At 57.1% G+C, this 70,081-nt stretch overlaps 1 protein-coding gene across 1 annotated transcript; it reads right to left on the reverse strand.

Moving 5' to 3' along the window:
- Positions 1-1,364: 1,364 nt before the first annotated feature.
- FOXP4 (forkhead box P4) lies at positions 1,365-52,484 on the reverse strand. Its single transcript, XM_070418623.1, is given in 19 exon segments — positions 1,365-1,526; positions 1,528-1,597; positions 1,943-2,112; positions 2,604-2,670; positions 4,137-4,258; positions 8,073-8,174; positions 8,929-9,005; positions 9,085-9,292; positions 9,404-9,487; positions 10,490-10,577; positions 11,323-11,427; positions 11,684-11,775; positions 11,778-11,899; positions 12,049-12,196; positions 13,700-13,786; positions 14,296-14,418; positions 20,402-20,497; positions 33,686-33,908; positions 52,157-52,484. Coding segments are annotated over 18 exon segments (2,046 nt in total). The 5' UTR covers positions 33,893-33,908; positions 52,157-52,484; the 3' UTR covers positions 1,365-1,448.
- Positions 52,485-70,081: the final 17,597 nt, after the last annotated feature.

The raw sequence follows: 70,081 nt of genomic DNA on the forward strand, positions 1-70,081 counted from the left end.
GTGGCCTCCGTCGGGGACCCCCATAGGGGGTCTGTGGGGAGTGTCCCGTTTTCCAGCTCCTCGGCTGGAATCCACACTCCCAGCATGACGGGGACTTGGTCCTAAAGAGGGGTCTGGAGAGCCCCCAGGAAGCAGTCCAGGGGCGGACCAGGGCTCTGCGCCCAGTGCCCGAGGGGATGCGGGGCCGAGGGCGGCCCTCCTCCCCCCCTGCCCTCTCCTTCTCCCAGGCCTGGCATGAGCAGAGGGGAGGGGAGCAGGGCCCCAGTCCCTGCCGAGCCCCAGGGTCCTCAGGGTGGGTGGGGAAGGGGTGGAGGGAGAGGGTCTTGGCCACCAACAGACACTGTAAACTTTGGTTTAAAACAATAACTTAAGTGGAGGGAGGCTCCCAGCCTGGGGCCGGGTGGGGAGCAGAGGAGCAGGGGGTGAAGGAGGCGACAAAGGAAAAAGCCAACAAAAAGTTTTGGTTTTTGCTTCTGGCATAAGAAAGGTCTTTGGTCATCCGTTTAACTGGGGGGAAGGGGAGGGGTGCAGAGGGAGGGCGAGGGAGGGCTGCAAGGGGGCCCTGGAGGCTGGGGCGGGGTGACCTGCTGGGTCCCAGCAGCCGCCAAACTAACCCCACCAGTCAGTCCCGTGACAGGCGGCCGGCACCACGTCAGCCCAGGCACCAGCCTCCGGGATGGCCGGGCTCCCTTCCCGGCCCCGCGTCCAGAAGTCCGCCTGGCAGGGACTCTCCGGGGGCGGCAAGGGGCACGGGGCCTCTTCCTGTGCTCCCTGGATGGCGGGCGGGCGGCCAGCAATGGGCAGAGGCCAGTCAGCCTGGGTCCCAGTTCAGGTCGGGAGGAGGGGCTACAGCCAGTGGCCCTGCTCCCAGGGGCCCCGCAGGGCCCAGCTGTGGCTCCGGGTGGGCGTGCGAGGGGCTGGTTTCTTCTGGGGGTGCTTGGCAACTTCAGTTCCTCCGCCCCGGCCAGGGCGGGGTGGGCATGAGGGTGGAGAAGTTTTTCTTCACAGTATGGAGAAGGTGGGGGGAGCACAGATGAGGGAAGTGCGGGCCTCTGGCTAGAAGAACGCCGCCAGAGCCAGGTGCGAGGGGCCCTGGGTCTGGGGGTGGCTCGCCCCGCCTGCGGGTCTCCGTGTGGCTGCAGGCCCTGTCAGGAGAGCTGGTGGGGGAGGAGGGCGCTGCTGCTGCTGCTGGTGGCGGGGAGGGTGTGAGGAGGGGCCTGGGCCCTCCGTGTCCTCTGCGGTCCCAGATCAGGGGTTCTGTTTCCCCTTGGGGGGGCGGGACGTCCCTGCCCTCTGTCTGTCAGTCAGGCCACATTGGGAGTTGCTGGCCCAGCCCCCATCTGAGTCCTGGAAGTGCCTTGAGGTTTGGGCGGGGCTGTGGAGTGGGGGTAAGAGGGGCCTGGGTTCCAGGAGGGGTCTCACCCCGGCCTGCCTGCCCCTCGAGGCCCTTAGGAGAGTTCCTCTCCAGGCAGCTCCTCCTCCAGGTCCCTGTCTTCGGCAGGCCCCGCGGTGCTGGGGTTGGGGGGGTCCCAGCGGGGGTCCGGGCCTCCTGTCCTCCTCGGCCTCGGCAGGCTCCTCTTTCACCTGCACCTGGTGGCTGTGGCAGAGGGACCGTGTGGGCACCTGGTGGCCTTCGCCTCCTCCCCCTGAAAACTCACCCAGAATTTTAGGGCACAGAGGGCTGGCCACAGCTCTTCCCCAGCCTTGAGCCACTGGGGATGGATGTCAAAGGAAAGGGAGAGAAGAGAATAAGGGAGAGAGGGAGAGGGGGAGAGAGGATGTAGGGGATGGGGGGGGGGGGCAGGAGGAGAGAGGAGGGGAAGGAGAGGGCCAGCAGGAAAGGAGAGGCCCGTGGGGGACAAGACCTGGTCCCACCTGCGGGGAGAAGGCTCCCTCCCTGACCTCTATGGGCACTGGGGTGGGGTCCATGCTGTGTGCTCACCTGTACTGGGGTGGGGAGAGGCGAGGTGGGGTGCTGCTGCCATTGCTGGGGAGCGGCTCCCCGGGGGCACCCCCGTCGTCATGGCTGAGGGGCAGGAGGCTGCTGGTGGAGCCGGGGTTCAGCATGCCAGGGCTGTTGAGGAGGGGGAAGCTGCTCTCGGCCAGGGCAGCCTGCAGGGCACAGGGTGGCCCTGTCAGTGGGCTGCACTCAGCAGGGTGCTGTCACTGTGTCAGAGCTGGCCCCACAGGCTGATCTAGCCTGGCAGCACCCCGGCTCCCACCCCCCAGGCTCTCGAATGCCAGATACCTCCCAGGGCTGAGCTCTGACCCTGCCCTCCTCCCTCCCAGCTTTCCTGTGGTCTGGGCCTGGCTTGGCCCCTTTCAGGGAGACTGAGAACCTCCTGATTGACAAGCTACGGAGGGAGACCCTGGTGATGCCCCCACGCTCTCCCAGGCCCCGCCCCCACGCAGCTGAGGGGGGTGGGCAGAGGGTCTGGGTTTGGGCCACTCAGGTAGTCTTCCCCCTTCTCTCCCTCCTCCCCTCCCCCTAGAGAGGCCCCAGGGAGGGTGGAGGGCGGTCTCCCTCCGGGCCAGTGTGTGGAAGGGAAACGGGGCGGGAGGGTACAGGCAGTAGCAGGCGGGCCCTGGGAGGGCCGGGTCACCTGGTAGCTGGCATTAAGTGCTCCATAACTGAGGCCGGAAATCATGTTCTTCACCAGGGTGGGGCTCCTGCAGGAGAGACGCAGCGTTTGGTTCATTCATTCGCCTGCTCCGCACTCACACCTCCACCCTGACCGAGGTCCCATGCACTGTCCTGCAGCACGGTCTGGCCTACGGCGCCCGTGTGTGCCCCATGTACTTAGTCCTCACGCTGACCTGGCCCGGCAGGCACCAGCAGCCCCCGCACAGGGGAGGGCTGGGCTTCAGAGGCTCTGGAGCAGGCCCCTGAGCTGGTGAGTGGGAACAAGGACCCCTCCCGGTGCCCGTCTCACACCGTGCCGTCCCAGCCCCTTTTCTCTCTGGTCTAGATTTTCCCGTGTCCAGGAAGGTCCAGGCTGTAGCCTCGACAGGCCTGTATTTGTAAAATCCACACCTTCCCGCCACCCTGAGCTTCGGCACATCTAGTAAGCCATGTGCTCAGCCAGGCGCCACACGCTCCAAACCACAGGCCCTCTGCCCAGGAAGGCGTTCGGGAGTTGGTCAGGGAAGCGATGACTCCACAACGGGCCTCTTCCACAACGATTCCCCCCATTTACAGAGCGTCTCAGAGAGGTTAAGGAGGTGGCCCAAGGTCACACAGCGGGGAGAAGTAATTTGAACCCAGGTCCCCTGACTCTAAGTGGGTACTGAGACATGAAGATACCGCGTGTGGCTGGCACGTGGGGCACTCAGAAGGGTTGGCTCCCCTTCCCTTTCCCCGGTCCCGACCCTGCCCCAGCCCCCACAACCGCCTGGGGGTGGAGAGGCTCTTGTCCCGGGAGAAGGATTCTTTGAGGGGAACAGGACCCACGCAGAGATCCATCTAATTTGCCTCGGACTCCTCTCCCTCCCCACCCTGGTCTTGGGGCCAAAAGGCACAGGCAACAGGTGGCCCGTGTGGGGGTGTCCTGGTGGGGAGAAGGCCTCTGGTGCTGGAAGGGAAGCCCAAAGAGGAGGTTTTGACCCCCACCTCCCAGTTCCTCAGTTTCCACTGAAAATGCTGTGCAGTGGAGAAGATCAAAGATGGGAGGTCAGAGCCTCGGCTCTGCCATGGATCTGCTGTGTGACCTCCCCCCAGGCCCTTGCCCTCTCTGGGCCTCCTTTCCTGTGAAATGAAGAGGTGGGGTTGGCTCCTGCTGCCATAAGATGGGGGAGAGTGACTCTGGGGATGGCAGCTGCCTCACCAACGGCCACACTGACTGGCATGTCCCTGTGTGCATGTCCCTGTGGCACTTGTGTGTGAGAGGGTCCTCGTTGCCCATGTCCCAGCTCTGGCCACGCCCCTCGGGCCCTTCTCTCAGGCACAAGTAAGGGTGGAATGAGACATAAACGTCCTCTTTCTAATCACCGGTCACTTCCAGATTCTGGTCTCCCCTGAGCTCCTGCACCCCTTTCCTCCCCCTCACCCCCGAGGTGGGAAGGATCTGGTGCACTGGGGAGGCAAGGGGGCGGCCATACCCTGGTGGGTGCGCCCCGAACAGGTCCGGCCCACATACCCCGTCATCTTTGGCGGTCTCCGCTTCTGATACTCCCGCTCGTCCACAGTCCACACGGCGCCCTTGACGTTCTCCACGCGCACGAAGCACTTGTGCAGGCTGAGGTTGTGCCGCACGGCGTTCTGGGGGTGCAGTGACAAGGGGCGGGTGCTCAGGTGAGCACACAGAGGAAAGTCCTTGTCCCACCTGCCCTCGCCCAGGGACCAGCAGGGGAGGGGCCAGGAGAGGAGACCTGGCCACAGGCGATGGAAAGCCCCTCCCCTTCGAGCCAGGGGCTCCCAGTGTCTCCCCTGCCCACAACCCATTCCATTATCTGCCTCCCTTCTTCCTGCCAAGTTCTGGAAAACTCTGTCCACCAACTACAGGCGATGCAGTTAGTAACACTTTGTCCTCCCATCATCACGAGTCAGACGTGGCTGTTACTAGGGGCTTCTGACTGTCAACAGGTCGCGCTCGGCCTTGGTTGCTCGGTGAGCCTGGACACCTCCCCTCAGGTGCCCACAGAATCCCATTTGGCTCCTAGAAGTTTTGGGAATAACTCGGGAACTGTCGCTGCGGCCGCTCCCCGCCTCTGGGCAGGTGGGAGCCAAGGCGTGGGAGCAGACAGCTTGTTGACAGCGCGAGGCACACAGCAGAGGCCTAATACACACCCGCTGACACAAACGGGGAGAACGGAGGGCGTGGGCTTAGCTGCTGTAAGGCAGGAGGAGGAGAGGAAAGAGGAAAAGTCACCTTGTCACTCCCCCCTCCTGCTGGCAGGAGTAACTTCTGGAATTGAGGTCATCTGGTTTGTAGGACATTGGGGTGAAGGTGGGGGTGCTCGGCCCAATTCCCAGCCCCGCCCCCCAACGCTGGGAGCCTGGGCTAGGGCCCTCATCCACCGCCTCCCCAACCCACATCCCTCAGCCCTGTCCCTGCACTTCACACACCCCGCCCCCCCCACCCAGCCGTCCCAGCCTGTTACCTGTCCTCCCCCCTCCCCATCTTGTCTCCTCTTTACATTTCTAAATGGGGAAGAGCGCGGGCAGGGCGGGCAGCCTGTGCCCCTGGAGAGCCCCGCTCCCTCTCTCCCTTCCAACTCTTGCCACTTGCAACTGGCCCGATTTCATTACCAATTTTAATTTGCCTCTAATTAAATCCTGTGTATTTTTCCGACTCGCTTGCTAATCCACGAGGGAGGCGGGCGGCTGGAGTGGAATCTCTTGGAGCGATAATTACAAAGGGCCTAATCACGCCGGGGCTCCTGCCTTGGAATAAATTTGCCCGCATTACGGGGCTCCGATCCTCCGCTTTGCAAATGAGAATGACCCCAATTTCCGAGGATGGCCTCACCGGGGCTTTTTTCCCTCATTTCGAAGCCTGATTCGTGACGAGAGACTAATTCGTTACGCTGAAACATTAACGGCAATTTAAGGGGTCTGGCGGGGGCTGCGTAAACAAAGGGACGAGTCCACAACACGGGCCCTGGCAGGGGACGGACACGGGGGAGGGCTGCAGAGCACCGCCAGCTTGGCAGATGGCAGCTCTGTCCCCGATGAACGGCAGCTGGCCTGGCCACGCCGGCTCCCGACCCTTCTGCCCTGGCCTGAAGTGGACAGCATCTCAGGAGGGGGCCAGAGGGGTGAAGGAGGAAGGAGAAAAGGAAGGTGACAGAGTTGAGAGGAGGAGGGACGGCCAGGGGAGAGAAACGGGTGGACAGTGGAGGTGGGAGGGAAAGAGTTGGGTGTAGACAGGGTGCAGTTCCTAAGTGACAGGAATGAAGCTGAAGGTCACAGTGGACCTCAAGCTGAGACGAAGTCCGCTGTGCCAGGAGGAGGGCACAGGCCGTGCCCCAAGCGGCAGGAGCAGCAGCAGAGCCCGGCTAACGGGAGGGTCACCCACCCAGTCAGCTTTCTACTGGGACTTGGGCTGGGTGAGGGGAGAAGGAGAGGAAGACTCTGGCGAGAGACACGCCACTGAGATGGGTAACAGGTGGAAGGTGGCATGAAAGGCCACGGGAGGCGGGGCATGGGGGACGGTGGCTGCATGACAGACATCAAGTGGTTTAAGGAAGTCGCCTCAACCAGTTCCCCCGAGCTCAAGAAAGGAGAGTGAAAATTGCAGTGAGGTGGTACAGTTAAGAGGGAACAGGAAAAAGAGGGGAGCGGGGAGGGTACTCTGTCCCCAAGGAAGGACTGTCTCATGGAAATGAGGCTCTATACTGTCACCCCTAAAGGCACAGGGTCAACACGCAACATTAAAGTAAGCACTAGTAGTAATGTAATGATCGTACAGGACTCTACCATGGAGAAAACCCCAAATCCAGCTGGCCTGGAGGTTGGAGACTGCCCTGGGAGGGCCCCAGGAAGGCCCTGCTGGCTGAGAGAGAGGGCAGGACTGTGGTTGGCAGGAAATGACATCACTCGCAGCCAATCACAGCCTCGTAGCTTCTCACCCAGGCTTTGGGAATTGGGCATGGGGACGGAAGATCAGTATCTCCGGTTGCACTTAGCACACTCCCAGAGCAGAGAAGGGTGGGCGCTGTGCAGACCCCACCCAGTCCTGGGCACTGGTCGGGAGGGGGCTTAGTGACACTTGTTGAAACCCGGTGGGATAGGGGGGGGTAGCCTGTTTAACTGCAGTTTCTGCACTGGCCAGCAGGGGGACCCAAGAGCCAGGGATCCAAGTAAGGTTATGTGGGACTCCTCAGGTGTCTCAACTTCCCCATAGGATCCAACACTGCTCTCTCCTTCCCCCAGCCCTCCCACCTCTCTGCTGCAAAGACCCGAATCTTCTCACCCATCAGACACACACACAGGCTCACACACACTCACACACACACACAGAGACACACACAGACATACACATACACACATACACACACAGAGAGACTCATACCCATACACACATACACAGAGACACACACACACACAGACTCACACACAGACATACTCATACACACATACACACAGAGACTCACACCCATACACACACACTGGCTCACACACACTCACACACACACACACACAGAGACACACACACACACAGACTCACACACAGACATACACATACACACATACACACACAGAGAGACTCACACCCATACACACAAAGACACACACATACACACACACACAGGCTCACACACATACATACACACACATACACGCTCACACACACAGAGACACATGCATACACACCCAGAGACACACACATACACACACACACAGACTCACACACACATACACGCTCATACACATACATACACACACATACACGCTCACACACACGCTCACAGACACACAGACTACCTTGGCTATAGAGAAACAAACAGCTTAGCAGCTCAGCCCACATCTCAGTGTCCTATTTTTCTAGGGTCCCTCCCTTGCCTGCCTCTGGTCCCTCAGGAAAACTCTTATGAGGTGAAGGTGTTGAAATGACTAATTGGATGGAGACAATTATCTCCCCGCAGCTGATGGCAGAGCTGGGGAGAGTGTGTGGCTGCCTGTGTTTGTGCCCCAGTGCATCTAGACCACGGGTCTCACTCCACCCACGTGTCTGGGCCGGGCTGGCACCCCTCTCACCCCCACTCCATCCTGAGCTTCATAGCACGTGCCTTTAGCCAAGGTATCCGGACCCTTAGGGTCTCCTGTGAATGTAACCCAGGCCTCCCTACCAGGCGCAGGCACCACCGACTCCTGGGGGCCCCACTTCATGGGGCCCGTGGGGAAGCACTCTGAAGAGAAGGGTTTCTCCCCAGAAAGAAGGCAGCACAAGGCTAGAAGGGAGGCGTCATTAGGAGGCAGTTAAAGAACATCATGGCTCTGAAGAGGCGGGTGGGGGCACGTGGCCCAGCCGGAGCCCCTCTCCAAGGGGACTGTTAGGCAGTCTTAGTCCCAAAGGGGTGTGATGTCAGGGGTGCCTGGGGCCCTGGGCCAGGTGAGGGGCAGGCCTCACCTTCCAGGTGGCAGTGTTTCTCCGGAAATAGGCGAACATCCTGGTGAACCAGTTGTAGATCTCATTCAGGGTCAGCTGCCTGTCGGGGGTTTCCAGAATGGCCTGTGGGCAAGGAAGGAGCAAAGGGACCCTCAGCCTGGGCCTTGAAGGGTCCCAGGCTTGAGTTCTCCCGCCTGGGATCTCTCTCCTGTGCCTGGCCGCTGACTCGCCGAGACAGAGGAGACTCGCTGCGAAGCCTGTGGCTGGGACGGGTGATGGTGCTCCTGGGGCCAAGCAGGGCTGGCTGGTTACAGCTCAGCCACAAAGGCGCACAAGCCTCAAGAGCTACGCCCTGGTGCGAGGGGCACATGGGTTTCTCTGCAGGGAAATGGCTGCTAGGCCCCTGCAGGAGGGGGGACAAAAGCAGTCTTCTCGGGAGAGACATCTAGGGTGGGGGCTGTTTGGAATTTATCCGGATTTGGGCAAAGGGCACTCTCTGAGATGGTGTGTGTGTGTGAGAGAGGGAGAGAGGGAGAGAGGGAGAGAGAGAGAGAGGGAGAGAAGAAAAGAGACAGGAAGCTGACTAAGAGTGACCATAGTCTATTAGGAAATAGTCTCATGGAGTGTGTGTGCATGGAAATGAGAGAATGATCACAGTGGGCATCAGTAGCAAAAAAAACGTGTGTGCTCCCAGAGAGGTGGTCACGTGACCAGCATATATGTGGGACCTGCAGCTGAGGAGAGAAACGTGGGTGAGCAGGAGGGGACAGCCCTGAGGGACAGTTACGTCCCTGGCCCAGGATCCTCCTGGGGGCTGGGACCTGAGGCCCGGTGCTGAGTGCCATTCCCACCCCCTCTGGTCACCTTCCCTGCTCACCTGGCGGATGAGGGAGGCGTAGGTGAAGGGGGGCCGGACGTCTGCGTTCTTGTAGAACTCATGATTCTGCGCCAGCTCTGGGGGAGACAGGCAGAGGACAAGGTAGCCATTTGGAGGGCCCAGCCTGGAGGAGAATGCTACTCCCACAGCCCTTACCTGAGGAGATGGGGGAGCAGAACTTGTCGCTGCTCCTCCGGCGGGCGGGGCCCCCGCTGTGCAGGGAGGCAGAACCCAGGCCTGGAGGCCTTAGGGGGGTGACAGGGGCAGCAGCTGAGGTGGGGGGGTGCACGAGGCCATCTGGGAACGAGTCTGCTGCAGAGACGGTCACCTTGGAGAATGAGGAGGAGCCGGACACTGGGTTCAGCTGTGAGCAATGGGGCAGGTGCTGAGACCGGCTTGGCGGGTGGGGGTCCAGAGGGCTGGGGCTGGAGGGCTGGAGGGTTCCGCGAGGGCGCGGGAAGGGGAGGCTACTCACTGGTTGACTGAAGGGCTTGGGCTCGGAGGGCCGCATGTGCAGGTGGGCCATCATGGCTTGCAGCCGCTCGCTCTCCTTGGCCAGCTGTGGAGGGTGGAGAGGCCGGGGGTGAGCGGGGGCTGCGCCTGGAGGCAGCCCGGCCCTTTTCCTCCTCCACATTCCACCGGGCTTCCCAGGAAGCCCCTATTCCCACCACCACTCGCCTCCCAGCCTCAGCAGCCCAGCTCCCTCTGGCCCTGCCTCTCTGGCCCCTCACACCCTCAAGGCCAGGACAGGGACCGCCTGCTCCAGGAAGCCCTCCTCGCTTCTCCTCCAGACCGCGTGTCCCAGGCTCCGGCGCACCAATAGGCAGGGGCCCTCTTCCTAACAGCACACGCCTTTTCTCCCAACGAGGGCAGAGGCTGTGGCTGAACAACACCCAAGTTCTGTGGCACTTGTGTGTGAGAGGGTCCTCGTGCACTGAATGGAGACACAGGGACGGATGAATGATTCATTCACCCCCATTCATAAGTTCAATAGATCTTTCACGGCAGGGCCCTCTGCTCTGTGCCCGAGGGAAACGGGTCAATATTGATTGGCTGCCTGGCGGCCTGGCCGGAGGAGCCTCTTGTGCTACGGAGCTCAGGCTCGAGAGCCAGGCTGGCGCAGTGCTAATCCCAGCTGTGCGGCCTGCTGCTGTGTGACGGGGGCGAGTTGCTTGGCCTCTCTGTGCCTGTAAAGTGGGGATAACAACAGTACCCACCACGCAAGCCTGTTTAGGGGACTGGGTTATCCAGGCAGCGCATTCAGGACGGCACAACGTCAGTGCTCCGTGTGCTAGCTAGGGATGTGATTTTCGTGTTTACAAGCCTGAGTCTCTTTTCTGGACCTCCCAGCAGAGGGGTCCCAGCCTGACTCTGGTTCACCCCTCAGAATCCAGCTGCCCACACCTCAGAACCATGGTAACTAGGGCCTAGAAAATAAAAGACGCTGACTCTGACCACGTGACCCTTCCGTAAGACTCCCCACACCCCGCCTGGAAAGCCGGTGCTGTGGGTAGGGAGGGCAGGAGCCCTAAGTCCGCGTCCCTCGCAGCCCCGGCCGCACCTGGATCTCCAGCTGCTGCACCACCTGCATCTGCACCCGGCACTGGGCCGTGCTCCGGTCGTCCAGGGCGTGCTCTGTGTTGAGGTGTCTTCAGGGGGGGAGGAGGGGGGAGAAGAGAGAGTTGGCCCTGGGCTTCCTGCTATCACCACCCTCCCAGCCCATCCTCCCAGCCCGCCCACAGCCTGGAAAGCAGACAGACCCAGAGATACAAAGAAGGGAAGGGGGTGGGGGGAAATGGGGCAGAGGAGGAAGCCGCCTTCTCATCACCCTCCTTTGATGTCTTTGCTAAAATCCCAGCTACAGAGAGATCTAATTGCAAATGAACTAATTAAGTAAACCTCTGACGAAGCGTGAAAACAATTTGTTTGACCCTGATGCTGCAAGGGTCTGGGAGACAGTGGAGTTAATCAGTCAGTGACAGAGCCTGGCACGGCTGTGGCAGCTGGCCGCCTGCTGCCAGCCGCCTGTCTGCCTCCTGCCCTGCCTGTCCACCGGCCAGGCCTGTCACTGGGCCATCACTCTTGGGGGCTGAAGCTGGGGGAGGTGGGGGGGGGAGTCCTCTCCTTCTCCCTCCCCCCGCCCCCCTGCTGGGCCATGCAGCCTGGGACAAGGTGGGGAGGCTGGGGATTCAGGCTGGGCAGGCGGGTAGGAGAGAAGAGGAGATATGTGATGAGGGCAGAGGAAGTAGGTCCCCCCCCGGGGGAGCACAGCAGGACAGCCGGTGGCTGAAGGCTGGGGGCACGCTGGGGGGAGGGACCCTGTGGAAAGGCTCCTTGGGAGGGGGAGGGCTGGGGGTGGGGGGGAGGCGGGAAGGAGAGCAGGGTGACACCTACTTGATAAACTGGCCCAGGTCTTCACACAGGGTCTCACAGCCAGGCCACTTGCACTCTCCATGTCCATAGAGAGGGTGGGAACCAGGGGTCTCCTCATGGGAGGAGCTGGGGAGGGGATGAAGGTGGTGGTCAGGGACCCTGAAGATGCCAGCAGCCCAGCCCCAGCTCCCCTGCTGGTGGCGTGTCTGTGCTTAACACAGGTTTCCCAGAAACCCAGCACAATTCTGTCCTGGGAGAGAGATACACTCCCAGGTCCCTGGGCGCCCCTCCCTCCCAGCCCCCACACTGTATGCCATCCCCGGGGGCCCGGGGGTGTCCCGGTCTGCAGCACCCCTCCCTAACGTCCCAATAGTCTCAATACCTGTCTCTCCGAGGTGTGAGCACAGTGGGCTGTCCGTTGGGCAAGGTGTGGTGGGAGAGCGGGGGTGAGACTTTGGGGGGGGGCGGCGAACGAGGGTAGCGGTGGTGGCCGTGCCAGTGAGGTCCAGCCCCTCCTGCTTGACACTGTCCTCAGCGGGCTGCCCGGGGGCACCCTCACCCTTCCACAGCTGGGGCAGGTCTGTTGGGCACACGGCTGCTGTGGGAGAGAGTGGGGAGAGGGCGCAGGGCCTCAGGGACACAGGAGCCTTTCCATCTCACCCCTGGGAGCCGGTGATGCCAGCCCTTGGGTGCACTGAGGGCTTCAGGCAGGGCTGAGGGGGGGGGTAGGGAGGGGGCGCCACTCACCTTGTGGAAGGGTCTGGAGGGGCCCCGAGGCTTGGCTGGGCTGCAGGCTGACCAGCCCCTGTCTCTGCAGGTTGAGCAGGTGCTGCTGCTGCAGCTGTTGCATTTGCAGGAGCTGCTGCTGGAAGGCCAGCTGCTTGTTCCCCAGTGCCTGGTGGGGGGCCCGAGGGGGTGCGCAGAGAGGGGTGCCATCAGCCTCTGGTGCACCGTCTGGCCCCCACCCCGAGGTCACCCCCTCCCAGGGCCTCTCAGCCCCCGGGGCTGTGGGTGCAGTGTCTGAGGCCGCGGCGTCTCTGCTCCCGGCCCAGCTTCCATAGGGCTGCATGCCTGCTCGCAGTAAACACACGCATGCACGCACGCACGCAGGCGCGCAAACACAGCCAGACCCAGCCGCGCAGCACGACGCCTCCCTGCTCCCGCCTCCCTCCTTCTGCTGCTGAGCGCCTGCTCCAGCTCCCGCACCGCAGCTGTGCACGCCTGCGGGGGGGGGGGGGGGGGGGGGGGGGGGGGGCGCTCTCATCACAATGATCGATGAGCCTGTCAGACTCCAGGGGCCACTCCTGCCTGGCAGGCACCCTTCCCACATGCCCGGGGTGCCCCCCTTCTGATCACGAGGAGGGGCCTTCTCCCCTCCACCTCCTCTCTGGCTTCTTAGATACTGAGAATCACGGAGTCTGACGGGACTTTGAAAGATCAGCATCAGCTGGTCAGTAGGACCCAGGCTCAGGGAACAGTCCTATCCCTGCTGCTGGGGGCACACGCAAGTGCTCTCTCGCTCTCTTCCCCCCTCAGAGTCAGTTTTTCACACAGGCACTGACAAGCCAGGCTGTCGGCAAGTGTTCCAAGCCCATCCGGGGTGCTTGGGAGGCAGGGACCGCTCCCCTGCCTGCCTGCCTGCCTGCCCTGGGGGTGGGGGCTGGCTGGGCAGTAAACCCAGCCTGGAGGTAATGCAGAGAATGCAGCAATTACAAGGCCCCTGAGGGGGGGCTGAAGCCTGGGGGACTGACTGGATGTCAGCAGGGCAGCCTTCCGGGAAGAGGCAGCTCAGAACCTGGTTGTGGTGTGGCCAGCAAGAGGGAGGCACATGTCTGGGACAAGGAGGACAGGGCAGCAGGGCCTGATATGGAAGCTCAGAAGGCCCTGGGGCCCAGACGGGGCAGGGGTGCAGGCTGGAGAGCTTGAAGGAGGGAGCAGAGCTGGCTCTTACAAGAAGGTACAGAAGTTGGGGTGGGGCTGGGTCTGGGGGGCAGGGGCAAGTGGTTTGCTGAGCAACTAAATGATTCTCAGGACCAGAGAGGAGGCCTCAGGTGCTGGGTCAAGAAAAGACAAGTGGGCAGGAAGAGGGCATGACAGCCAGGCAACTGGTCATGCATGTGGACCATGTGACACTTTTACATGTGTCTACATGCATGTGCAGAGACGACACAGGGCTGACTTCCTGTTCTCATTAACCAACAACGCAAGGCAGGGGGAGGACCGAGTGGGGATGAGGGGCGATGGAGAATTGTGAGCCCCTTCCCTGTTCCCCAGGCTTTTCCTGACTTTTCCACTGCGCCCACCAGGCACTTCTCTCGGAACACCTGGGGACTCCCCGCCTCTGGCCAGGACGGTCTGGGCTGCGGGTGATGGGCAGGGCCCTGCCCGAGCCCCTTACCTCTTTGGGTTGCTGCTTCCCAGCCTGCTGTTGGGTGAGGAGCTGCAAGTGGAGCTGTTCTTGCTGCTTCTTGTAATATTCCTGCAGCTGTGGGGTGGGAGGCGGGGGAGAGTGCATTAGCAGGGGCAGCGGGCTGCTGACCCCAGAGCAACCCCAGCCCAGTGGTGGCTCCTGCAGGCAGGAGTGGGGAGCCTTCCTGGGGCAGTGGGACCCGGGGCCCAGCAGGGAGACTTCTGCTGAGAGAGGCTCCGTGAGTGGGGAAGGGAGAGGGAAGTTTCATCCTGCACCGCCCAGCCCGCCCTGCCTCTGGGTGGGTCCCCTGAATAAGTCAGGGTGCTAGGAGCCAGAATGTTCCAGCACTTTGCCTTCCCAGGGGTTCTGGAGGCAGGTGGGCCAAGGCACTGCTCTCTGAGAGGCCTGACCTCTGACCTCCCCCACTGCCCTGGAGGAATGCAGATCAGTCCGGCCTGAGCAGTCTCTCTGGTTTCTGCCGCTAGGTGATGTTGGTAGTAAACAGACCTGGGGGGGGGGGGGGGGGGGGGGCGAGGGCACTGGCCTCCGCTTCTCAGCTGCCCTGGGGCTAGGGCTACACTCACCTGCTGGAGCATGAGCGCCTGTTGCTGCTGGAGCAAGGCCTGCAGCTGTGGGGGCGACAGGATCTGCTGCATCTGCTGTGGGGTGAGCATCTGCGGCGACATCATGGCCACCGACACAGGCACCTGTGGGATTCGGCCCTGTCAGCCTGCTCACCTCACCCCACTCCAAGGAGGGCAGGCACCCAGGCCCCACCCACAGTACGGCAGAGCGGCTCCAGAGGGAGATGCCACCCACTAGCTGGGTATCCGTGGACAGTGGCTGGCTCCCTGTTTCCTTGTTTGTGCAATGGAGGCGGCACAGCGCCTGCCTCGTAAGGTTGTCGCCGGACTAATGAGTTAACACTCGGAAGAAAGCTTGGCACCCCGGTGTGCGGACCACGGCTGCCTGGTAAACGCGCTAACTCAGGCGCAGGAAGATGAGACCCGCGACACGGTGGGTAGAACCCAGGCGTGGAAGGCCCAGCGCGCCACTCCCAGCTCTGCTCTCTCCTGTGACACTATGTAGGCCTGGCCAGGAGGGCAGGCTGCGGCCTGGGGAGGATTCAAACGGTGGCCCGCGTGGCAGGAGCCCTGGGCTCTGGCACATACACGGCACAGCCTCCAGCACACCTGTGCGGAGGGCACACACAGAGCCCAGAGGGCGCCATCCTCGGTGTATCGCAGTTTTGTCTTCAGCAGGTGGAAAGAAGCCCAGGCAGCGGTTAGGAGGCAGGCTCCTCCCGCGAGCTCTGCACTGAACTTGCTGTGTGACCCCCAGCAAGCCACTTGCCCTCTCTGGCGTGTCAGTCTCCTCAAATGTCAAACAGGGATTGGATTATACCAGGTGACTCCTTCCCGCCGGAACACGTCGGATTCTCAGAGTGGAGCAGCTTGCTGCCCCCTGCCCTGGGTGAGGCCTCCCTGGGAAGCCCAGAGAATCTAGCCACAGGGAAAGGTGCAGGGAAAAGCAGTAACGACATTCTTTTCCCAGCCCTACCTGCCCTAAACCCCCAGGCTGGTGGAGTCACAGCCAGGGAGGCCCAAGTTGCAGCACTGGCTTTTCTTAAAGCCGTTTCAGCAGGACCGGTGCCCTGCCGGCGAACTACCTCCCCATCACGCTGAAAGTGCCAAGACTCTTCTGTCTCCCACCCCCAGCCCTAGCAGAGGGCCCAGCACACAGCAGGTCCTCACTAGGGGTTTGCTCCCTGAGCTGAAATGCCTTTCCTGGCAGATTGCAGGCCCCTCTGCTAGCCTGTGGCGGGAAGGGAGCGGTATAGGGTGGCCCCGTCAGGGAGAGTCCTGCAGGGACCTGTCTTGGGCAACACATGACAGGTTAGGTTCCCAGGGGGCTCATGGCCCCTGTCACCTCCCCCTAGTCCCATGGGAGGGTCAGGGGAGGAGGGGTCGGTTCCTTTTGGGATCCCTGGGGCAGGGGTAGGACTCAGCCTCAAGCCACCAATTAGGGAATCCCCAAGCAGGGGAGCAACCAGGGGGTGCAGTCAATCAGGGGGCATGGGAAGTCCCGCTGCCCCCAGCTCGAGTGGCTGCGCCCAGCCCTGGGCTTTCCCCCTTCCCCAGGATGATCTCTGCAGACATCCCTGGAGAGGCACCACCTGCTCTTTAGCCAGGGCCATCCTGTGGGAAGGGAGGCTCCAGGGGAGTCTACAAAGGAGCCTTAAGCGGCAGGACGGGATGCAAGCCCAGGTCTGTGTACGCCACGGCTCCCGGGGCCTCCACATCCACACGGCCTGCCCCACCCTGGAGCAGGGCTTGAGGAGCACTGCAGAGACTGTGTGGAAACCGAACATCCGGGAGCTGAAGGCGGACGGGGCTGAGATCCCAAGGCCCATGTCCCTCCTCCCACTGTATCACGGGAGACTCCACAGCCAGGCTGCGGGGGTGCCCTGGTCCTCGCTCTCGGAGGGGCCTGGGGAGGGGCGGGCAGTGGCCCAGAGCCATCCCCCTGCAGAGCCAGCCCCTGTGTAACCCCGAGGCAGCTGGGCTGCTCACCTGGCCTTTCGTTCCCCCTCCCCTGGGACACGGTGGTATGGAGCTCAGAGCCCGAGAGCTCTGCGTCAGGTGACCTAGGTAGGTTCTGGTCTCTGACACAGACTGTCCTTTGAAATCACCAAGCCTCGCTTGCTCCGTCCTCTCCCTGGGATCTGGAACACCTGCCTGCCCCGCCTCACAGGACTGACTACACAAGAGGCTGTGGTTGACTGTGGATTAGGTGCCAGGCACTTGGCTAAGCCCTTAATGAGTAGGATCTCCCTGAATCTTCACAGCAACCCTGCCTGGGAGGAGGGTATCATCGTCATTACCATCTTACAGATGAGAAAACTGAGGCCTGGAGAAGTTAAACCACCTGCCCTGCCTCAAGGTACAAGGGCAGAAAGGGTAGGTAAAGGGGGTTTGTATGTCATTAAATTCTATACAATTGTAAAACCAATTACTTAAAAAAAACACATTCTGAATTTTCCTTTTTCCCTCTTTTCTGGTCTCCTTTCCCTCTCCCTTCTCCACTATTGCATTTAGGGACTCAACGGCCCCCGAGGGCGCTGGGTGGCCGGGGTCACAGGACAAACGCAATGAGCCTCCCATTCTCCTCACAGCGAGAGCTGCACCCAGCGGGGGAGGCTGAGAGCAGACACCCAGATCTTTCCAGGCACCAGGAGTGAGTCACGGCGAGCAGCACGCAAGAAAGGATGTGGCATTTCCCTCCTTGGGGCTTTCCTACATGGAGGCCGGGGAGTGGAAGGGATGACCTCGGAAGCCTCCCCAGGGCCTGCCGTCCTGCCACGTGGCTGAGCTGCTGGCTGGAGAGGTGGCTGCAGAGATAGTTCAGGATGGATTACCTTCTGCGTACTTGTGTCTAAGGTGGCCCAAGAGGGTCAAGAAAGGTCAGCAAGGCGGGTGCCACATACGGATCTCCTGAACTGGCTGACCCATCCACCTCCCGTCACGCCCCTTCGGGTTCTGAGCACTGAGTTGGAGCTCCCCTGGGTCCCCACTGACCACTCACCAGGCGAGGATGTGTCAGGACGGCCACTGTGGGCCAGTCAGCTCAGCAAAGCCGTGAGTCACAGGCTGGAGCGTGGCCAGGGTGGCTGCATGCTTACTAAAGCCTGGCAGTGGGACTCCGGGCTGGGCTGACTGCGGACAGCTGCCTCCAGCCTCACCCCCAGGGCCCTGCTCCCGCCAGAGCCCTCCACCGCCATGATCACAGTGTGCTGGGCTGGACACGTGATGGAGACACAGGGAAGCGCCTCTGGGGGGCTGGTGGTTGGGATGGATGCCATTTGGTGCCAATCAAGGACCCAAACTCAACCTTTGAAGTATGGGATCTGGGGTCCCTGGGTGATTGGAGACTAGGCCAGAGCTTAGTCTAGATCAGTGGTCGGCAAACTGTGGCTCGAGAGCCACATGCGGCTCTTTGGCCCCTTGAATGAGGCTCTTCCACAAAATACCGACTTCTGCGCATGGGCCATGAAGTTTCAATCACACTGTACGTGCACGCTCACATGTGTTATTTTGTGGAAGAGCCACACTCAAGGGGCCAAAGAGCCACATGTGGCTTGCGAGCCACGGTTTGCCGACCACGGGTCTAGGTTAAATTCCCCTGCATATGACCAGAAGGAAGTCCTCAGACTAGCTCTGGGCTGAATTACCACAAAAAAGATGATGGTGGGACAGAAGAACTTCTAGAAATGCCAGGAGGGTGAGCCTTAGGGGGCTGAGAGGATGAGACAAGGCTGGCAGAGCTGGGGGACCTGGCCTTGGCCGCCCGTCTGCCCAAACTCCCAGCTACCTGTGCTGCCCCCTGAGACTGACCTCTCCCTGCCTGGCATCCAGGCCTGGGCACGAGCTGGAGCTGGAGACCTAATATGGTTTTGGAAACTTGTCTGAAGGTGGCCTGGGAGAGGGCTGGTGGGCGTGGCTGGGAGGGGAGGTGCGCAGGAGACCCCACCTTGAGTTGGGGAGCAGGACAGTGTCCGGTGGAGCTGGGAGAGGGGCTGCCATGGACCTCCCTTCATCACCCTTCATTTCAGTCAAGCTCCAAACCAGCAAAATGCATGTTTCTACTCACTCTCCCCTAATCCCCCACAGAAAAGCTATTTCTAGGCCCTGGACCCCACAGGGAACAGAAGCCCCACCTCCTTAGAGATTGTGAACCTGGAAGGCATCAGGGTTGGAGGAGGAGCAGGATCAACAGCCAGGGCTCCAGGCTCCTGGGGAAGTTCAGACACGGCCCAAGAACGGCCACACCCTGCGCCCAGAGAATCCTCCGGCAAGGGCTCCGTCCCTGTGGACTGTTGGCGTTACTGCTGTGCTAAGCACCCGGCAGTGTCACCGTGTAGGCACTGAAGTGTGGGTTCTGGAGCTAGTTGTTTGTGTTCAAACCCTGGCTCTGCCCCTTATTAGCTGTGTGACGTTGGGCAAGTTACTTAACTTCTCTGGGCCCCAGTTTCCAGGCTAATACAACATCTACCTCATGGGATTGTGAGGATAAATGGGATGATACTTATAAAGCACGCTGTGTCTGCCCCAGGGTAAGCCTCTGTAGGTATCAGTTGCTGGTTTAGGAAGTACTATGTGCTTGTTGAATGAGTGAACTGACCCATCATTGGGAGCAAGAAGGCAAGAGAGAAGGCCCGAGAATCATTTCACCTGTCCCTCTGACCAAAGCCTCTGCTTCTCATTCTAGGACATCCAGGGATCTCTCTCATTTTAGGGAGGGGGGTCACCCAAGGGAAATGCCAGAAACCCCCCTTTTCTCATTATTTCAGCTCTCCTACTCCTACACTGCAAAGTCCTCCCTGCACCCGACCTCAGTCGCTCCCACTCGAGGGAAACTCCGCCTTTCTCAGCCAGCCCTTCTGGTTGGGGGAACATTCCTATTCTCTAGCTACCCTTCCTTGTTCTCAGAAGGGGTATGAGCTGGGCCCAAGGTGGGGAGGATTAAGAACAACCACTTCAGACCTTGGGAGTCGGGGAGGGGGGCGTCCCTAATTCAGAGAGACCTAGTCCTGACACCACCCAGGCCTGAGAGCTTTTCCTCCCCAGCCACCCAGCCAGTACCCCTCTTTGCCCAACTCCTCCCCCTTGAGGGCAGTCTCGTCAGGTTGAAGACTTTTAAAACAGGGCCCAGCTAAGGCCCCACAACTGTCAGGCACACTGAACTTCTTCAAAGCACTTTCTGAACACTAACTTGTTTTACATAAAACCCAGTCCTGGGTCCTTCTCCCGGCACCCTGCACCCCATCCTCCATCCTGCCCCCCTCACTTCCCTCCTTCCCTCAGCACCCCGCCCCCCAGACTCCAGAGCTGCGTGCTCAGGATCGAGTTCAGCCTTCCTCCCTTAGATAAACTTCCTTTCAAAGCCCCGCTTAATCCTCTCCCCAATTCCAAGCCTCCCCCGCTGCTGTGGGGAGGGGTGGGGGGAGCGAAAAAGCTTGGTTGCTGGGCGGGGGGCGGGGTGGGGGGGTTGGAGACCAGGCTGCCCGAGCAGTGACCCACCCCGAATCAGACGGCGAGATTCTCCCAAGTTCTTTGTGACACAAAAGGTAAACAGAAGGCCTGGCTTACCCCCGCCCACCCTCAACAGACCTCCCCTCCCCCACCCAGCCAGATGGGCCAGCAGGTTGGGGGAAGGGAGAGGGGGGAAAGGGCAGATTGTGCAAAGGAAAACAAAAGAGACAGAGAGACATCAAGAGACAGGAAACACGGGGAGACTGAGAGAACTGGTGGGTGAGAGATTAGGGGGGAGACGTGGTGACCTCAGCAACTGAGAGAGCCTGGGAAGGGAGTAGCAACGGACAGGCCGAGTGACCACACCGAGATGGAGAAAACAGAAACCTGAGCAGTGACCCTGAGGCCAAGGGAGAGGAAGCCTGCACAGAGGGACAGAGACAGATCTGGACGCAGGCTCACACGCAGACAAGAGGCCAAGCAGAGGCAGGCCTGGGATCAGGTGGAGGTGAGACAGAAAGTGCAAGTTTCTTCACGCTGCCTAGCATTTCCCTCGGGGCAGCTGCCACTTGCTGGCCTTGTTTGTCAAGCCCACCCTCTGACCTGGCCCCAGCCCAGCCCTGCCCGGCCCTGCCCAGAGGGATGCCCTCCTCCTCACCTGCACCGCAGAGGCTGACTGCTTGCTGTCATTGTTCCCAGGGGAGCTCAGGCCCGAGGCTTGCTGCAGCAGGAACTGCCGGGCTACCTGGAGAGCCTGCAAGACAGGGCGAGTGAGTGTGCCCGACCTGCGCTGTGGGCTGCAGGTCCCTTCGGTCCGGTCCGTGGGACCCAGGATACAGGGAGAGTGCGGGGTAGTAAAGGGCAGGAGGTCAGGGTAAGGTCAGAGTCTTGGGGGTGAGAGAGAGAGAGGCACGCGGGGTCCACTTGGGCTTGGGGGTAAGTATACAGATAGGAGTCACCGAGGGATCCAAGCCTGCAGGGACTCACTCTGGGAGCTGGTGAGGTTTGCTGTCCTCGTGGTCAAACAAGGGGGTAGATCAGGGCATGAATCATAGGTACTATCTGTTAAGCACCTACTACGCGTCAGGCACTTCACAGGTGTCTGGAGGTAAACTATTAACTTCAAGTTCTTCTGGCTGGACTAATAAGCAAATTAACACCAGGCAGATTAGCAGGAGAAAAACATTACAGTTTAATAACACGTATGTTCCCTGTATCAGGGGAGAGACCCAGAAACAGTAACTCGCCATCACCTTCAATACCTCCTTCAGCTAAGGACAAAAGGCGATGTTGGGGGTGGAGTCAGTTAGGAGGCTACCAGGAAAAGCACAGTGAACAGGGGAAGGTGGCTGCGCAGACTGAAGCCCAGGCCTTCTCTCCTGACAGTGAGGGCAGGCCTGGTGCAGCGAGGGACGCATCCTCACAAAGGGAGATGCCCTCACAGGTGCACAAGGCCTCACAGACGGTACTTGGTTTTCAGAACTTCTCCCGGGGCTGCTGTTTCTTAAAGTGAACCAGCCTAAAGTAATCAATATGCCAAAGTGGCATATTCTGGAGCGGCGCACTCTGCTCTCCGTCACAGGCAAGCTTGCATTTAATTCTCTTCTGCGAGGCTGTGAGGTAGGGATATCGGATCAGCCCTATTTTGCAGATGAGGCAACAGTCTCCAGGAGGTTAAGGAACCTGCCCAAGATCACACAGCTAGGAGGTGTCAGACAGGACTGGAGGCCAGGAGGCCTGGCTCCAAGACCAACTGTCTTCCTATGTGCTGGGTCCAGGGGCCAAGGGGGTAGCATTCACTTGGGTCAGAACCCCCTGCTTTCTGAGTCCAGGGGGTCTAGGTGCAGGGCCTCAGGGCACTGAGGGAATTCAAGTCCTGAAGTGGGTTTTGAAATGCCAGTGAGTTACACTGACTGTGGTCAGCGCTTGGAGGCCATGGTGGCTTGTGGACTCTGAGCCAGCAGAGTCGCGGGCGTGGGAAGTGTGTGGCATTTACAGGAGGAGCAGCTCAGCCAGTCGTGGGCCTGGGACATGGGCGGAAGGGCTCTGAGAGGTCAGGTGGCAGAGCGAGGGGTCAGGGAGAAGTTCTTCGTAAGGTCAGCGAGGCCCTGCATCCCCCCACTCCCGGGTCAGTGGGGTCTCAGAGGCAAGGGATTGGGGACCTGTCCCAAATCGCATTCCAGGAGCACAAAGCCTGTCTGCCTCCTGGGGAGCCAGAGCTGCTGTGTCAGGCAGACCTGGGTTAGAATCCCAGTGCGATTAGCAGTGGTGTAACCTTGGACAAGTTGTTCCATTTCTGCGTTTCAGTCTCCTGCTCTGCAAAACTGGGACACTGCCCAGCTCGGAAGTGCGAGGGGAATTAAAGGACTGCTTTCCTTTGTTGGCATTCGCCAAGCGTCTGCCCCTTCCCTTCTCATGAATCTCTCAGTTCCCTCCCTCACCGCCTTCAGCCTCTCCCACACAGTCTCGTGCCCAGCGCACCTCTTCACTGACACGTGCCCACCTGTGGCTCACTCACCCCTGCGCGCACACACACACACACACACACACCTGTCTGTCCTCACTCTCCTACCCCAGCACTAGCACCAGCAGACAAGACCCTGAGGGGGACAGGGACACACGCGTATGCACAGGCCCCTCCGCGAACACTTCCCTGGCGGCTGCTGTGCACCAAGCACATGTACACCCCCTCGCAGCCTTTCATCCTGCAGCCAGCGCAGAGCCTCCCCCGAGGCTGAACCCAGTTTACCTTAGGATGGCATCAAAATACACTGGTGTATCTATGGGGATGTGTCCCCCAGCAAACCTGGGGTTCAGACAGGCCTGCTCCTCAACTGCCCCCCAGATCCGGCCTCCCGCACCTGTCTCTTCCCTGGACCTCACACCGGGGCTCGTGGCCTGGGGTTTGTTCTCTTCCAGAGTCACTTCTGAAAGTGGAAGTCTGACCATCGGGGGGCAAAGGCTCCCTGAGGCTGTGAAAAGGGGTTCGGGCAGGGCAGGGAGGGGGAAGGGAGGGGCCACGGATCATCAGGAAGGAGCCCCTGCCCCTGCAGGCCTTGCTGTTAGACCCCTCCAGCTCTAATGCCATAGGTTGGACAAATGCTCTTTGTCCTCCAAAGGTGGAGGGTAGAGGGGTCCAGGGACAAGGCGGGGGAAGAGGATGGCTCAGAGGAGCTCCCAGGAAGTCCGGGCACCCCGGTCCGGGGAGGGGTTCCCAGGGGAAGTTGGGGGGAGACTCACTCGGTCTCCTGGTAGGGGGAGTGGCCAGGGAGTTGGATTTACTCCCCACTGACTCTCTTACTCTGTGGTCCCCTGGAGCATGAAATTACAAGATTTACAGGAAAAAATGACATAGGCTTGCAATCTCATTCCTGCGAGCCGGCCCTGTGACAGGCCCTTCACCCCCGCTCCGGCCCCCTCGCACTCGGGGCCTTTCTTCCCCAGGCCTCCCATTTAGACCGAGGCCTGGCCAAGGGGGTCCCTCCTGACTTCTCCCTCTTCCTTCCCATTTACTGAGCGCCAGCTGTGTGCCAGGGACCATGCTAGACGCTGGAGACAGACACAGCACATGGCCCAGCCCAGGGCTGCCAGCTGGGTGCTGTGACGACAGCTGCCTGTCAGAGACTGAAGTGGAGGTGGCCCCGGGACCAGAGCCCAGAGAAGGCCTCTGCCTGGGGAAGCCTGGGGAGGTGGCGTGGCGGCACTGGCCGGAGTCCTGGAGGGTGTCCCGAGCACAGTGACCCGCACACCGCAGAGGAGAGTGACCCTGCGAGTCGGGGGACCTAGCCATTCCCGGGGGCAGAACGTCGAGTTGTGTTGGGGGCAGTAGTAGGAGAGGCCCTCAGGTCATCAGGGCCGGAACTCCTCCAGACATTTCACTCATTCATTCTTTCCTTCCTTCCTTCACTCATGTTCATGGCCCCCCTGCGATTGGAGGTGGCGAGGCGATGGTGACCTACACAAGGTGATGTGTGTAATGCGTCCTGACCCAGGTTAGGGTGATTTGGATACCACCTAAACATCACCTGCAGGCACCCAGGGGGTCATGGGCAGACACTGGGCTTAGGTCCAAGCTGCCTTCCCTTGGTGGCTGGGGCATGTCATTGCTGGCTCAGGGCACCCACTACTGCTCCACTTCTGCCACTGTCCTCAGCACATGCCCAGACCTCCACCAGGACGCCCTCCTCCAGGCAGCCACCCGGGGGATCCGTAGGACTGAGATTCTGTAAAACACTACCTGAGTCACACCCACCCTGATGCACAGGGGTCGGCGTCCACACTGGCTCCTGGCACTGGGGTCTGATTCGTCACTGGCCTGCCCACCTCCCAGGGATGTGGGAAATGAAGGCCCGCCCGCCCCTAACAGACCCAGCCCCACTTTCCCCACCTTTTTTTTTTTTTTTAAATCCTCACTCAAGGATATTTTTTCACTGATTTTAGAGAGAGTGGAAAAGAGAGGGAAAGACAGAGAGAAACATCGATGAAACACATCAATTGGCTGCTTCCCACACGTTCCCTGACCAGGGCCAGGGCTGGGCCAGGGAGGAGCCTGAAACCATACGTGCCCTTGACTGGAATCCAACCTGGGACCCTTCGGTCTGCAGGCCAACACGCTATCCACCGAGTCAAACCGCTAGGGTCAGCCCCACTGCCTCTGATGATGCCAACCTGGGTGCAGCCTCCCTGAAGCACAGGTGTCCGCTGTATCTGTGAGCCCCAGGCTCCAGCGCACGGCAGAAACGCTGGTGAAAGTCACTTTAGTCCAGGCTGAACGTGGGAGGCAGGCACAGGCTGACACGGAGCTTAGGAGCTGGCATCTGGACAGTGCCTGGTGGTTTCAAAGCCCTTCTACGAACATTTAGCTGAAGCTCCACAGCCTTGAGCTGGGCAGGGCAGGTGTCACTGTCTCCCCTGCAGACACGGAAACTGAAACCCAAGGTCCCGCCGCCAGGAAGCAGAGTCCAAACACCTCTGCCTGCCCAGCCCCCACACCCAGAGGGGCCCTGGGATCTCCTGTAGTCAGTCTGGTGAGGCCTGAGACTCGGCCTCCCCTCCCCCAGCCAGGCTAGTGTTGCAGCGGTCTGGGTGTGAAGGGCAGGAGAAGCTGGTTGAGGTGGGGAGGGAAGACCAAGAAAAGAATCTCTAACAGTGGTTCTCAACCTTCTGGCCCTTTAAGTACAGTTCCTCATGTTGTGACCCAACCATAAAATTATTTTCGTTGCTACTTCATAACTGTAATGTTGCTACTGTTATGAATCGTCATGTAAATATCTGATATGCAGGATGGTCTTAGGCGACCCCTGTGAAAGGGTCGTTCGACCGCCAAAGGGGTCGTGACCCACAGGTTGAGAACCGCTGCTCTAGGAGCAAGGGGGGCTCGGTTTCCCTTCCCTGGGGCCATGGATACCGGGAGATGGCATCGGGCGGGAAGAGGCATTTAGAATGCCACACCAGGGAGAAGCCATGGTGGAAAATCTGGGGAAAAGGAGGAAGAGGGGGCTCAGGGCAGAAACTGGAGCCATGGCCCTGGCAAGGTAGTTCAGTTGGTGAGAGCTTTGTCCCCATATGCCAAGGTGATGGGTTCAATCCCGGGTCAGGGCACATACAAGCATCAACCAATGAGCGCATAAATAAGTGGGACAACAAATTTGTTTCTCTCTCAAATCAGTAAGTAAAAAAGAAAAAGATAAGAAACTGGGAGCCATTTGGCCTCTTAAACCTCATTTTTCTCCTGCCTCCACCCGCTGCACTGCAAGCCAAATGCCCAGTTCTGTGGCGTGGGGAGTAAGCTCTAGTGTCCCCCTAGGGAGGCAGGATGGTCTATTGCAGTGGTTCTCAACCTTCCTAATGCCACAACCCTTGAATACAGCTCCTCATGTGGTGGTGACCCCCAACCATAAAATTATTTTCGTTGCTACTTCATAACTGTAATTTTGCTACTATTATGAATCGTAATGTAAATATCTGATATGCAGGATGTATTTTCATTGTTACAAATTGAACATAATTAAAGCATAGTGATTAATCACAAAAACAATATGTAATATATATGTGTTTTCCGATGGTCTTAGGCGACCCCTGTGAAAGGGTCGTTCGACCCCCAAAGGGGTCGAGACCCACAGGTTGAGAACCGCTGGTCTATCGGGTGCATGGACCCCGGTCAGAGATCTGCACCCAGATCCTGGCTCCCCCACATACTGAGTGACCTTGGCTAAGTCACTTGTCCTCTCTGAGCCCCCACTCTTGCTCTGCCACGTAGGGATAAGCCTGTACTTAGCGCACAGGGCTGCTGTAAAGAGTATATGAGACAATGAACGTGGAGTACCTAGCACAGTGCCTGGCACCCAGCGGTCCCGAACGGACGGACGTTAACTTATTGTCACTTAATTTATCTTTTGCCTTCCCAGGCAGCTCCTGGTCATTTGTCCTCTGCCACCCTGAAGGACTAGCTAACCAAACCCGCTCCCAGCCTACGCCACCCCCATTTCCCCTCAAGCTAAGAACTCCGTCTCGCTAATGAAGCTGAACTCTCCTCCCCCCATCGCCCATTCAGAAGTCATTAGCAGGATCTCCACAATTAGGAACAAATGGCTTATAACGGATGGCATCCAGGGAGGGCGGCTGGGATGGAAGGGAACGGAGCTAGAGCTTTGAGGGCCACAGGGAGCTGCCATGAAAAGAAAAACAAGTGTTGAGACAGGAGGGTCTGTCATCTCCAGTAGGAGACCACCCCCTCATTTCTGCCTCTGAGAATTCGGGAAGGGGGGGCGGGCAGGCAGCTCTCTGCGGAAGCCAGGTGCAGGGCTGATCGCGAGGCTGAAGGATTGCGGCTCTGTGCTGGGTCCCAGTCCCACTACTCGTGTGTTTAGGAGGGTGGGAGGCGGCTGGTGCTCACGGAGACAGGCTTGAAGGGCTGAGCTCTGAGAATGGAGAGGCAGAAGCACAAACCGCAGCCTGGAGAGCTGGAAGCGTTGGAGGGCCAGTGTTGCCCAAACCGCTGGTCATGATCGAATGGTGGGTCGTCATATCAATGTAGTGGGTCAAAAAATGAGGGGGAAATACACATACACATATACTTTTTAAAAATTAGAGTTACTGGGTGAGCATGAACATTGTTTCGTGACAATGTGTGTGCTGGGCGTCCGAGTAAAACGTAGTTCTCACTGTAGATCTCAAGCAAAAAGGTTTACGAAGCACTGACCTAGCTCCCGTGACAGACGAGGAAATGGACGGCCAGGGCAGTGACATGCCCGGAGTCACACAGCGGCAGACACAGGCCCTGGACCCCCTGGGTCCGACATGGGGCTCTGCAGCCAAGAGCTGGCCAGACAGGATGGCGGACCCCCTCCCGCCCCCCAACAAATTCTGGTTTAATTTGGAGTGTGGTGAGGCGTAGCCAAAATAAACAAACCCCAAACACTTCTTTTGTCTGCACCCAGCTAACTTTGGCAAAATTGGGATCTAATTGTCTTGATAATTTCAACTGGGGTCTGGCTAGATTTAGGGGAGGGGGCATCATCAGGGAGGTGTTTGGGGTGCTGGCCCATCCCAAACCTGTCCCCCCAGGGCCACAGTATAACATTCTATTCACTTATCAGTCACTCAGCAAATATTTATGAAGCCCCAGAGGGCACTGGTCCTAGACACTGTGGGCTCATGGTGTTTGCTTTAAGGGGCTCCATTCTCATGGGGTGAGGCAGACACTAACAGGGAAGCAAGCGAGCCATGAGATGGTGGTGCGCGGTACAGAGGCTGGTGGCTCCTGGGTTGTGTGGCCAGGGAAGGCCTCTGTGAGGAGCCATTGAGAATGAGGAGGCAACTCTCCCAGGAGAGTGTGCGCGGTGCAGGGAGGAGCTGGTGCAAGTCCTGAGGTGGAATGAGCTTGGAGGTGCCTCATGCACGGTCAGTGTGGCTGAGCCCAACGGCCTGAGAGAAAGTCCCAGAGATGAGCAGGGGCCAGATCACACAGGGACAATGGTGTGTTTTTTTTAATCCTCACCCAAGGACGTGCCTACAGAGAGGAAGGAAGGGAAGAAGAGAAAGAGAGAAACTTCGGCTGCCCCCCCCCACCCCCCAAGTGCCCCGACCGACCGACTGGGGATCGAACCCGAAACCCAGGCATATGCCCTGACCAGGAATAGAACTGGCGACCTTTCAGGGCACAGGACGATGCTCGATTAACGGAGCTACTCTGGCCAGGCAGGGACAATGGTTTTTTATTTAATTCTACACTTGAGGAAAAATTGCTGGAGGATTTTAAGCAAGCGAATATAAGGAACTAAGGAAGTGATAGAATTTCCTAACCTGCAGTTAGTAAACAGTCGGTGCCTAATAAGTACTTGGTGATCTGAATTAAACAAGAAACATCTCTCCATTCACTCACTGAAATGCAACTCCTCCAGGGAACAGAGAGTGGAGGGAACCAGAGTAGAGGCAAGGGGCGCGGGGAGGAAGGTCAGAGGTCAGTAGTCCCAACCAGGAAGGGTACTGACCATGGGGAGACCCAGGTCCTCCACCAGCCAGGCTTTGTCCTCCAGCAAAGAGACATAAAAATGAAATTACACAGAGGAGGGGGGCAGAGAGTGGGGGAGTGCAGACCATAAAACCCCCGAAGTGATTCTACACCTTTTTCCCTTGGAAAAAAAAAAAAGCTTTTTGGAAAAGGCTGTAAATTTTTTTTACACCAACCTCGTAAAAATGACATTGGCGCATTCTCAAATTAGAACCATTAAAATGAAAACCAGCAACGCACAGACACCGACAGGCCCACGTGGGTGGGAGAGGCAGGTCTGGGTGCAGCCTGCTTGCGGGGCCCCTTCCCCACCAGGCCCCGGAACGCCTCCTTGGGCAGGGCCGTGCCTCTGCCGCCGGGAGATGAGAACACACCATGGACCCCACGGCACTGAAAGGGGGAGGGCGCTCCTCCGAGAGGCCCCTTTTCCCTCTCCCTGCCCTGCGCCCCCAGTGGGGGCCTTAGCACCCGGGGCGACCAGGGGGGCCCATGCAGCTCCTCTGGGCCGAGACCAGCTGGTGTGGGTGCTGGAAGAGGCAGGGCCTGAGTGTGGGCGGTGGTGGCAGGGAGCCCTGCACCCCCAGATGGTGCTGTCTGTGGAGTCCTCAGGAAGTGGGGTGTAAGGAAGTCTGGGTTCAGAGCCACCATGAGCCCGGCTCCTGCCCTCACACTGGCCACTTCTGCAGGGGTAGGGTTTGGAGTGGGGCTGTGGGGGACACGCCATTCCCTTCTCAGAATAGAGGTGCTCCCCTAGGAGAAAACGACCCGCTGAAAGGGTGCTTTCGAGTGCGGTCCTCCCCAGGTCAACCTTCGCCCTCAGAAGGGAAACATCCATCCCCCCTTCCCCGGCCCCAAACTCCTGACATTAAGGATAAAAAACATCGGCATGAAAGGGGGTGAGGGAGGAGAGAAAAGTCATACCGGAAGGGAGGCCGGTAGAGTGGTTGACTTTTCTGGTCCCAAAAGAGCAGGGGCCTGGGAACCCTTTCCCAGCCTTGGGCCCTCTCCTCTATCCGCCCCCTCACTGGAGCTCCCTCCTAGGGGGACCTCCCTTTTCCTTGGACTGGGAGGCAGACACAGGAAACAGTGGCCATTGGCTGAGTAACCCAGGATGGTACAAGGGGGGTGGTCCTCTCGAAGCCCAGCCCCTCACTCACCTGTCCCCTATTCCCCCCTATTCTTTCTAAGCATGACCCTGCAGCTGCCCAGAGGGTAGGGGACTTCACGGACATGAAGTTTCTGATCTCCCCTCTGGGGAGTCTGGGCCCCAACACTCCCTCCAGGCCCTCAGCACCTCCTGGGGAAGGGACTCATTCCATGGGAAGGAAAGAAAAGGAAAGGTGTAGGACCACATTCGAAAGAGCAGCATCTGGCATGTGGGTGGGAGTCCCACAAACTGAAAAAGTGGGCCCCAGACCTAAAAAGACAACTGTAGACAGTGTGTGTGAGGTGGGGGGAGCTAATTCACCTCTGAGGCCTCCCCTTCCCACCCCACCCCCCTAAGTAGCTTGGGCAGAGGAGAGCCAGATGGAGAAGGAAAACAGAAATCTCTTCCATTCTTCGTTTCCCCCCTGCCCAATTCCCTGACACCCCCCATCTCTTTGGAGGGGGTGAGTTAAAAGCCCATTAAAGTGCAGCTCTCCCCCCCAACCCCAACCCTTTTGAATCTCCCCACAGGATGTGCACAGGGTGGGATTTGGCCCCGGTTGCCACAGCAACTGCAGTGGGAGTTCCCAGACGCTAAGCAACCCTCCTGTGACCCTCACTGACCTGTCACCCCCACAACCTGAGGACAATAGGAGTGCGGCTCTGGAGGCCCAGGACGCCTTTCAGTGCGGCGGCCAGCAGCTCCGCCGGCCCCCACTGGGCCTGCTCAACCCTCCTGTCCCAAGTCCTGCTCGCCTGGGCCGGAGTGCCCAGTCTGGCCCCCAAGACCTCCCCAGACCCTCCACCTCCCAAACGCTGGCACACACTCTCCCAGCTCTTACTGCCCCCTACCAGAGGTATCTGTGCAGTCCCCATATGAACATTTATTAACATTTTCACGCCGGTGAGCCAGATTAGGATAAAACGCAAGGGCAACCTGCAAGAAAAAAGCCATGCAAGGGAACCACGGGGTGGGGGTGGGGGGAGGTGAGGAAGGACTGCCTAGGTGAAGGAAGAGGACTGATGGGCAGCTGGCACGTCTGCTAGGCCCAGAGTATTCTTTAACGGCAGCTGGGGGATCACCAACTCCAGCTGGCCAGCAGGGTCCTCGGTACAGACTCCAGTGCAATGCATGTCTGTGGAAGGAATGCGTGCACCGGGCCCACCACACTCCCCACGCCCTTTCCTCACGAGAGTGAGACTGGAGACGAAGGGCAGAGTGGACGTGGCATGGCTCTGCCACTCACCAATCAGGGTGTTGGGAGGGGGGAGGGGCGAGGGGGGAGGGGGAAGCTGGGGCCTTGACTGCTGCAATGGGGCAGCCAGCCAGGGACCCTCTCTCCATCCGAGGGGCCTGGCAGCCAAGCTATGTCACCCCCCTCCACCCCGGGCCTCTGTTTAAACAAGCTCCGGCCTGCTGTTGCATGGAAACAGGCGTCTGCTCTTATTCCGAAGTGACGTGGCTGCCCTCTTCAGCACTGTTTGTTTCAGCTTAAAGTCCTGTCACCAGTCTGACTTCTGACTCGCCCTGTTTATCTCTCTCTCTCTCCTCTGTCAACTCATTATTCCCAAAGGCCAAGCTTGCATTTCCAGGGTTTGTTTACCCAGAACGGAGGGACAGGGACCAACAGACAGAAGGACAGGGGGAGAGAGGACAGACCAGTGCAACGCCCACAGACACCCCCCCCTCCCCAACCTCCTTCCTCTGGAGTGGCTACTTAGGGCCAGTGGACAGTGTTGCTTCTGTTTGTTTGTTTTAAGAGACCTTTTAGGTTGAGAATGGAGTGCTCTCAATCATGCATCAATAGACGTTTATTTAGCACCTACTATGTTGCAGGCCTTGCTCCCTCCATCTCCTACAGGGGACTGTGTGAGTGGCAGGAGCAAAAGGGAGGCTGTGCTGAACCCTGAACTAGGAACTGGGAGGCCCGAGGTCTAGCTGCAGCCTCTCCCATGTCGCATGGACAAGTCAGCGCCACCTCTTGCTGCCCTCTCACCTGTGAAATGGGAATAATAACATCCACTCCCCCCGCAGATGACTGAAGGACACAACCAATGAGAGACACAGGTATTTGTTTGTCCTTGAAGGACTTCCTGGTTGGGACAGAGGGAGGAGGAGCCCACTGGGCCAGGCTCTTTCCTACGGTTGGTTTAGCCCACAAATCGGAACATTTGTTGGGGGGGGGGGGGGCAGAAAGTGTTACCCCTGAAACGTCCCCCACACCTCACTCATATATTGGGGGGTGGGAGCAGGGCCTACAGACGGATCTTATTTAATTGCACATTTTGGATTTTTAATTTTGCAGGTCTCTTTTCATAGTTTGGAGCCAACAAAACCTTTTTAAGTCTCAAATATTTTCCTTGGCCCCAGGCACTACGCCCGTAGTGAGCCCAAATGGATAAAACAGCCCTCCGCCTGCCTCCAAATCTCCACCCCAGTTTATTTGTGAAACAGATATAGGATTTTCCAGGACTTTGGGATATTCCCCAAAACAAACAGGAATAACTGGAACATGGAACACGGAGGGTAAAACATGCGTGTGCAGAGCGGAGAAACCTGATCAGCACACACAGTGCTTCCCCACCCCACGCATCTCCCCCGCCACCCAGTTTCTGTGCTCACTCTTCACTTTAAATACGTTTTAAAAGACATTCCCAGTTTCAGCGTTTCTCCTGCCCACCCCTCAGCCCCCATTCTCCGTGAAAGAGCGGGAGGGGAAGCTGGCCATACAGAGTAGGTGGCCCTGGTGGTGGGGTGTTTTGTCATTATTTTGGTGGAGGGTAGGATTTTGCCCTTTGACCTCTGTCCCCAGTAGAGGGCACAGGCACTGAGTCTCTCCCCCAGAGATCCTGCTTAGGAAGGCTTGGGAGATGCCAGGACACTCCCAAGGCCCACCTCCCCGGGGAATGGGGACCGAATGGGGACCAGCCCTGCTACTCCAGCCCCCACTGCTTGTGAGAGGAAGTGATTTTTAAAGCTCTTAGTTCTGTTCCCATCCATGCAGCCCCTGGGGACGGGGGTTTCACACCTAAACTGCATCTGATCCTAACAGCCCGAGGAAGCCAAGGCTCGGGAGGCCCAGGACTTGGCAAAGGTCACACGAAGGGGCAGGCTCGGACTGAACCCGGGTTTGTTTCATTCCTGTGTCAGTGCTGGCTGACTGGCTCCGTGCAGGGCGCCCAGCTTCTGACCAGGCTGCTCCAGGCTGACCTCCGGCTCCCAATGATGAGCTATGTGGTGGGAAAGGGCCCCCTAGGGGCTGTGGAGTGGGAGGAGGAGCCCCGGGGTGAAGCTGGGAGCCAGCATGAGGGCAGGCAGCACCCAAGGCCATCAGGCAGGGGTGGGAGCCCGGTAGGGAGGGGCAGGCGGGACCTGAATTTTCCTTATTCCCAGCAGAGCCCCTAAGGGCCAGTGCCACCAGCAGTGATTCGAGAAGCAGGGAGTCAAGTAAGAGGAGGCTCTCCAGGCTGGGCTGGCTGGGCAGGTTCTCGTGAACTTGTCAAGCCCGATTCTCCCTGTTTCCCGGGTGGGGCTGGGACCTGGAGCCCCGGTTCTGTCATCACACAACCAGGCTCCCCACCCTCGGGCCTCTCTATCCACAGAAAGGCTGGTCTTGAACTCCTGAACTCTGCAGTTCAGAGTGGGAATGACGGAGGGGAAGAGGGAAAGTGGATACAGATAGGGGTGCCCAGTCTGAGCCCTAAAAATGGAGGCGTGCCTTTGCCTCTGGCTCTTGGCCTTTTCCCAGCTGCTCTGGCCTCTGGTGTCTGGAAGTTTGATCTCTTCACAGCTTGAGTCAGGGGCCCAAGCAGACATTGGGGGGGCGGGCGGGTTATTTTACAATACAAATAAAGCGGAGATACCCCTATGTGCCCAGCCCCCTCTCCCCAGTGGACACACTTCTAAAGGGAGGGTCTTCTCCCCACCCTGTTAGCTTAGCCAGTGTCAGGAGGGTCCAGGTGCCCGCCCACCCAGGATGCACACTCAGGCCAGCTTCCCTAGTCTGTCTGTCCCGGTGGGCATTTCTGAGACTGTCCGAAGCGCTATGATCTCAGGACCCCGAGTCCTACTTCTTTCTCTGGAAAGCTCAGCTCTCCCTTGGTTAAGGTGGCCACTAGCACGGAGGGCACAGAGGGAGTCCCTGGGAGCTGGACCTTCCCAAGATTGTTAAAGGGAAGCTGCCTGGGCTGGAGCAGTGGCACCAGTGGCCAGAATGGAGCGGGAAGAGGCCTGGCGTGCCCCCTCCCTGTCCCCGGGGGCCGAGGAGGGGCGCCAGCTCCTACCTGTTGCTGCTGGAAGTGCAGCAGATCCGCAGGGCTCATCTCGCCGTTGCTGTCGGCGCCCGCAGCTGCGTCCCTGCCCGCACCGCCTCCAGCAGCGCCTGCAGCCCCGGCACCACCGCTGCCATCGGCCTGCCCGGAGAGGCTGCCCACGCCGTTCTGACCAGAGGGAGCTGACCTGATTGTCTCCGAGGCAGATTCCACCATCATGTCGCTCTAGCGGGACCTGGAGCGGGAGGAGAGACGGGGGAGGGGCTGAGTGGGTAGGGCAGGTGCGGGTTCTACCCTGGGCAGCAACCATGTCCCTCAACAGCCCCACCTAACACCCCACCCCAGGCCTGGGGCACCTCCTCCTGGGACCCCTCTTGGGGTGCAACCTCTCCCAGTGTCACCCTTCCCCTAGGCTGGGATAAGGGGCGGCTCCAGACTGCAGCTGCCCCCTCGACTTCCAGAAGACCTCTACAGGGCAGGGGGGAGATGCTGCCCCCCAAACCTATTCCGGCCTCTCCCTCCTGGCCAGGGCACGGGGGGATGGGAGGGAGGGGCGAGGGTTCTGCAAGAACTTAAAAGCAGATGAGCTATTCACTGGGACTCACTGTCTCCCCTCCTCCTTTGGCACAAACACCTGTAATGGCCATTGTGCTTATAGACGGGGAGTTCCCCAGGGCAGGGAGGCAGGGAGTTCCCCAGGGCAGGGGCCTCCCTAGTCTTTTCCTGAGGGCACTGAGGTTCGCATCAAGATCTGCTCCACAGCAAAAAGGCTGCCATTTGCCCAGCACCTCCTGGGAGCCAGACTCAGCTTGGAGCTGTGCAGTGGAGGCAGCCACGGTCCACTTCTCCGCCTTCCCTTCTAAGGCTGGCAGGCGAGGGTCTGGCCAGAAGTAGACCCTCAGTCACATTGTCTCCACAGGCACCATGATTCCTCATCACAAGACTGGGAGAGTGTTCATCATCCTGACCTGACAGATGGGAAAGCGGAGGGTCCAGAGTTTGGGGATTTACAGAGGCAAAGGGCCAAGGCCTGAATTCCATACCCTCATTTTCCCACTCCAACTGCCTCCCAGAAAGAGAGGCGGTCAAGGGCAGTGAGGAGAGGGAGGAGGCCTGGACTTCCTTCTGCAACTTGTGGAGGTCCCGCTACCTCGGGGGCTTGCACCTACACTGCGATGGGGAACCTGAACATGCAGAGCTGTTCTCAAAGTCTGGGATGTCTCCAACGACCCCCAAAGTTGGCTTGAGAGGCACATGGATTTTAGTGAAACAGGAGATGGCTGGTATCCACCACTGATCTTCAACACATCCTTTTTAAATTACGTATATATATATATTATTGATTTCAGAGAGGAAGGAAGAGGGAGAGAGAGAAACATCAATGATGAGAGAGAATCATTGATCGGCTGCCTCCTGCAGGCCCCCTACTGGGGATCGAGTCCGCAACCCCGGGCATATGCCCTTGATCGGAATTGAACCGGGGACCCTTCGGTTGGCAGGCCAAGGCTCAATTCACTGAGCCAAATCTGCTAGGGCTTCAAAGCATCTTTTTTTTTTTTTAAAGAGGTTTTTATTGATTTCAGAGAGAGAGAAAGGGAGAAGGAGAGAGAAAGGAAGGGAACAGGAGAAAGAGAGAAACATCAATGTGAGAGAGGAGCATTGATCAACTGCCTCCTGCATGAACTCTGATCGGGGGACTGAGCCCACTATGTGGGCATGTGCCCTGACCAGAAATCGAACTGGTGGCCTTTCGGTGCACAGGACGACACTCAACCGAGCCACACCGACCGGGGCTCCCACACGTCTTAAACCCCCTAAAACTCCATTTCCTAGAGTCCCGTAAGGAGTAAATAAAACAGCACATACAAACCACCTAACAGGGTAAGCTCCCATCACCCCCTTCTTCGCCTGCCCTATTTGTAAGGGTGACGACCCTGAGGCTCAGAGAGGTCATGGACTTGGCCCAGGTCACACAGAGGTCAAGGGGCAGAAGCCACAGGAGCAGCTAGTGGGGCCTGTGAAAATCAGCCCGTGTTCTTCCCTCCCTGTTGGCCGAAGCAGACCCCCACAACGACATGGTCTCCCTAACCCAAGAGGCCTTGCAGGTAGCAAATGAGAGAAACTACTGGAAAAGATTGGATTATTTCCCTAGTTCCTCCTCAAAATGCAGCTTCCAGGAGCCTCTCTCTCCTGCCCCCAAATTCTCTCCTTGCACCACGAGGAGAATCCTTTCCCCCTCAGAGGTGCTCTGTTTTATCCCTGCTGGAAGCAAACCCAGTTGAAGTGAGGGTCCTGGGGGTCAGGACAGAGAGCTGCTAAGGGTCCCTGGGGAGCCCACCAGTTCCCATGTGCCACCCACATCACTGCTCTTAAGGCCCCTCCCCCTCTGACTCTAGGCGTCTCCGTGTGGCTTCCTATGAGAACCTGTGCTGCTGGAGTGTCCTGTGTCTGTGCATTTCTCTGTGTGTTCCCCAGTAACATGTCTCTTGTGTGTCCCCCCACCTCAGCTGCTGCTCCCACTCTTGGGGCCAGAGGAGCTGGGCCAGGGGCGAGGTTGAGGGCGATGGTTCGGAAGAGATTGAGCACTCGGTCTCAGGCCTTAATGGCCGTGTCAGCCAGAGGGCCAGTGGCTGCCAAATGATGGATGGGGTGGGCGCCATCCTCCACCCGCCAGAGCACAGGGCTCCAGCCCCCCTTTCCCCAACCACCCACCCTGATCCCTCCCAGCAGCCTACCGAGCACCTTCCCCCACTCGGGCCTGGGCCCCAGCTACAAGAGGGGGGTGGGGAGACAGCAGGGGCATACTCTAGTCTCCCTCTCCCCCAACACTGGCCCTGCGGGGGGTGGAGAGCAGCTGCCTGCCCTGATTCCAAGCTTAGCTTCTCTGAGATCTGAGAACTCCTGGGCCCCAGGGGACAAAGACCAGAGCCTCAGGGGTGTGTGTGCACAGGAGAAAGGAAAGAGAATCCAGCAGTTACTTTCCTGGGGTAAGAATGAGTGCCCCCCTTTTAATACACACACACACACACACACACACACACACACACACACACCATAAAGTTGTAGCCCAGACAGCAAGTTTGGAGAAAGGGAGAAAAAGTAAAGAGGATGCAAGCAGAGGTGTCCCTTTCTTTTCTGTTTGTTTTTTTTTCAATGTAGGGGGGGGGGGGCGGGGGGGGGCATAGCGACACCCAGTGAACAACATAATTGCTGCAATGTGGCGTGTAATAATAGCTATTCAAGGGCCAATCATTCATATTAAACAGGGTGAAGCAAGCCTCTCATTTGCATGCTTGAGATTATATGCATTTGAAAAGTCATTTCCTCAGGGTATATGAATGGCATTAATTCCCACGGGGCACGCTCTGCCCCCCTCCTGGGAACTTACACCCACTGAAACCAGCAAGGAATGCTCACCTCTGCCCTGCGCTCACCTCTGCCCTGCGATGCCCGCCCTCTGAGAATGAACACACCGTAGGCCTCAAGCCTCCAGCTCACCTCTCCACGGGGTGTTGCAATAGCACTGGGGTGTTCCCTGCACTGTGGGTGAGCAGCTCCGGTGCCTGGGGCCCAGCCTGCTAGGGTTGGGGTGGGTGGGGTGCTGGAGGTAAGACTTGATATCCATGCCCTGCAACTACAAGAATGTGGGGTGTAGCGGAGGAAGCGTGTTCATGAGAACCTGGACCCTGGCTAGAGGAGAAGGCAGGGGCCTGCATGTCAGGCAGCCTGAGCTCGGCCACAGCCAGCTGTGCACACTGCCTTCCTCCTCCTCTGGGCCTCCACTTCCCCGTCTCTACATGGAGAGGTGGTCTTGACGGTCTCTTAATTCCCTGGCCCAGCACGTGGACATGAAGCCAGACTGTTCTAGTGGCTGGAGGGAGCCAGTGAGGGTTCATCGGAGTCACAGCTAGTCTCAAAAGGCGAGAGCAGACTTGAGCTTCCTGCCCCGTAAGGGGGGCACCCTCCAGGAGTCCCCTCCTCCCTTCACTCTGCTCTTCCACCTCTGTCCACACGCTCCTCCCCCAGTCACCCATTTCCTCGGCAAACAGCAGCTGAAACCCACAGAGAGGAGAGAAGCCCTGGGAATGGGACTGCTTGGTTTCAGGGGCCTGATGCAGGACTCTGGGCAGGTCACTGCCTTTCCCAAGTTAATGGCTGTTCTTTCTTCCTTTATACAACGCATACATGGGGGATTGGGAGGTCTTTCTAGGACTCAATGCGCGGAAGCCCTCACTCCCCACTCCAGCCTTCCCAGACCCCTCTTGCAACCACGCTTGGGGCAGAGAAGAGCAGCTGCCCTGGAATTATTTCAGGTGATCCAGGGATTCCGTCTGGGGCTCTGATCCTGCCCTTACACAGGTCCTAGTCTCCCATCTCTCGGGGTTCCCCTTCGGGAGCCAGGGCACCCCAGGGCCTTGAGCCCGGCCTTCAGAAGGAAGGAAGCTGGGTCAAAGCCGCAGCAGCCTCTTCCGCTCTGGGGGAGTCTGCGGGCCGCTGGGGGCTCCCACTTCCCCAGAGGCTCCTGGCCCTTCTAAGAACCCCGTAAGGTGCACCGTGGGGGACGCCTCGGAACTCCTCTAGGTCGCCCAGTCGCCTCCCTGGCGGAAGTGACGAGCTCCACCTACCTTGGGACCAAAGGGAGGACCCAAGGGCCAGGGTGCTTTCGGGGGAGGGGGAAAGGTTTCTCCTACACGTGGAGAAACCTTTGTGCCTTTTCCGCAGGCCCATATGGTGTAAGAGAGTATTAATTACCGTAGCTTTTTAATTAACAATCGCTTAGTCTGAGCCCTAACATTTGCCACGACACCCGGAGCCTCGCTGCGAACCCGCGCTGCCAGCCCAGCCAACTCATCAATTAATTTTTATTGACGGTTTCTTCCCCAAACAGGCACAATACCAGGGTTTTCCAATTAACACCTCCGCGATCTCTAATTAGTGCAATTAACAGACTGATGGATGCCCGGAGTTTACCGCGAAGGAGGGGGCGGGGCAGCCCCCAGCGCTGCTCTGGGGGCTGAGCCTAGCAGGGCGCACGTGCATGCGCGCCGCTGGAGGGGGCGCACCCGCAGTTCTTTGGGAAGCTTGGAGGGTGAGGGTGTGACTACCGGTTACCTGTACCCGGAGCAGTGATGGCGGTTTGAGTTGAAGGAAGGAGACACTGTGTCCAGCCCTCAGAAGCCTATGATCGATGGACGCGCCCTGAAAGTCTAGGTGAGACTAGGAGTTGGAAACCCGGCCTCTGGTCCCAGCTTTATCTCCTACTTGCTGCCCGCTTTACTCCTCTGGATACTGGGGATAATGCGACTAGATGTAGCTATTTATAATGTATACCCCTGTCAACTCCTCAAAAAAGACTGGGCAGCAGCCTGCCATGAAAGACAGATAAAGATTCTTAAAATATATTATCATGGGGTGGTAGGAAGGGAGAGTAAATGGATTAAAACTTTAGGCCTGAGAACGTCAAACTTGAGAGCATCAGGGTCGCCTGGGAGAGCTTGTTCAAACACAGACGGCGGGGCCCCAGGCCTGGAGTTTCTGACTCAATAGGTCTGCAGTGAGCCTGAGAACAGTCATTTAAAAAAAAAAGTTCCCAAGGCAATAGGGCTACGAGGAGTATTGACTAGTTATGAGCCTCCTGGTGGCCGAAACCAGATGAGCCATCTCATCTCCAAGGCCACTCATGCATTCACCGTGGACTGAGTGCGTAATTAAGCCAAGCCCTGAAGATCTGTCTACAGCAGTGGTTCTCAACCTTCCTAATGCAGCGACCCTTGAATACGGTTCCTCATGTGGTGGTGACCCCCAACCATAAAATTATTTTCGTTGCAACTTCATAACTGTAATGTTGCTACTGTTATGAATCGTAATGTAAAGATCTGATATGCAAGATGTATTTTCATTGTTACAAATTGAACATAATTAAAGCATAGTGATTAATCACAAAAACAGTCTGTAATTATATATGTGTTTTCCGATGGTCTTAGGCGACCCCTGTGAAAGGGTCGTTCGACCGCCAAAGTGTCACGACCCACAGGTTGAGAACCGCTGGTCTACAAGAATCTGAAACGGGACCCCTGCCCTACACAGGCTTACAAAACTCAAGCCAGTGCAGCCCTGGCCAGGTAGCTCAGTTGGTCAGGGTGTTGTCCTGATACGCCAAGGTTGCAGGTTCGATCCCTGGTCAGGGGGCACATATAAGAATCAACCAATGAATGCATTAATAAGGGAAGCAACAAATCAATGTTTCTCTCTCTCCTCTCCTCTCCTCTCCTCTCCTCTCCTCTCCTCTTCTCTCTCTCTCTCCCAAATCAGTTTTTTTAAAAAGCCAGTGCAGTAATGTCCTAAATGCTCTGTGGGCAACTGGTAATAATGAGGTCTTATTCCCCCCCCCCCCCTTTTTTTGTCTGAGTAAATCTAGCATTTGTCTTTTTGAAAGTTTAGCCACTAATAGAGTTTGGGCTGTGAACAAACTCATTCTTCTCTCTTCTCCAATGGCTGGCCAGGAGCATATTTCACCAGCAATGACCCTTCATCCATTCACTGGTCCAACAAATCTTTAAGCACCGACAGTGTGCCAGCCTCTGTGTGTATAGAGACCTGGATGGAACAGGACCTAGGCCCTGCTGTCCTGGAGCTTATGTTTCAGTGTGTGTGTGTGTGTGTGGGGGGGGGGGGGGGTGACAAATAAGGACACCAGTAAGTAGATAAGCTCAAATAAAATAAATTGTATCAAATATGAGTACAGAGAATACACAGAGGGTTCTAATTTAAATGAGAGGGGGGCAGGGCAGGTCTTCTTTTGAGGAAATGGCATTTACGCTTAGAAATGAAGGGTAAGAAGGTATTGGCCAGGCAGAGTCCACTGAATGCAGGGGAAACAGCATATGCAACCGCCCTTCGTTTTCACACGAGGTCACCAGTTTCAAGACTTTTTCAGGGCACACGTGTGGGTACCACAGAGAACAGAGCATGACTTTGCCATATATTTTCTCTCTCTTTTCCTTTCTTTCTCGCTATCCTGGATCAGATCTTACTTGTGTCAAGGGACATACAGCCGAGGGCTTTTCAGACCAACAAGCACTGGCGTTACAAGTAACTGAAGGATGCCTCCCAATCTGTCATCCAAAGGCCCAGAGACACCCCGCACCCCCCCCCCCCCCCGCACCCCCAGCTCAGGCCCCAAAGGCCCACTGGCTGCCAGGTGAGAGGAGGGTCAGGCAGGAGCCTCTCTTGGCCTTGGCCTTCCTTAGCCAGCCACTCACTTGCCATCCTACCTGCTGACCCTTCTCTGGTCTCTAATTACCGTTGTGATGAGAGCGCTGAGCAGTGAGGTCACCAGGTGGATTCCTTATTTGTCATTTGGGGCTAATACCAATAACCCTTCCTTTCAGGGTCACTGTGGTGTCCAATAAAACACACTGTGTGAAGGTGTGCAGGGAAGGCTAGTCACTCTAATTACGGGGGCCCAGGAGACCCTGTTCGACCCAACTCTGATGGGCTATGGTGTAAAAACTGATCCCGGCCCTTGGTTCAGCACTCGAGGAAAATGAAGCAGGACCCCACAGGTTAGAATGTCTCTACAGATCCACAATGGGACCCCAAACCAGAGCAGGGTCATGAGTCACAGGACTACTTGGCTCTCTGAGCAGGCCGGCGGCACCTCCCCCCAAACAGAGGGGGCTCCCTGCCTGAGTTCCCAAGAAGCTTCATCCCTCTCCAACCCCTGCCCTCCTTGGTACTTTGGGATGCTCCCTTGGGTGGGGGTGGGTGAGAGGCTCACACCCTGAGCTTCCTCTGTACTCCCACTGCTGCCTGACGTTCTCCCTAAAGGACACTCTGGGACAGCGGTTCTCAACCTGTGGGTCACGACCCCTTTGGCGGTCGAACGACCCTTTCACAGGGGTCGCCTAAGACCATCCTGCCTATCAGATATTTACATTACAGTAGCAACATTACAGTTATGAAGTAGCAACGAAAATAATTTTATGGTTGGGTCACAACATGAGGAACCGTGTTTAAAGGGCCAGAAGGTTGAGAACCACCGCTCTAGGAGCTACCGGCCCCAGACCTAGGGACCATGTAGGGCCTCTTCTTAGCACAAAACCTCAGGGCCTGAGGAGCTCAGTGCAACCGACAGGGTGAGGACAGCCTAAGCGGCTACAACAAGCGGTGCTGGGAGGTGGGCCACATCCTGCGAGGTCTGTTCCAGGTTCTCCCCCAAGTTTCAAATAACTATATTTTTAAATCACAAAAGTAGAAAAAACATCTTGGTAGAAATTTTTGAAGAAAAACATGAAAGAAAAAAACAATTAGTGCCCATAATTCTACCACCCAGGGAGCCAGCCCTGTGGCCCCGCCCCTTCCAGTCAGTCCACTCTCACTCTCTTGGCATATAAACACTGAAAAAGTGAAACTGGGGTCAGAATCGGTGCGTGGTTTGAATTTTCCTATTTTTCCACTCACCACTTACTATCATAACCATTTCCACATGACATCAAATATTTCCAGCAGCAGTTTTTAGTGGTCACAGAGTTGCTCGAATGGGCCACATGTTCCAGAACTTACTTAGCCACCCCCCTGGAGTTGGACATCCAGACTGTTACCTATGTCTTTGCTATGACGGCAATAAACACCCTTATGCGAACAGAACACACTGCATTTCTATTTACTTAGCATTTGTTTGAAAGGCAGAACTGCATATTGTTTTAAGGCTCTTGATACGTTTATTCCCTAATTGATGTCATAAAATTTGTAGCAATTTTGCCCTCCCTTCAGCAATAGGCCACATCCCAGAAGACTCACGAGCCACTCAGCTTTTTAGAGATTTAATTCCATTCTCATCTCCTTCAGAAGATTCTCAGATCCTGCGTAAGGCACTCAAAGGCCAACACTACAAACCCTGTCAAATCTGGATGAGTTTACAAGGCATACAGCTGGGGGGGGGGGGCGGGGGGGGGCTTTGCCTGCAACTGATACTGAGTACTGGGGCCTCGGGCATAGAAAGGTGAATAAAATCCAGCCCTTGCTTTGGGGGGCTTTACAATTTGGTGGAGGAGAGAGATACACAGGCAAACAAGCATCAACAAAAATACCCCTACCTATGCTCCAACCTGGGTCAATGAAATTGCACTGTTTGGAGACTGGGACCCAGGAGTGGATAGTTTTAAAAGCTTTCCAAGAATTCTAAACTTCAGGTGCAGCTAGGGTTGAGAACCTCTGCCCTTCACAACATACAAACTTTATAAATATTACGTTAAATAGACACTGGGGGTCTATGGGTGCCTAGTGGGAATGGGAGTACTCTGGGAAGGCTTCCTGCAGGAGGTGACTTCTGAGCTGTCATTAGGAAGTGAAGTCTGAGCACACTACTTGTGAATATATTTTATTCCTAATAACAGTCATTCCACTCTGAGTCCTAGACAGTCCTTCCCCATACCCTGTCCCCTCCTCTCTTCTCCACACAACCTGGAACTCGCTTTGACAGATGAGGAGGAGCCACACTTTGAAGATGTCTTGACAGGGCCACCTGGCTGCTAAGAGGCTGAGCCAAACTGAAACCTGGGCTCTTCCAACTCCCAAACCAGGGCTCTCCTCACCCCTCAGAGGTGACAAAGCCCTGAGGGTGGTCACTCTGGAATTTCCCTGGAATCTGAACCTTTCCTCACCACCTCCATCACTTAGTTCACTTTTCACTGGCCCCAGCTCCAAAATGCTCCTACCAGGCCCTAGCAAGGTGGCCTCCCTCAATACTCCTTCCCAGTACAATGACCAAAAGGAAAAATTAACAATAAGAAAAAAAAGAAAAGAAAAAGAACCAAAGATCCCACTCCATCTCATTAAGAAAGTAAACATAAGAGCCATCTAAGTGTCTAATTAAGCTTCTAATTAGTCCCTGCTTGTTACTAATGCAAATTAGATTACTCCGCTTAACTACAGCATGTCCACAACACCCTTGTTAATTGCGGCCTTTTGAAATTAAATTACTCCCTAATTAGCATATCAAAGCCATTGATTCGGAGCTGGGAAAGATGAGGGCAAGAGGAGGCGAATGCCAAGTTTGGTTAATCAGAGATGGCTAATTAAATAGTGACGTCTTTTGTGGGGGGCCTGCTGGTTAAGGGAAGGGGGTTACTCACCCATGGCTTGAGTGGCCATCTGGAGCCTGGTTCTGATAGTGCCCTTGGCACCAGGGGGCTCCTGTGGACATGGGAGGTGTTCCAGCCAGCCTGGGCTAGATCACAGGGCCTGGCCCTCCCTGGGGCCCTGGCTGCTCTGCTCAGCCCACCCGAGGTGGTCTGGCCCAACCCTTTGTCTCTGAAATGATATATCTAGGTGTGGCTTTCACAGGGATCCTGGGTACCAACTCAGGGGAATGCAAAACACATCCACATCTGAATGTGCCAGCTCCAGCATCCTTCCACATCTCTCTCTCCCTGTTCCCAGCTGAGTTCTGGGAGGGTGGCTTCTGCCCGGTTCTTCCCCAGTCCCAACCTGTGATTCTATCCTTCGAACAAAGTCTCCCTCACCCTCACAGTACATAAGTTTGGGGGCAGACTAGAGAAGTTCATTTGGGCAGGGATGGGCTGGTTTCAGCTTGGATCAGGCCCCTCGAGACACAAGGCCCTATAATTCTTTCCATGGTAAAAAGCAGGAAAAACTAGAGAACACCATCAGTTCTTAAGAAGCAGTGTGAGGATCAGATTGGGTCAGGGACATCCTTAAAGGCCTCCTCCGACCTCTTGTACAGACCCCACATTCGACAGGTGAAGTCTCCATGGCGGAGTGGCTAGCCATAATGCCCAAGCGGCAAGGCTGGTCACCTAGAAGGCCTCGGGAGAAGTGGGGGGCACTCATCCCAGTCTATCCATAACCATACAGAAATGTAGGCTCGGTGTTGACAGGGTTTGGGTTTTAAAAAAAGAGCCAAGTCCTAGCCGGTTTGGCTCAGTGGATAGAGCATCGGCCTGCGGACTGAGGGGTCCCAGGTTCGATTCCGGCCAAGGGCACATGCCTGGGTTGCAGGCTCGATGCCCAGTAGGGGGCATGCAGGAGGCAGCCTATCAATGGTTCTCTCTCATCATTGATGTTACTATCTCTCTCTCCTCCCTTCCTCTCTGAAATCAATAAAGAAATATATTTTTAAAAAAATAAAAATTAAAAAAAGAGCCAACTGGGGATATTTGTGTGAAATTCACTGTTGTAAATGCATATGGGGTGAACTTAGTCAATTTGTGACCTCGGCCCTTACGCCCAGCATTCCCGAGGGGCGGGTTCCAGTTGGCTGGTGACCCTGGACAAGGTAGATCACCTCTTTGGGCCTGGCTCCTTCACCTGTCAAACGAGAGTCAGTGTCACTACTGGAACAAGGAGGTATGTGACCTGGCAAAACACAGTTCCTCACTCAGGGTCGGCTGACCACCTAGTTCTACTCTGTACCTGCCACCATCTCTTCCCAGATTGGAATGTCTTCTAGAACCTTCCTCCTCCATCTTCCATGCGGGAGGCAGAGTCTGGGCTCCCAAGAGGCCTTGGAAATGCTGAGGGCTTATTTCTGCAGACGCCTGGGCTGGCTGCTAGGTAGCTAGGAGGCACCACACACCTGGGCCCTCCCCCAGCCCTTGAATGGAACAGCCCTGGTAGGGGCAACAGCTCCTAAATGTCTCCTCTAGAAAAGACAGAACTTTCACAAAAATCCTGATGGCTGACAGGTCCTTAGCCTGTCCTCCAGTGCCCCCTTCCCGAAGGGGGGGGCCTCTTTGGAGTCTGTCCCCAGACTTGCCTCCCCCAATCCTGCTCTCCAGGTTTCTCACCAGCACCCCCTGCAGCCCTCAGGGTCAGGGTCAGGGTCAGGGCCAAATTCCCAAAGGGTGAGGCTTTGTTGATTTAAGGAAGGATCACACAGGGCCCAGGGGACAAGAAGCCCCCCCCCCCCCCAATGCTCAGAAAAGGGTGAATGGAAGGCAGGCCGGCCCATGGGTCTTCATCCAAGCCGACTGGGAAAAGGGGCCCATAGCAGTGGTTTTTATATTAGAAAACATGTAAAATTAACAGCCAGGCAGAAAATGAGAAATGGGGAGGGGGCGAAGCTAGGCTGTCCTGGTGGCAAGGGGGGAGAGCGCACAGCGGCACACAAGGGCCGAGCCGAAGCCGCGTGGCTGAGCTCTCTCTCCCAACGAGATTCAATTAATTGATAACAAGAGGCATCAAATTAATTTCTGGAGGATGTGAGATTCTGATGAAGGGAAATCTCTTCGATGGGGATCGGGAGGGAGGGGTCGGGTAGCGCCCCTTTAATCAGGCCGCGCTGCCTAATTGGGAAGGAGGAGACTTGCGTGGGCCGTGGGGTCGCCTGCCCACGCCCTCTGGGGGCAGAGCGGAGGGCTCCGGCCGGCCGCAGTGAAACAAAGGGGAAGAGCAAGAGCGCTGAGACCTTCGGGTCTCTCCTCCCAGAAGCCCCACCTTCGCTGCAGGAAGGGGAGGCCCGGGAGGCCAGGGAGGGGGCGCACGGCTGCTCCCTCACCAACTGTACAGTTAGGGAAAGCGAGGCCCAGGGAGAAGAGGCCATGCCCAAGGCCGCAGAGGGATGAGGAAGTTGGGACAGAGCGCTTTGCCCCTCACCGGTGAGTCCCAGACCCGAAACCCACACACCCGAGCAGTTACCCCCCCCAGCGCGAGAAGGGCAGCACACGGGTGGGAACCCTCCATGTGGCTACAAGGCGGAGGCCACGCTGGCCAAGCCGCCCCTCTTCCAGCGTCCCTGGACCCGGCACTGGGCGGAATCCGCCTGCGAGGACACCTCCTCCTGGCAGCGGGGGTGGGGGTGGGGGTGCTCAGGTGTCAGAGATCTAGGAGCTCCTGCCAATCGCCCTGACGCGCAGGGAAATGCTGGCCCGCTAGCAGCCCAGAGCCAGGGCACGCAGTTGGGGAGAACCGGTCCGGAAGCCAAAGGCTTCTGAAAGGAGGGATTCTCCCGTGTGGACCGACTGCACCCTCAACACCTCCGCGACCTTCAGACTCCCATCCTGCCACGATTCCCAACTAGAGAGGTGCAAGCCTCTGGAAGCTACGGAGGTCTCCACGCTCCTCCCCAAGCGCTCACAGCAGCCGCCACTTGCCCCTCCCTCACACTTGCCCTCCCTCCGTGTCCTGCAAATCTGCAAATGCCAACATCCCCATCTCCCCAAATCTCTCCCCAGCCGAAAGCGCCCTTTCCTTGCAGGGTGCAGATGCACGTCTGCCCCAGGAACCCTTGAAGGAAGCACACTGCTACCCTCTTTTGGACCAACTTCTCTAGGCCTGGGTCTCCTGAAGTGTGTGTGGGCTTGGCTGCCAGTTAAGGAAACGAACAGAAGCCCCCTCGCCCATCCATCCTCCAGTGTCCCTTCACGCAGCCCAGCACTCCAGAGGGCTCTCCAGTGGCCACCACAAGCATCCTGTCCAGCTGGGTGGGATGTCAGGACCAGAGCCTGCCTCCAGTCTCCAAAAGATGCGTGCTGGGGCACTCGATCCATTTCCAACTCTCCCAGTTCAAGCCAGCCACCCTCACAGGGCCCACCGCACACACGAAGCTCCAAAATGCTTGTGGATGAAGAGGAGTCCTTGTCTCCATTCCCTGAGCCACCCTGCCATCAAGTCTCCTGCACTGTGGTGGGAATTCTGGGTAACCCTGCCTACCTTGAACAAATGCACTCCACTCAGTTACTGTCTGAGAAAAACACACCATCTCGCCATCCCCCTACCCCCGCCATCCTGCCTTTGCATGATAGCCCAGGTGCCATCAGAAACTCCAAGTGGGAGAGAAAATATCACTCAGCCCTGTCTTGCATGACCAATGGTCCCACTCACCCTCAGGTCCAGCTTGGCAGGCTCCAGCTGGGCAGAGGAAGGGGCCTGGGAAGGTGGGCAGAGCTGCTGGGATTGGGGCACAGGTCACGTGGCAATGGCCATGGCCAGGGCTAGGGAAGGAAAGATGCAAGGCTGCACTGGAGAGAGGGCAGTCCAGCAAAGGCAAAAACCCCACGGAGGGTTAGTGCGAGTCCTGGGATGCGGAGTGAGGGCATGGCCAGGCCCAGGCCAGGATGGCTCCCCGGAGGCACCGAAGCTTTGACTCCATGGTCCTGCCCCTGCAGCCCTTGCCCAGTGTGCCCCTTTTGTGCTAAGAGCTCTTGATTTCCAGCTCAGGTGTGCCCCAAGTCCAGGCTCCACGTGGGGCCCGCTCAGCACCGCCGCCACTGCATCACCACTGCACAGGTTTGGAGTAAAGACACTTCCTGCTCTGATCCCAGCGTGGGACGGGCAGCAGGGAAGGGCTGTGCATTTTCCTGTCTGTAGAGAATCCAGGAAGGCGATGCTGAAAGAGCCAGCAACTCCAGGCTCAAGGGAAGCTTCTTTTTGCTTTTTTCGAGATGATCCATCCAAGGGTAGGTACCGAATGGATCTGAGACTGGCTGCCAGACGTGTATTCCATGAGGCGATGAAGCTAGGGTTTCAAACCATCGAAGTCTCTCTTTTTGGAGAGGGTGGTGCTACCAGCTATTTGTCCTCCTCTGTGTTCTGGAAACTATCCCTCCCATTTTTATTTGTCTCCACCGGCACCTTAGGAGGCCAGGGAGAGGAGAAAACGGCACATTCCAAGGTCAAGGGCAGAGGGGTGGGCCATACCTGAGCTTGTGAAGGAGGGAGGGGGAAATCAGCAGGATCTCCCATGCCCTTCTCTCCCCCCACCCCCAGCAGAGGCTCAAGCCCCACTCTTACACTGGGGGTTAGAGGCGCCAAAATTTGGTCCCTGCCCTAACACGAACTAGCTGTGCACCCGCGGTCAAGTTGCTTCTTCTCTCGGGGCTACTTCTTCCCGCTCCATAAAATGGAGGATGGCACTCGAGCATTTCCAGTATTTGGTACATCGTGTGGCCTGGCAGTGCTGGGACACTAATAATAAAAGCCTCCCCTTGGTCAGAGCTTCCATGTGCCAGGCACTGTGCTAGGTACTTTACCTCTGCTCTCCCATTCAACTCCCCAAAGGGCTCCACATGGGTATTACTGACCTACTTTACCCGTAAGAAAACTGAGGCTCCAAGAGCTTAATTAAGTCCCCCAGAATCCCATCGCTGCCGGCAAGTTCCAAAGCCTTTCCCACTCCGACCCATGATGTGCCCTGGGAGGCCGAGTTCCTTGCCCTGGGTTCCGGGTGAGTTCTGGAACCCAGTGGGAGGAAGGCATTCCAGCCAAAGGAGTCCCGGAATCCTGTCCCAAACGGTGCCTGCCCTGCCTTGGTCTGGGAAGCCGGGAGAGTTGGAAGATCATGACGGGGAAACTGCCGAGCTCCTTGGATGGGAGAAATGCTTATGTTGCAGTTTGGGCTTATTAGAAAAGTAGACATTGTGCCTGCTTGGGGACAGGGTGGAGGGGCTTGCATTTCGGCTGGAGAGACAGAAAAGCCACCACGGCTGTGGGGCAGCGATGGGTGAGGATGCAGGTAAGGCCAGTCCAGCCCCAGGTGAGGCGGAGCAGGGAAGCCGTCTTGGGGAATGACCTTCCGTCCCCTTGCACCTCACACCTCTCTTCTAGAACAGACACCCTGCTCCCACCCTCCTCTCTCTATGCGATATCTTATCTGTCTCTCCTACTCCCACAATGTGAGGTCCGAACAGCAAACCCCAGCCTTCACTGCTTGGGCACTCCAGTGCCCAGCCTGGTACCTGCCCAGACAGAGTAGGGGCTCAGCAAACATTTGGGGAATTACTGGATCAAAGGAAGCCCCCCAAGTCCCCCTGCTTTCCTCCCCCCCAAGGAAGAGGTGTGTTTGGAGTAGGGGCCCAGCAGGATATGCACATTCCTGGCAAGAAGGGACCTACCTGCCAGCAGCCAGAAAGGAAGTTTCTGGCCAGAGGCGGAGGAAAGGGGGTGGGTGGGGGTGTCTAGGTGTAAGAAAGGCACCTACACAGAAAAAAAAAACAAAAAAAAAACAGGGGCAGGTCCTTTTGCAAGCCAGGCCCAACCTGCCCTGCCCTGGCATTCCCCAGCACTGCTGTCAGGCCTTTCTCCCCCCCAGGGCTCAGGGGTTCCCCCAACTCCATAACTCCTGGGAAACCTGCCCAGGACCGCGAGGACAGAAAACCCCACCCAGGGGCCCAGCGCTCAGTGCCAGAAGGTTCCCATGGTCTCCCACAACTCAGTGCCAAGGCTGGGGCCAGAGTAAGGTAGTGATTGAAGGGTCCAGAAGGAGTGAGTCAGATCTTGGTGGGTTCCTGAGTGTGTGTGTGGGGGGGGGGGCACCCACAGTGCCACTTCCTCCCCATGCCACCTTGCCCCATTGGCAAGAACCGGAGTCACACCAGATGGGGAGCCCTCCCCCCAACCCCCAAGGCACAGGCCTGGTTTGGGAAGGCTTAGATCTACTGGTGCCCAGGTGCTGGTAGCAGTTCTCAGCTCTCCCTCCAGCCGGCCAGGTGACAAAGAGCCCTGGGAACCCAGGCCGAGACAAAGTTTCTCAAGTTTAAAACAAACAAACAAAAAACAACAGCAACAAGCCTGCAGACTTCCCCTTCCCCAGGAAGGAGTCGGGCAGGGGTTGTCTGAGGCAAGTGACTCTCCTTCCCCAGCTGGGCCCGCACAGCCCAGCCTTCTGCCCTTTGGGGCCCCTAAACCCACTGGATAGCTCGAGAGGAACGTCAGGAGCTTGAAATGCCCAACATCCACAGGGCTCAGTCCCCATTCTCCAAAGAAAGTGCGTTTCTGGGTTCAAATTCTCAGTGCGGGCGGTCTCCACTACCGGGTTCTGTGGGGTTGGCTAGACCCTCCCGAGGCTACAGGCCGTAGAGAGCACCCCGCGCCTCTTTCTGTGTGGGAGAGGCGGGCAGCGGGCCCAACCGCAGGCTCCAACCTTACTTGCCCCGCAAGCTTCACTCCCGTGGCCCTCAATCCCAGACCCACACAGGTCACTGTGGGGATGCAGGTGGGGCTCTGAACGGTATGAAGATGCTGAAGTGCAAGTAAAAACCCGCATTGGCCAAAACGCTCCTGGGCTTTTATGGGAACCATGGCGGGCGCCGCTCCAGAATCCGGCTGACTCCTCCACACACACCCCAGCTCCAGCTCCAGGCTCCGAGGTCAACCTGCAGGGAGGCCCGGAGCTGGGGTGCCAGGCGCACGGTGGCCTCCAGCCGCCTTAAACCCCGGGCGCCCAGCGAGGGCGGAAATCGGCCAAGCGGGGTTGGAAGAGGGACGGGGTGCCGAGGGACGGGCCAGGTGCTCTGTGAGCTCGGGTTTTCCGCGATCCCATATCCTCTTCTCCCAACCTAGAGAGTCCGAGCGGGCGCCAGTGTGTACACGAGGTCCCCCCAATTGGAGGAAAGGAATCTGCCGCCCTGACGGCTGCGGCCTCAGAATCCGCGTCCCACGAAATCACACGGTCCCTTGCCGGGGAGGCCAGGACCCCATGTCGCTCAGGGCGCCCCAGCGTCACAGGCTCCGCCGGGGCTCAAGTTTGTTTGACGTGGATGGGGGGCGGCAAGGCGGGAGCGGGGGTGACCGCGGGTCAAAGAGAGGTGTGGGAGGGGGGGGGGGCGTCCAAAGGAGACCCTAGTCCTCAGTCTGAGGGAGGGTCCCGCTGGCCTCGGGGCAATTTCCGGGTGGCCTCCGAACCCTGTCCCCCCCAACCCCCCCCCAACACACACGGTGAGGCAAGAGCTCTCCTGAATGGGGTGATGAAGGTACAGGGCCAGGTCCGTCCCCCGCTCCACCACGAGCGCACAGAATCACAGGACCCGCTCCACGCGCACTCAAGTCCCCAGAAGTTTTCCGCTCCACCTCCGAGCTGACCGAGGGATGGGGCGAGACTGCCTGGCCCCGGACCCTCCCAGGTGCGACCCTGGCAACACGAGTCCCCCTCCAGACCCGAGGCGACGCGGAGGTTGGGACCGGGGCCCCCCATCTGCTTCGGCCAGTCGTGGGGAGTCCTGGCCCGGCTGAGGTTGGGGGAACTCACTTCCCCACTTCCCTCCCCAGCTCAGGAAAGTCGGGGCCGGGAAGTATTCTTTGTCTGACTCCGGGCGGGCGGGGGTGTCGCGCCCCCTTACACCCCATTCCCAGCGGTCAGGCCGGGAGGGGGCGGAGTCCGGATTCTTGGGGAAGGGCGGGCCTCGGTAGCCTTTCCAGCCCCCCCCTCCGGCCGACTCCGGCTGCCCCCCCCCCCCCGCCGCCGCCGCCGCGCCGGAGCCCCCACCTGTTCCCCACGCAGCTCGGGGCCGCGAGGGCCCGGCCCGGGGCGGGTGTCGCGGCCGCGCGGGGTCAGGGCGAGCAGCCGGCTCGGGCTGGAACAAAGTGTGCCGGCCTGGGCCCGGCTCCTCCCGGCGCGGCTCCGGCGGGCAGTTTGCAAACACAAAGTGAGCCAGGGAGCGGGCGAGAGAGTGCGCGAGCTCGGGAGTTGGTCTGGTCGCCGGCCCAGCCCCCACTCCTCGTCCCCGGGCTCGGCCCGCCACCTACCTGTCCGGCCCGGCCGCTCCGTGCGGGCTCCGGCCCGTCAGCCCGCGCGGGGCATGGGGCTCGCTCGGGTCGCAGCCCGGGCCCGCCGCCGCCCGCTGGGGCTGCCCCTCCGCGCCGCCCAGCGCCGCGCAGCTCCGGAGCGTCCTCCCTCCGCGCCGCGCCTGCCGCCGCGCGCCCTAGCCCCGCCGGGGCATCGCACTTTGCGGGCAGCTCGGCTGGCTCCGGCGGCGCTCCTCCTTCCCGGTCCTCCCGCGACGCTGGTTCGCTGCTCCGGCTCCGCGGCTCCGGGACCCCGGCGTCCCCGCCCCCGGCCCAGCCCTGGTTCCGGCCCGGGCTCCTCCCCGCCGCGCCGCCGCCGCCTGCGCCGCGCCCTCCTCGCTGGATGGGGGCTCCGTCCCAGCCGCCGGGCGCACTGTCCGGTCCGCAGGGGCGACCGGCTCCGGACTCCGAGGGGCTGCGACTGAGCCCGGCTGCGAGTGGCTGCGAGCGGGCGGTGCGCAGGCGGGGCGGGCGGAGGCGGGGAGGCGGGCGGAGGGGGAAGGAGGGAGCGCGCCGAGAGCCTGGGCGGAGGGAGGGAGCGAGCGAGCAGGCGGCGGAGGGAGGGAGGGGAGACCAACTTCTAGCGCTACCATAATTCGCCTAAAGCAGGTGCAGCAGCTTTCACCAGGCCCGGCTGCCGGCCGGGAGCGAGAGGAGACCACGTGGACCCAACTTTAGGGGAAGCAAAGTGGGGACACCGGGGAAAGACGTGGGACTGTGGACCTGAAAAGGCGGGGGGCGGGGGAGAGATGGAGAGACCCCAGGAATTCACCCTGGGCTCTTGAATTCTGTGACGTGCTTTGCAAACCCCAGCCCTTCTCTGGAGTCTGGAGGTACGGCCAGCCCTGCTCCCACACGGTTCACTGGCTCCCGGCGGGCTGCGCTCCACGCGGGGAGTGGTCGGGGCCGGAGCCGGAGCCGGTGTGTGCCCCTCCTCGCCTCGCCCCCGGTCCCCGCCGTGTGGGGGTCGGGGTGGGTGTTTGAGCCGGGGCGGGGATGTGGGGAGACTTCTTCTGGGCTTTGTGCACCGCCACCCGGGGCGATCGCTGCCTCCCTCTTCGGAAGGGGAATTTCCCTTACAGTGCTCTGCGCACCGGTGAACAAGGGGCCCCAAGCCGGATCCACGCGGCCTAGAGAAATGCAAAGTAGACTCAATTCTTCGGAGATATCAGACTGTAAACAAAACTCAATGTTTTTGCCCCGGAGAACGGAGGGGACTGAGGTGGTGGCGGAGGTGCGTGTTTGGGTTGGGAGGGGGAAGTCCGGGTGAGGAAAGGCCCCAGATCCCTGGGGGAGGGCTACGCTGGGAACAGATGCCTCATCAGAGACCCGTGCCCGTCTCCGTCCTCCCTCCCACCCTCCCACCCTCCCCGCCCAAACATTTCCCATCTGGCCCAGTGTGTTGGGGTGGGGAGAGGCGAGGGACGGCGGAGGAGTGCCCGGGACCAAGGGAGGCCCCTGCTGTGGGTGGAGGCCAGAAGGCAGTGGCTCCTGAAGGCTCTTCCCGCCCAGATCACCTGAGGCAGGTGGGGGTGGGCAGACACTTGTTGCTTCTGTGGCTTGTGAGCTGGGGGTGCTTCAGGGATTGGTGCTCAGTGTGTCAGTGCTGTGGCCTGGGGAGAGGATTTCTTGTTCTGGAAGAAAAGGGTCTTCAGGGAGGAGGCTGCCTCCCTCGTGGGTTGTTCTGTATCACTTGCTCCGTTTCTTGGCTGTGAGTGCAGATAGCAGTTGTAATGTCAGTGGTACCTGTCCAGGCCCAGATCCTGTGTATTTGCCCGCTTGGGTGGATGGATGTCACAAGCAAACCAGGGTCCTGCTGGAACCTTTCAGGTATCTCGCTGTGAAATTGTTGGGGGCAGGACTCTAAGTGCCATTTATTGGGATACTGTTATTGGAGAGTGTCCTTTCTGATACAGCCATAGCAGCCGCCATAAGAACAAAACAACACATCTTTGGAGTCATAGCACATCCCAGGCCTAGGACTCATTTCATTCTCACAATAACCCTACGAGGTGGGTAGGGCTGTTATCTCCATCTACAAAGGCAGAAACTGAGGCACAGAAGGTGAAGTCACGTTCCCAGGCTTACACAGCTGGTCAGTGACGAGGCAGGATTCCAACCAGAGCCACTTGGGTGAGGACAGGAAAGCTCTGGAGATCTTTAAAGCAGTACAGCCTGCTTGGGGGTTACCTGGGAGTACAGTTTTGGGGAAAGGAAGTCCTTGGCCATGTGATCTGATTTATCTTCTATGGAGAGCCAGCTCCCATAGGAGTCAGCTTGTGTGGACTGGGGACTGGGGGGAGGGGGGGGCGGGCAGGGCGAGCCTGGAGTTGGCAGGTCCTTGTGTGAGCCCAGCTGGACCACGACCCCCTCCCCATCCTTCCTGCAGAGGCTTGAGGTGGGTTTCTGCAGGGGCAGATGAAGGAGGGGACCTCCACGGGGCTTCTCTGGCTGGCTCTCACGGCCGGCCCTTTTCCATCCTCTCCCTGCAGCAGCCCCCTTGCCTCACACGTGGGCCCTCTTGCCCAAAGAGATTTCCTGGGAATGCTTTGGCCCTCATTTCCGTTTACCCCTCATCTCCAGGCCAGCTCACTTCCCAGCACCCAGTGAGTCACAGTGGGTGGGGGTGGGGGGGGGCCTCACCAAAGAAAGGGACAAAACAAACACCCCAAAATCAAAGCAGCCAGTCCAAAGGTCTTCCTTCTGGTGCAGGAGCTCTGTATGAGGGTTCAAAAGAGTAGCCCTGGCCCCCCAGGTGGGAGGGACTGGGAACAGGCGGGGTGGGGGGGTCCCTTTCTGTCCTTGTTCCTTCAGAGGGGCCAGGGCCAGGGGCTTTGGGTGTGGCAGGAACCAGGGCCCTGTGAGGGGGCCGTGGTTAAGAGCACAGGGTAGAGCCTCAGTTTCCTCATCTGCAGACATTGGGAGGGTGCTTCCCAGAGCGGTGGGAAGATGATGAACAAGTGTGGGCAAAGTCTAGCTCCGAACCTCAAAGCGCTTTCCATAAACGCTCATTCTCCCTTCGTGAGCCCAGTTTCCTCGCCTAAAAATGAGGAATGTAGACCTCACAAAACTTCAAATTGTGCATATAATAGGTTTATGCTTATTAAATGCCTGCTGTGTGCCAGGCACTTCATGTGCTGCTCAGCAGGGTGGTTCTGTTCATTTTATAAGTGAGGAACTTGAGGCTCAGAGAGGTCAAGCAACTCACCCGGGTCACACAGCTAAGAAGTGGTGCAGACCACCTCTTGTTCCCAGGTCTTCCTACTCTGAAGCAGAGGCCCTTGCCCAGCGTCAGCTGCCTCCCTGCTCTGGGGAAGTAGGCCAGTGGGTGAGCTTGTCCCGAGGTCCAGGCCTGGCACTCAGGGCTGTGCATGTTCGGAAACATTTATCTCCTCATTCCCACAGTCCCTACACGTCTACACCCAGATATTTTGTTTCTATCCATCTCACTGAGTGACTCTTACCTTTCTCCCCCGTCAAAGCTTTTTTTTAGTTGTGAAGGAATACAACTTTATCGGCATAACATAGCAGCTCCACTGCTAAGTACATACCAACAGAAATGCATACATATATGTGTGTTCACCAAAAGACATACACTAGAATGTTCTTAGCGGCGCTATTACCAATGGCCCTCAACAGTGGAATGCAGTGAATGAATCTTGGTATTCGCATACATGAGCTAGTACTTGGTGATGAGAATGGACATACTATTGCCGCACACAGCAACATGGAGAAATCTCACAACCAGAACATTGGGCATAAAAGCCAGACACCTGAGAAAACACACAGTATGATTCCATTTATCAGAAATTCGAAAATCAGTTAAACTAATGGATGGTGTTACAGCTCAGGAGAGTGGCTACTCTGGGTGGGGGAGTGACGACGGGGAGGACGTGGGGGGTTTCCTGGGTGCCTGGAAATGTTCTTGTGTGTGTTTTTAATTTGGTTATGTGGGTGTGCACACTTTGTGGAAATTAATGGGGCTGTATGTACACTTGTGATTTATGCATCTTTCTTTCTGCCTAAAAATAAGAAAGCTTAAAAATGGTTGCGGCTCTGGTTGAGGTCCTTTCCTATCCCGCCCTCTCGTTGTCCATCCTCCCCTTCCCAAGGTAGCCCGGTTCCTGAAGCTGGTAGTTCGCCTTCCCAACTGAGTTTTATACTCGCACGCAGCTAGCATTGCGTGGGCATCTGGAAGTGTTAAGTGAAAGGGGTCCTCCGGCTCCTTGCTTTTACGTTTTGTTGTTGTTTCTTACTCAACTTCGGGTTGCTGAGATGAAGGCAGGTTTGCTGCATGAATCTCCAGGGCATTCATTGAAGAGGCTTCTGGAGCCTTGCACGGATCACACCGTGTTCCCGGTCTGGTCTCTTTGCCAGGCCTCCCGTGACAGACAGACAGTTGGGTTGTTTCTGACGTACGGCCATTATGGTCACACTGCAGTGGGGTTTCCTTTGGGGGGGGGGGCGGGCTTCCAGGGCTTTCTGCTGCCTCCTGCCCAGTCGAGTGGTCCCCCTTTTCCCCTGTGGCTCCCCGTTCTGGAATCTCCTCCCCTCCCCAGCTTATTTCCCAGCTGTTCCTCCCACCCTGCTTCCCAATCTTTCTGACTCAGAAAGACCCAGGGTCCGTGCTGGGGGAGGTGGGGGAGGGGTAGAAAGGGGCAGCCTTTCCCTTTGCCACAAAGGCCCCTGTTCCCCAAGATAAATGACGATTTAGACAAAGAAATATTTCATTAAGGGCTGATATCTTAATGAACTGTGCCAGGAACCTTCAAGGCACTGTCCAGACTCCCCCTTTCTAAGGGGGGCTCAGACTCCTGGGGGGGAAGGCTTATCAGCTTACCACATTGCCCTGAGTAGAGGACCACGCAGTGTGGGGATCTGTCCCACGGGGCGGGGGAGGGGAGGGCATCGGGAGGGGGAGGATGGGCCGCCTGCCCTTCCTGGTGCCCCAGCCCTGGTTGCACGCCCCTCTGCAGTCACTTTTAGGGACCCAGACCTTGTCCTCAGGGTCGTGGGCACGGGACTCAGGGCTGATTGGTGGAAAATCGGTCATTAAGGATCAGGAAATGAACAATAAGCTGACAAGCAGTGGACAATTTCCCATTAATTAGAACACGTTGGGTCAAACAGGACCCCCTCCGTGGAGGGATTTCCTTGCAGGGAGAGAGCAGGGCACACACAGCAGACCCAGCACCCAGGAAGGGGCGGCCTGGGGCAGGGAGAGGCCCAGGATGGAGCGGGCTCAGAGGGAAGAACGCTCCCGCCCTCCCAGAGGTCTGCATCCTGGGCGAGTTACCCCATGTCTTCCTCCCTCGTGAAGATGCTTGGGCTTAAGTCCCCATTCTGCCATTCTCAAGCCTGAAATCCTGAAGCGAGGGGCTCGATCTCCGCTTCTTCAACTGCAGGATGGGGAGAAAGATGAGGGTCTGGCCGAGGCATGAGGAAGAGGAGAGCTCAGGAGGGCTCTCAGCGAGGCGCTGGGTAGGTCCGAGCTGCTGTCACTATTTCTTGGTTACCTCCCCCCACTCCCACCTCTTCCCCTCCCCTCTGTAGCACACACGTGGATGCTACAATGTTTGGTTCGCTGACTTTTATTTAATAAGCACCTCCTAACTTTATATACATTGTATTGTTTAACTGTTAACCCCTGTATGCCTGTCTCTCCAACCAGATAGTAAACTGAGAGAGAGGCCCACAAGTTTACTCATTTTGGGATTTTCTGTTGCACCCAGCATCGTGTGGTTTGCATAGTAGGTGCGCAGTAAATGCATGTTGAGATTATTTTATGATTTGATCATTTAGAGCAACATCAAAAAAAGAAAAAAAAGAAAGAAAGCCTGACACCTCAGGACAAGTTGGTGCCCTGCAGGTATCCGCTGGCGGGAGTGGGGGTGGGGGGTGGGGTCTTAAAACTTATTATGTAATAACTGTGTCTTCAATGGTTGGCGGGAAAGAGTTGGAGGTCAACGTGGGGGGAATGTGGGTAGAACATGGGGCAAGGCAGCACCCTCCCTCCCTAGGGCCATCTCCTCCTCCCAGAGGGCCATGCTCCCCACTCTTACACTCCTCCCTGCTCCCTTGCTGCCCGTCATGGGGATGCTTTAGAGCAGTGGTTCTCAACCTTCCTAACGCCGCGACCCTTGAATACGGCTCCTCATGTTGTGGTGACCCCCAACCATAAAATTATTTTCGTTGCTACTTCATAACTGTAATGTTGCTACTGTTATGAATCGTCATGTAAGTATCTGATTTGCAGGATGTATTTTCATTGTTACAAATGGAACATAATTAAAGCATAGTGATCAATCACAAAAACAATATATAATTATATATGTGTTTTCCGATGGTCTTAGGTGACCCCTGTGAAAGGGTCGTTCGACCCCCAAAGGGGTCACGACCCACAGGTTGGCGACCCACAGGTTGAGAACCGCTGCTTTAGAGCTTTTAGCCAGAGGAGCGTTTCTTCCCCACGGACGAGGGCCTCGCTAGGGTTCACAGCCACCAGCACGGAGGGGGTGGGGGGGTGAGATGCAGTGGGAAGGAGGGAAGTCAAAGCCGAGGTGGCCTCACACTGGACAGAGCCGCTACGAATTGAGCGTGTGCCAGACACTTCTGTGTGTGTCTCTGAGCCCCACGGTGGTCCTACTGTGCTGGTGTTTCTGTGATGGTGTGGGGAGGCGGCAGTGCCCCGGATGGCAGAGGCAATGGATGTGGTGTGGCTATCCGGAGAGATAAGGGAGTGTCTAAGTTCCTGATGGCATGTGACATCTGGCTGGGCCCCTGGAGTGGGGCTCAGACTTTTTCCTGGGGTGCCCAGACCCCGATCTGAGTCACATTCCATGCCTGGCCTGGGCCCCGGGCCACCTCCTTCCCGGTTCTCCTGCACCCTCTCTTCTTCCTGGCCTCTCTCCTCTAGTTCCCTGCGCCCTTGACCCCTCCAGCTCCCAAGGCCTCCTTCATGGTCGTTAGGGCAGGAAGTGCCTAAGCCCGCCCCTGAGGGCTGGCGAGAGCCTGGATCTTGATTAGAGAGAACCCTGTGCACCAGGCGCTGTGCTAACCACGCTTCACGCGTGGCCTCATTTCACCTCTGGCTGCCCTCTGAGCTGACATGCCGGATGCTCTGGGTGCCCGTCCATGCCCTCAGCCTGGCCACTTACACCTCTAAGGCTTCCGCTCCCAGGTGCCCGCCTGGCCTTGCCCGAGGGCGGCCTCCGGGCTCTGGAGCCCACGCTGCCACTGCGTGGGAGGCCAGAAGTGTCAGGGAATGAATGCCTCTCAGAAGGCCCCCCACCCATGAATGACGATGGGAACTGGCGTATAAGCACCCCCACTCCCTGGGCCCTCTGTGGGGATAACTCAGGTGGGTGTCCTCCGTGCTCTCCTGGGGTCTCCCCCACAGACTGAGCCATTCAGGGAGCTGGCTGGCTGACACACGATGGCCTTCCCTCCCTTCCCTGTCTCAGTCCCTCACTTCTCTCCTGGGGTTTCCTAAATCAACCCTATGGTCTGGGCTGCTTCTGGGGGAACCCAGCCTTGGTCAGGTGGGGGCTGTTATTATCTTCATTTTATAGATGACAAGTCCCAGGCTCAGAGAGGTTGAGACTCACCCAGTCCCTTCCACAGGGGAAGGGCAGAGCCTGTACTCGCAGCGGACACTCCACTCCCCTATGTCGCTCTACCAGGTGGCTTCCCACAGGCCCTCCCCTCCTCCCCCACCTCCCCCCCCCCCCCCCCCCCCCCCCACTGGCTCAGGCCCACTCTCTGGTTTCTCGCCTTGAGAGGCTGGGGGTGAGGAGCAGGGTGGGTCAGCATCTCTGACTGGGAGAGGGGAGTGTCTCCAGGCCCTCCCTGCCTCTCTGAGTCACCAGCCCGCAGACAGCCAGCCCCTGGGTCACAGACAGAAAGAGAGCGCTGAGCACCTACAGGGCTGGCCATGTAACGAGTGGAAAGAAGTGAGAGCCATTGGGAGTGCTGGGAAGGGAGAGGACTACGCCAGGGCACCAGGGGCGAGCGGGCTCAGAGCGCAGCAATCTCTCCAAGATGTCCTGTTAACGAGGGACCGTGATCAGACTTCCCAGGACACAGCAGCCCCTACAAAAGCAGGAGGAACCACGGGGACAAATAGGAGAGGGTTTCTTTCTTTTTTCTTTTCTTTTTTTTAATCCTCACCCGAGGATATTTTCCCATTGATTTTAGAAAGAGTGGAAGGGAGGGGGAAAAACAGAGAGAAACATCGATGTGAGAGAAACACATCGATTGGTTGCTTTCTGCAGGCGCCCTGACCAGGGCCTGGGTTGGGGAGGAGCCTGCAACCGAAGTACGTGCCCTTGTCCATAATCGAACCCTGGGACCCTTCAGTCTGCAGGCCAATGCTCTGATTTCTTTCTTTTAAAAAAATGTTTTTATAAATTTTTTTTTAGAGAGAGGGAGAGAGAGAGAAACATCAATGTGAGAGAAACACATTGATTGGTTGCCTCCTGCACATGCCCTGACCTGGGCCTGGGCCGAGGTACGTGCCCTTGCCCATAATCGAACCCGGGAACCCTTCAGGCCAAAGCTCTGATTTCTTTCTTTCTTTTTAAATGTTTTTATTGGTTTTTTTAGAGAGAGGGAGAGAGAGAGAGAAACATCGATCAGTTGCCTCCTGCACAGTCCGGTGACCTTACAATGACCCGATGATGCTCAGATGACGCTCAAGCAACAGAGCCACACCAGCCAGGGCAGGAGAGGATTGATAGTGAGCTGTGCTCAGCCTGGGAATGTGGAAAGTCCCTGCTGAGAAGCTCCAGGTGGGGGAGGGATTGGCCTGCCTCCTTTATGACGGTGGAGGTGGGCATGGTGCATGGGGTAGGGTGGACATGGTCCCCCAAAGACAAAAGTTACATGGAGAGAACATCTCGCAATTTTCTACTTGTTTGGTTTTCATGACACCTGCTTCTTAGTTTAGGTTCTCCCAGGCGCAGACTCTGAGAGGAGGATTCCAGTGCAAGTAGTTTATCTGGGAAACAGTCCCAGGAAATACCAGTAGGGGAGGGGGAGAGTGCGAAGGAAGGGCAGGAAGCCAGCACAGGGAGTGTCTTCATGCAGGTTATGCTACCACGTGAGCAAGAGGGGCACAGTCCGCTGGGGACTTCAGAAGATGTGTGAGGCACGCTTCCAGACCCAGGGCAAGTTAGCTGGGGGATTTATCTACCGACTCCCTCTGGTCATTGGCTGAGGGCAGCTTCCAGGCACATGAACTCTCCAGCACTTCCGGCTTGCCTGGAGCTGGTGCAAGAGTGGTTCCCGGGCCAGGAAAAAACCCCAGGCAAAGAGCCGGTGTTGGCAGTCAGCAACCTTCCCCTCTAGGGGTAAGTGCTGAGATACTGGCAGGGTGCCAGCGCCTGCCACCCTCGCCCTGCCCTTCTTCTCCTTGACTTTCCCTTTCCATGTGCCTTGGTGAGTTTGTGTCATTTCCCAACATTCCCTCTTAAATGCCTGCTGTTCTCAAGGCTTCAACCTGGACCCATTGCTCCCAAAAGCTACACGTCCTCTTGGGCAATTCCACCTACTCTTGTGGTTTTAATGACCATCTGTGAGTAGGTGACTCCCAGCACTGTCCCTGACTTGGATCTTGCTCCCACCCCCATGTCTGTGAACCTCCAATGATGGCCTGATCAACATATCCCAGACCAGGGGTCCTCAAACTACAGCCCGCGGGCCACATGCAAATACAAATATTGTATTTGTTCCCGTTTTGTTTTTTTACTTCAAAATAAGATATGTGCAGTGTGCATAGGAATTTGTTCATAGTTTTTTTTTTAAACTATAGTCCGGCCCTCCAACGGTCTGAGGGACAGTGAACTGGCCCCCTGTTTAAAAAGTTTGAGGACCCCTGTCCCAGACCAATCATCGTCTGTCTCCACACCCATGTCCTAGCTCTGCATTTCCTCCCCAGGGGTGGCATCTTTTAAGAGTGTGGAGGTGGGCCTGGTACAGGACCCACCCAGTCACTTTAGAAACTAGGACTCACCCTTTGGTTCTCCCAATTCCTTCTCTTCACATCCAGTCACCAAGCTCTGCAGATGTGGTTTCCAAACTAGTTCTCAGGGTCATTTCCTCCTCTCCACCCCACCGCCCACTGTCGTTGATCTAGACCAGGGGTGGGCAAACGTTTTGACTCGAGGGCCACAATGGGTTCTTAAACTGGACCGGAGGGCCGGAACAAAAGCATGGATGGAGTGTTTGTGTGAACTAATATAAATTCAAAGTAAACATCATTACGTAAAAGGGTACAGTCTTTTTTTTTTTTTTAGTTTTATTCATTTCAAACGGGCCGGATCCGGCCCGCGGGCCGTAGTTTGCCCACGGCTGATCTAGACCCTCATGACCTCTACCCGGGTATTCCCCTAGCCTCTAGCTGCTGGCCCTCTTCCAGCCTGATCTCCTCCTGACACCTCCCTCCAGCCCATCCTCCACAGAGGTCAAACAGTGCTATCTAAAGTGCCAACGTTGGTGCTGTGAATTGGTGCAGCCACTATTGAAAAGAGTATGGAGATTTCTCAAAAAATTAAAAGTCAAACTACCTCATGACCCAGCAATTCCACTTTGGTATATTTGTGTGAAGAAATCCAAAACGCTAATTCAAAAGAACATATGCACCCCTATGTTCACTGAAGTATTATTTACAATAACCAAGATATGGAAGCAACCCAAGTACCCATCAATAGATGAGTGGATAAAAAAAGCTGTTGTACATATATGCAGTGGGATGTTACTTGTCTATAAAAAAAAAGAGAACAAAATCTTAGCATTTGCAACAGCATGGATGAACCTAGAGGATATTATGCTAAGTGAGATAAGTCAGACAGAGGAAGACAAACAAATGCCGTATGATTTCACTTATCTGTGGAATCTGAAAAATAATATAAATGAACAAACAAAACAGACTCATAGATACAGAAAACAAACTGATGGTTGCCAGATGGGAGAGGAATGGGGCACTGGGTGAGGAAAGGTAAAGAGACTAAGAAGTACAAATTGGCAGTTACAAAACAGTCACAGGGATATAAAATGCAGCGTAGGGAATATAGCCAATTATATTGTGATAACTGTGTGTGATGCTAGGTGGGTACTTGACTTACCGTGAGGACCACTCTGTGAGTTATATGTATAACTACTATGTCATACACCTGGAACTAATATATTGAATGTCAACTATAATTGACAAAAAAATTTTAATTAAAAAAAATTGCCAACCTGAACTTGTCATGCCTTGCCCAAGATCTGTTCCCCCAGGGCCAAATTCAAGTACCTTGGCCTGGTGTTTAGGGCACAAAGTGTCCTTTCTTCATCGATTTTTTTTTTAATCCTCACCTGAGGATATGTTTTTATTGATTTTTAGAGAGAAAGGGAGAGAGAGACACATCAAAAGAGAGAAAGAGAGACTTATCGATTGGTTTCCTCCCTTATGAGCCCTGAGCAGGAATCAAACCTGAAACCTTCTGGTGTATGGGATGATGCTCCAGCCAACTGAGCCACCCGGGCAGGGCCAGGCGTCCTTTGTTAACTCTGATCCTTTCCCTGGCTACTGCCAGCTCTGCCACTTGAAACCAGTGGTGGGTGCTATGTTCTCTCCTCTCCTATCATCTGCTTGGAATACCTTCCCTTCCACTTGCTTTCAGGGCGGACTCCAAGACTCAGCTTAGATGACACTTCCTCTTGGAAGTTTTCCTGGGATGCCCAGATTTGGATTAGGCACTCATGTGTTTTTGTGTGTGTGTGTTTTTTTAAAATATATTTTATTGATTTTTTACAGAGAGGAGGGGAGAGGGATAGAGAGTTAGAAACATTGATGAGAGAGAAACATCGATCAGCTGCCTCCTGCACACTCCCTACTGGGGATGTGCCCGCAACTAAGGTACATTCATTCCCTTGACCGGAATCGAACCTGGGACCCTTCAGTCTGACGTCCTATCCACTGAGCCAAACCGGTTAGGGCGGCACTCATGTTTTATGCTTTCGTTTTCTGTGCAAGTATTAGAACGTTCACTTCAAGTGGCTTAAACAACAAAGGGGACTTGATTGGCTTGTGTAACTGAACAGTCGAGGGGTAGCGCTTGCTGCAGGTGCTGTGTGATCCAGGGGCTTACATCGCTGCTGCTGGGCTCTCTCTAGGTTGCTAACTTTGACTCATTCTCAGAGCCCTTGGAGGGAGTCCCATCAGCTTCAGACTCACATTCTGCCTAGTTCAGTTCATTGAACTGATCAAGCAAATGCTGGCTTGTTGGGACCTGAGGAGAGATTTACTTGCCCTTCCCCCAAACCAACCGAAATGGCCAAGGGCTTAGAGTGTTCTACTTCTGTGGTTGGCAAACTACGGCCACTTGTTTCTGTAGTGGCCGCACTGCAGAGGACGCAGGCACCAGCGAGCTTTTCCTGCAACGGGACAAAAGGTAAGCCTTTTAGGCCCTGTGAGCCAAGGCCAAATGGAGGATGTTATGGGGGACTTACATAACAAGGGAGAAAACAGACCCCCCCCCCCCCAATTTTTACTGATGGGATTACAGTTACAATAATAATTGAGTCCAATATTTTTGTCATATTGGTCTACTAATGAGAAGAATGGGATGGGGGGGTGGGATATATTTTTTAATTGGGGTTCAAAGTTCATGCTCCCTTCTTCAACTCGATGGCATATGCTCAGGTATAAAATCATTCTTAGCTCACAGAGCATACAAGAACAGCAGGACATGGCTCAGGGGCCACAGTTTTCAGACCCCTGATGAAATCAAACCGTTAACAGAGCTAAGGGAAGAAAGTGTGGGAAGCTGGAAGAGGAGACAGCAGACCACTCCCATGGTGATGTCATACCGAGGTCTTCCCATGTGGGGCTACCTTAGTGATGCACCATGCAGAGTCGGGCTGTGGGGTATTTTGTAAGGCAATTCTCTATCAGACAAGTTCATGTACATCGGGTCCCCTAATCCCGACACCATTCCTATAAAGTACATAGGGCCTTTTTCACCGAGGGAAAACTGAGGCTCGGAGAGATGTAGCTGTCTGGGTTTTCACAGCAAGGCCTCTCTGGGAAAACTCTGAGGATTCTAAGATAAGGGCCTGGGACCTGTGCTTTGTAACTGAACAACCGTGCTGTCCCCGGGTTGGGGGCAGAGGCTGGGCCAGCAGGAGGACAGGTGGCCTGGAGGCTGGGCTCCAGCTGGCTCTGTGACATCCAGTGTCCAACTGGGACGGGCCTGGTTAACACAGGTGCTCAGTTCTGTCTCAAGAATCTCTGGGGTTCGGCCTGTCTTCCTTGTAACTCCCCACGCAGGAGTTATAACTGGCCTCAAACTAGAGAAAAGTCAGGCTTCAGGTGATCATGCCCAGGACCACGAACAAGGAAGCTGCCCCCTCCTCTTCCTCCAGCCTCTGGGCCTGGCCTTACAGGGTCCCTGATGAGCACTCTGGTTTCGGCAAGCCTTGATGTTGGGAAGACCATGGGGCGGGGCAGGCTGTGGACAGCCCTCAGCAGGACAGTCCCAGCCCTCCTCCAGGGCTGACTGGCCTCGGGCAGGGCCACCAAGGTCAGGGCAGGGTCTAGGGCAGCGGTTCTCAACCTGTGGGCCGCGACCCCTTTGGTGGTTGAACGACCCTTTCACAGGGGTCGCCTAAGGCCATCCTGCATATCAGATATTTACATTACGATTCGTAACAGTAACAACATTACAGTTATGAAGTAGCAACGAAAATAATTTTATGGTTGGGTCACAACATAAGGAACTGTATTTAAAGGGCCAGAAGGTTGAGAACCACTGGTCTAGGGCATGCAGAGGCGGCCAGAGGTGAAGGAAGGTTGCTGGGAAGGTTTCCAAGATAATGATATTTATTTTAAAATATACTGTTATTGATTTCAGAGGTGAAAGGATAGAGAGAGAAAGAGAGAGAGAGAGAGAGAGAGAGAGAGAGAGAGAAGAAGAAGAAGAAGAAGAAGAAGAAGAAGAAGAAGAAGAAGAAGACAGAAATGTCAATGATGAGAGAGAGTCATTGATTGGCTGCCTCCTGCACTCTCCCTACTAGCCAGCAACCGGGCATGCTCCCTGACCGGGAATCAAACCTGACCTCCTGGTTCATAGGTCTATGTTCAGCCACTGAGCCACACCAGTTGGGGGCCAGAATAATGATATTTAGAAACTAAGAGTGTGTGCGTGCCAGTACCTACAAACACACATTCACACATCCTCTGGTCTCATACTTGTAAGTACATACTCCCATAGTCAGACAGTCACACCCACAACCATCTTCACTAGCAGCATCACACACACGCACATGCCTATGGTTCCCCACACTGACTTACACACTCCTGAGCTCACCCCACAGGTGTATACACACCAGGGGTAGTTTCTTAGGACTGCCATCGGAAAGGACCACACACCTGTGGCTGAGAACAACAGAACTTGATGGTCTCATACTTGCAGTGAAGTCCAAAATCTAGGTGCCTCTGAACTTGTAGGAGAGGACCCTTCCTTGCCTCTCGCTAGCTTCTCGCAAGCGTCTGATCGCCCCAGGTGTTCTTGGCCTGCAGCTGCGCCACTCCGATCTCTGCTTCCATCTCCACAGGGACACGTGCCCCTGTGTCTTCACAGGGACACCTTTTACTAGGACACTAGTCCTACTGCATTAGGAGCCATCCTACTTCAGTATGATCTCAATTTAACGGATTACATCTGTTATGACCCCATTTCCAAATAAGCTGGCATTCTGAGGTGCTGGGGGTTAGGACTTCAGCATATATATATATATATTTGGCAGACACAATTCAACCCATAACAACACCTTATGGCCACAAAACCTCATGTACTTCGCACACGACCATAGTCACACACAGCTGTAAACACTATTTAAAAAATTTCCCCCATTGATTTTAAAGAGAGAGGAAAGGAAAGCGAAAGAGAGAGAAACATTGATGTGAGAGTGAAACTTCGATGAGCTGCCTCCTGCACGCACCCCACTGGGAATGGAGCCCATAACCGGGGCCTGTGCCCTGACCAAGAATCGAACTGGCAACCTTTGGTGCATGGGACGATGCCCAACCAACTGAGCCACACTGGCCAGGGCACAGCTGAATAAACTATTTTTTTAAATTTTATTTTATTTATTTCAGAGAGGATGGGAGAGAGAGATAGAAACATCAGAAAGAGAATCATCATTTGGCTGCCTCCTGCATACCCCATACTGGGGATGGAGCCAGCAACCCAGGCATGTGCCCTGACCTGGAACTTAACTGTGACCTCCCGGTATATAGGTTGATGCTCAACCACTGAGCCATAGTGGCCAGGGCTCAGCTGTATACACTATTAAGTCCACAGATGTGCACACTCATACGTTCCCTCATTCCCATAGTCGCAAAATCACACCTATCCATATATATCCCCAGGATCACACGCACGCATCACACACACATGCACGCATTCACACACACACACGCACGCAGACACTCACATGCATGCACTGTCCCCCAGACTCCCGGTCTTACATCCAGCCCCCACATGCCTTACAATCACTTTCCCTCACATGCCTTCCCGCCCCCACCCCCACCCCCACCCCACTCCCACACATCCCCTTGGCCACACTCCGAGGCCACCCCTGGGGGTCATGCTCTGAGACCTGGCACATTCGCAGCCTCACACTTGGCTCATACCTCTCACATCCTCTCCCACCCACACAGTCTCTCCCCTTCTGACTCCTCCATCCAGCGCGCCGTCCCCTACCAACCCTCAGGGCCGGCCACTGCGTCCACCCCGGCCAGGGCACCAGGCGGACAGCGCTTGCTGTCCGGAAACATGTGTCCCCACAGCCTCCTCCATCGCAGACTCCCACTCTTCCCTCCAGGAGCAGACAGACAGACAGACAGACAGACAGACAGACAGACACATGCGCACACCCTCGCCCTCGGGCCCCGCCCCCGCCCCACGGCAGCCCTGTTCCTCATTACGGGCCAATGCGCCTGTTTGCTCGCCCAGCTGGAGATGGTTAGAGAGTGATAAATAATGAAAGAGAAAACAGGCTTTTCCCCTCTGCGGCTTCTATTTATGTAACATGTGTCACAGCTCACTCACAGACTTTGTTTCGGAGCTGGTTGCAGGAAACAGTTTATTTTTTCCGGACGGTGGCTTGGGGGGCGGGGTGGGGAGGGGGTGGGCCTGGGGTTGGGGTTTCTGGTCTCACGCCCCTGGGAGTTTCGGGATCCGGCTCCCAGAACCCCCACTCCTCCCTCCCCCTCTCCCCTTCCTTTCCCTCCCTGCCTTCCCCGACACCCTGGGTTAGACATCAAAGCTCAAGGCTACCAGACTGGGGTTCTCTGACTCCACCCATTGGGAAGGAGTTGGGTGGGTGAGGTCCCTTCCCAGCTGCTTCTGAAAACCCCCAAACAGATGGGCTTGTATTAGAGCTGGGCAGCTTGAGGCTCGGGCTGCCGAGAGGAGGCCGGACAAGGGGCTTCCTGGGTAGCGTGCACCTGCCAGGGGGGAAGGGTCCAAAAGGATTCCTTCCGCAAAGGTCCAGGCCTTGTACGCGCCGCACTCTATACCCGTGTCTCTCTGAGGCCTCCTGGTTTTCAGCGGCTGCTTCCCAGGTGAGGTCATGAGGGGCAGGGACCGGAGGGACTGGCCATGGTCTGCTCGACCGGCTGTGAGAGCCAGGACTCCCAACTCACCCCCCCCCCCCCCCCCCCCCCCCACACACACACACACTGCCCCTTCTGCCGGGGGCACACCCTGTGGTAGAATTCTGCTCGGCAGGTGGGAGTAGTTACGAGGCTGTGGGGGCCGGGCATGTGGGGGAATGTGAGATGTCAGAGATCTGCCATGTGCCCCCCAGCCCTCCCCCAGACGCTAAGGAGCCCTCTTTGGGGGGATGCTCCAGGGAGGGAAGAGGCAGCAGGGAGCCGCCCTGCTCCCCCAACCCAGTTCGGTGCCTGGCAAGTTTGAAGGGAACCCTGCCTGAGCCTGTCTCTCGGAACGCCAGGCAGGGGGCCCAGGCCTTGCCTGACATGGAGGCCCAGGGGTGTCTCAGGCCACCTGCCGGGGAGACCCAGAGGGACTGCCCCCAGGAATGCAAGTCCACCCTGGAAGCTGGACCGGGTAGCCCCACCTCCTGCCGACTGGAAGAGAGGTGTGTGTACAGGCACCCTGGGGCCGGTTCTGCCCAGTGACCTCAGGGCTTCCCCGGGACTGTCCTACAGGGATCCTGGCTGGTAAGAGAAGTGCTCACGTTTCCAAGACGGACTTGAATGCTGAGCACCTGGGGTCTTGGGTGCTACCTGCCTATTTAGTCCTGGGAGCCCTGTGCTCTGAGGGGGTCCCAGGAGAGAGGGGCTGTGTGGGGGCTCCCTGGGTTTCAGGAGCCTTGGCCGGCAGGAGTGTGGGGAAAGGGTCCCGCTGCCTTGGGCATCTGTTCAGGCTGCAGCCTGGAGACTCTGCAGCTTCCTGGGAGCCCTGCCCAGGACACCCCGCCCCCAGCAGACACTGGCCAGCACCCATGCTCTCAGGCCCCCTCTCAGGAAGACCCAAAGCTCTGGATGCTCACATCCCCTGCAGATGGTGACGTGAATAGTAAAAATCACCCTAAGTCCCGGGAACTCTGCACACTTGACCCTAAACATCACACGGATCCTGCAAGGAAACTTTTATTAAAACCCCCAACCTTGTAGATGAGAAAAATGGGGCTCAGAAAAGCAGAGTGGCCCCGACCTGTTTGGCTCAGTGGATAGAGCATCGGCCTGCGGACTGAAGGGTCCCGGGTTCGATTCCAGTCAAGGGCATGTACCTTGGTCGTGGGCACATCCACGGTGGGGGGTGTGCAGGAGGCAGCTGATCGATGTTTCTCTCTCATTGATGTTTCTAACTC

The sequence above is a fragment of the Myotis yumanensis genome, unplaced genomic scaffold, assembly GCF_028538775.1.
Source record: "Myotis yumanensis isolate MYYU_CA2020_CCGP unplaced genomic scaffold, mMyoYum1.0.hap1 SCAF_6, whole genome shotgun sequence".
Classification (NCBI taxonomy): domain Eukaryota; kingdom Metazoa; phylum Chordata; class Mammalia; order Chiroptera; family Vespertilionidae; genus Myotis; species Myotis yumanensis.